The sequence below is a fragment of the Fundulus heteroclitus genome, unplaced genomic scaffold, assembly GCF_011125445.2.
Source record: "Fundulus heteroclitus isolate FHET01 unplaced genomic scaffold, MU-UCD_Fhet_4.1 scaffold_146, whole genome shotgun sequence".
NCBI lineage: Eukaryota > Metazoa > Chordata > Actinopteri > Cyprinodontiformes > Fundulidae > Fundulus > Fundulus heteroclitus.
In genome coordinates, this window is record NW_023396558.1 from 380,156 (window position 1) to 452,244 (window position 72,089).

A 72,089-nucleotide genomic window follows, 5' to 3' on the forward strand; every position below is an offset into this window, starting at 1 on the left:
ACGTCTTTAACCCTATTTTAAAGTTGCTTCTCATTGCCAGCAATTGAAGCTGGATAAATGTCAAATTTAGGTAATAATCCCAAAAAGTCCTCTGAAGAGTCGTCGCCATACTTTGTAAAGATAAAAATGTCTTTCTTAAAGTCATTCAACTAGAAAACATCAAGTCTCACGCTAGAACAAATAACGTCTTCTTACCCTTGACACATTTTGCAGAGTAATAAAAAGGATGCTTTGGAAGGCAATTCCAACTACGTGTGTGATGAAACTCCAGCAAACTCTGTGCTCCCTCTGTCCTCCCTCAGCGTGTAGACCTGAAGTCACTACGGCTCTCTCTCTCCCTCCCTCTCTCTGCCTGCACAAAGGCGCTCTCAGTTTGGAGCTGGGTGACTCCCGGGATCCATGGACTGGGGAAATCTGACTCTTAAAAAAAAACGGAAAAAAAAAAACCTCCCCCTATACTTCTTTACGACGCTCAGTAAACCATTCCTCCTGACATACTGCTTGAAATGTTTTATTGCCGTTTCTATTATATCATGTCAATTTCAGATAACTCACGGTACTTGTTGGAACTTTCCCTCATTAGCATAATCTGTTTAAAACATCCATTTACACAGTTTCAGTTCACACCCATAAAAGCAAACGTTTGATAAATGATATAAAAATGAGGAAATAACAAAGGAAGTGAAAGAATTTAACATTTTAGATATAATTAGGGAAAATAGAAGACCATGCAATTTAGGGTCATTCTTGCTATTTGGTGGCCCTGGGGCAAAGTTTTGCTCTTATGTATGCAACCCTGTAATTATCCACCTTCCACTGAGAACAGAGGAAACAATAGGCTGCATTGCTGTCTTTAAAAACAAGGCTTATTCCAATGTTTTGGGTTTTCTTAAGGTGGGTTCAGTAAATCAATTATGACCTGTATAAATCTTATCTGAAGTAGTTGACTTCTTCAGCTGAAACAGCTGGGCCAAGACAAACTCCAACCGCAGTGAAAACGATCACAGATATTCAGGCAAACTGTGTTTTTATAGAGCTCTGAAGGGGTAGTGCAGGATTTTTGATGGCAGGTTCTGGTGAAAGGTTACAAGCTGTTTATCTTGCCTGCAGTAGAGGTCTCCCTTGGCATCAGAGACTAAAGCTAACAGCTAGTCCGGCGGTGACCCAGGCCAAAAGGGTCTGCTGCCATTTTAAAACAGTTCTGAATGTTTTCTTTGAAATTACATTTTTTTGGTGACTGTGTAAGCAGTTGCTTTGCTTTGGAATAACTATTTACCCGGAAGACAAATTATTTTCACGGGAGATGGAGGCAGGGGGCAGTGCGTCACCAATGATTTTCCTGTGTGAAATGTGCTGATAACGGAACACGTAAAGCTTTTCCACTCAGACCAGCAGACGGTCTGGAATACAATTAAAAAGATGTTTAAAAGAAAATATTGCAGTGGTTTAGTTAACAACCTTTTTTATTGTGTTTTATGGGGCTGTAATATTCTGTTAGATAATTGCTCTGACTGGAAATACCTCACATGTTCCCTTCTATGTACGAGTTTCCCACAGGGTGATCATTTGTAGCACGCTACCTTCTGCCTACATTTCCCAACTAAAATATCAACGGCTGTAACTGTCCAACGCAAATGTGTGGATAGCTTCATAAGAACGGTGCTCCCATAAACTGCTATGATGCTTTTTGTGCTGGAAGTTGTTTTATACAGCAGAAGTCTACTTTGGTCGTGTTCATTTTTTTTCAGACAAGCCATTAGTTGAAGCTCCTGGACAAACAAATCTGGATTTGTGATATTTTTTGCTACTTTCTGATAAAGTCGGAACTTTTCATGTTTTTAATATTTAAACTGTACTGAAAAGGTTACTTAAGTTAGACATACCCAATACCAAAAAACTTATTTTTTCCATAAACGAAACAATAGACTTCATGTTTTTTTTTTGCATAGGACTGACTGACTGAATGGAAGGCTTGCATGTGATAAATGAAGGACTGACCTTGCAGCTTTAGGATACTTTAGTTGGGTCTCACTGTCTAGTTTTTACAAAATACTTTTGTTTCTATCCTTTGTACATTTAATAAAAGGTTGATGGCTGTAGGAAGTACAAATAGTTCAGTGTAGTACTTTTTTTAAATTATGTCTCCAGTCTTCTTTCACAAATAACACAAAAAAATAAAAGGTGTTTTGGTGTAAGCAGGGGGTCTGACAAACAATCCTTGCTATGATGTTTACACCCTGCTATTAGAAAGATGGTGGAATGATAATAGCCCAGAGAAAAAGAGAGGATCCCACCGCCCTCCTTCCCTTCCCTCTCCACATCCACCTTTCTCTCTGCATCTCATCCTCCATGTTAATTTCCTCCTTGAGCCTTTTCTTTTGTCCCCCTTCTTCGGCTACATTTAGCTCCGAGGCGGCCGGATACACCAAAAACTACTTTAGGTTTACTCAGAGGTCAGCGGGGCGTGCGGGAGAACGAAATGAACCAATTCGACACAGACATCGCCCAACCCTTTGTTAAATGCTGCGCTGCTACTTATGCGTCATTGTATTGTCAGTGGGAGTGCTGGGAAGAATTGTTGTTTCATACTTGCATTTAACATATATGTTACTTTTTACTACTTTTTATTTATTTTATTTTACCAATTTTCACATAAAAAACAACAACTAGGTTACTTCTTTAACTAATAGGAGCACAGTTTGTTGGGTAAGTAAAGAGACTAGGAGTCTTACTGTTTTTCCTTTTTTTTGAAGATATATTGACCTGATCAGCCTTCACTGAACCTCTTCCACAGAATGAAGTGTAAAAATGTATAATAGCTTAAAGACAGAGGCAATATGTTAATGAATTAGAAATTTTATCATTCTTACTTATTACTTTGATTTTATTTCTCTAATGTATCAAAACTCTATCTGAATGCTAATTTGGTTACTTAATAATACTAAGTTATACATTTTCATAATGCACATTACATCAGATCACTGATCTTAAAGTGTCACAATTTAAAGAGTGTAAAGACAGAATTCAATAAAAAATAAGAAAAACACAAAAATATTTAAAATAAAGTTAGTTTAGAAATCTCTACAGTCTGTGGCACCCTGAGGTGTTCTTGGAGAGCATTTCTGAGGCGAAGTACAGCTGTGCAAAAGGTCTGCTCTCCCACAAAAGTTGGTTAGGTCCTTTGAATGTGACGTGATGTCATTGTTAAATGTAGAGAACATACAATAGTTTTTGGGGCCAGTAGATCTTCACGGTAACGTAGGGCATTTCCATGCACTGAGGGGTAAGGAAGCAGATCTTGTACAGGATGTGGGCAGAGACAGGGCGCTGGTAGAGGATGGGAAACAGGAGAAATGTGACGAAGGAGGAACATTTGGAGTATTGTTAGCTGATTAAGATATAAAATTATCAAAATTCTGTGTCTGCCTGTCTCTCTCTATCTATCTGTATCTCTTTCTGAAAGGTAAAACCAAAGTTTATAAATATAATTTGAATTTCAAAATACATGTCTTCAATCTAAGGGAAAACTTGGCGAGGGAAACAGAAATGGAGAGTGGAAACGAGGTCTCTCTTAAGGTGGGTAAGGTTATGAATACTTCTAAAGGTTCCAGTGGTCATGTCCCAAAACCTTTAGGTGTCACCAGAAAGCTGAAGATAAAGATATATTGTCCACCTGTTCTTTTCTAAGCAGACTAATGTGTTCTCAGATTGCCAGCACACAGTGTCCCTGATATTTTTTTTGCACTTCTGTTTGCTGCTTTAGTTGAAGTTACAAAAACAAATGCAGCAGGCTGAAATACTTTAGTTTATAAAACTTTTCAAAATTGTAAACAAGCTCCCTGAGAACCCTTTATTTTGCCATTTTTGCTTTTCACGAGTCTTTTTCTGTTTTTATATGCCAACATTTTCCCTGGAGCTAGAATAAAGTGTCAAACTTTGTTTTCTATTGCAAATCTTAGCAATAAATCTACGTTTTGAAATGTCCAAAACGGACAGGAGACAAGTTGTAGAGTTGTTATTGAGACAGTGATCACAGCATCTAGCTGTGTAGGTCATTATTGCTGCTTTGTGCGTGCTGACCCAGCTAACCACACTGAGGCAAACAGGAAGCCATTTATCCTGCGCCAAGCCTGCTGTCAGGCTCCTTACTGCAGCTCGAAGATTTTCTTTGTTCCTTTTGTGATCCAACAAACAATAATTATTGTAGGATTAAATTGATTTTTGAAACTGAGCCCAGACCAGTTATGTAAGATATGACCACAATCCAGCTCTTGTCAGACAAGATCAGGTCACCTGCTAGTCACAACAGAAACCCAGCGAGATCCAAGGAATGCTTGTTGTATGTTTGGGTTCATATATTTTGTGCCAGTGTATTTAAAAGTTATTTTTAAAAAGTGTTTTAAGATACAGTACAAGCAACACATAGTTTTGCATTTGGAACAATGTATTTAAATGCGCTTCGATTACAAAACAGTGTTTATTTTTTTTATTAATTATATATATATATATATATATATATATATATATATATATATATATATATATATATATATATATATATATATATATATATATTTTGACTTCTTACAATCAAAGAAATACCTGGTGGTGCAACCGAATGTTTATCAGAAAACAAAATGCTTGCACTTTTACAACCACTTTTAAATAAGGCTTCTACTTGTAACCCTATACAAATTTTCACATTGTTATGATCATTATATAATCACAATAAAGACTCTTGATTAGTTTTGCCTTTCCTAACAGGAGAATCTACACTTTTTCTTTTACAGAATAAACAGTTTCTAGTACCACCCTGACATTTGGTTACATACAAAGTGCAGGACAAAGGTTTGGGTTTTAAATTATTTCAACAGCTTTAAAAGTGTCATTTGTATCTTTTTACAGTAAAACTTTCAGAGAATCATGCCAAAGTGTTTTATTTTAAGTTATTACCATTAAAGTACTATTCTTATTAAAGTGTGTTAAATTGCTCCAACATGTTTTTCATCTGGCACTTAAGAGAGTTGGAGCTACAAGACATGAATGTGAGGTACTGTAATATGTTATTTGAATATAGTGGACACTCCATTTAAACTGAAGGGATTTTATAGACTGTAACTGCACAAGTCACAAATTGCTAATTTTATAATATAATAGCACCATTCTGGGTCTGTGACCCTTCATTTTTGAACAAGGTTAGATTTTCACTCAGATAAAAGTATTATTTGCAAGATAGCTAAATAATTGCTATGTCAACCTTACATTCATTTGTCTTTTTTTAGTTTGAAATAGCATCCAATTCAAAGACTTTCACCAGTCTTCTGTTCCAATGACCAACCACTTCCTTCAACCACTTTGATAGATTTCAGTGTCTTGAGAAGTTGCACCATACATTTTTCAAAAATCCCTTTCTGATTAAGACTATTACTGGGAGGTATGTGACAAAAATCTAATTTATAGGGAAGTGTGTAACTAATTTGGCTTTTAATTAGCAAAAAACAAGTATTGCTTTTATAAATACATATTCTGGGAAAGTCTAGTAACATCACATCAAAACTGAAAGCGTTCTCATAACTTAGAATTTGGTAGTTTATAAATTCATAGGTGGCAGTGCACCCACTCCCCACATGGAGGCGCCATGTTGCGTCGACATTTCTTGCTTATGCGTTTTCCCTACATGTCTTCTGTATGATGAGGCGCCGTCAGTGGATCAGGAGTGTAAAACAAGTGAAGATGACCATAGATCATTCTACTTTCTGTTGAAATGGAGGACCATCCATACTCTTTGCCCAGCGAGAGGAAAGAGTAAGGGACCAAGAAAAGAAGAATGAGTAATAACCGGGAGAAATGAGAGTCAGAATCAGCGCAGCTACTAATTAACCTGACGCCGCCAGATAGATTTGCTTCGCATATCCATCTGGAAACTTTCCGTTGAAGTAATTTTGGGAAGGGGCGAAAATACTGGTTAGCTGATTGGCTTATGTTGGTGATAGACAAGCCAAATAAACCAATCAGATCAACGAAGCATTTGACATACTCGTCAACATGCCTCGTCGTCGCTCTGTTGACGAAAACACAACCACAAGCCAAGCTACTCTTGCTGCTGCAGGTAAAGGCTCGTTAGCTCAGCAAAGAAATACTCTGTAATTCCGATAAAACTTGCTCGATAGCCACGCTAATGCTAGTTTCATCGGCTGAAGCCGCCATGTTCTTTAGACTGAACTGTCGCGCTCCCCGTTGCGTCACACCTCAACCCGCCTCAAAGCCAACGCTGATTGGTTCGTTTGGTGAACGGCTCCAAATTTTCTTTAACGTAAAGTAGCCAGACTGATCTGCGAGTGAAACCTTGAAAGCTCGCGAGATCAGGATGGTCTCACGAGGCTAGCTACTAATACCAGCTGGAGACAATTCATAAGGAAGCGGGGATTTAAAGTGGAGGCAGAGGTTATAGACTTTACAAACTAAGTTAATTCAATATAACAGTGAAGTTTATTTTTACTGTTATGTTAGAAACAGGGCAGTCGCGTTCTAGCAGCTATTCCGTCTCCCTCTATGTGTGTATGTGTGTACGCGGAGCAGCAGAGGGATATCAGCTGTTCACCGTCTGTAGTACTGCAGCAAGATCTTTACTTGTGTTTATAGTTGCTTATATTAGACCCCAAATAAGCAACTGCACATTCAGAAATGAGCTCAAAAAACCGTGATGCACGGAATTTACAAGCGACTTTAAAAAAAAAAAAAAAAAAAAAAGTGGGCTTGGTAACAGTGGCAAAAACTATTTCACACAATGACGGCAGCTATTAGCAGTAGCTTGGTACCAAATACATGGAGGAGATGTTGACATTGTCACATTTATGATGGCTTCTGTTGTAGTTATTACACCCTTAACGGCAAGGTTGTTTGTAATTAATTTAGCGTACCGCTAGATGGTGCATTCACAGAGACTAATATTTCCAAAAGTTTCACAAAACATGTTGAGATTCAATGTTTAATACATAAAAACACTGACATTACTAAGACTGATATTTTTATTGTGATTTTTATTTTTAGAAAAAATCCTAAAATGCAGTCATTACAGGAAAATGTCAGTTCTAGAACTAAAAAAAGGACATTTAAATAAAATGAACAACTATTACATAGTCTGACAGTTTATTCAAAAAATGTCTAATGATGTAAATTGCTTTCTAAAAAAATTACTTCAAAAATGTATCTAAAAAAAGATTTGCTAATATACAGAAAAAACTATTTAACTAAAAAAGTGAATGCTGCAATTCAATTTTCTTACTTATCAGAGTCTGCACAGTCACAACAACAACAACATAGTTAACAAAGACAACAGGAACAGTGGCGATGAATTAACAAACACAAACTATTGATTAGCTCATCATTAATATTTCCTCATTTGGTTCCTTTAATAGAAAACCTTAGTGAGTTTCATACATTTCCGAGAAAAAAACGGCACACTCGGAACAGTCGCCAAAATAAATAAAAACAAATGTTCATTTCGCCTCCATTTCACTGAGACATCAGTCAGTGGTGGTTGCAAGCAGCAAGACGTTCTCTTGGAAAATGGCCATTAATGATCATACACTGTTGACATGAAACTGCAAGTCTTTCAGAAAGCGTCTTTAGAAAGGACCTTTTCCCAGGGTGGCCACATGATGGCAGAGTGACAACAGCAACAAAGCCAGGAGTGATGGGGAGCTGTCTTTACAAACAGGGCACACTGAGCTCAGGTCGCGCTGTAGAAAATCTCCGTTCCTCTACAGCAAGATCATAGCACCAAAGCATTAGCTATAACTGGTTGTGTGTTTCCCCTCTGTCAGTGTGGAAGGAGACTTTTGCCCCCATCAGTAGTGCCGTGGCGTTTGTTCCCTTCCTACCTGGGGGTCACTCTGCCCCACTTGGTTTTCTCCAAATGTAAAATGATTAAAAGCTACATGACGCTAAGAGTAGATAGTAATGACCTCCCGGCCTCCTCCACGGACCAACAAGACACGGTCCAGGCCTTCCATTAAAACTTCCAGGAACTCCATATCTGAGAAACACATCAATGGTTAAGGACATAATATACACATCAGCCAGTTTATCGATTTTACCAGTAGCTTTTACAAAACCTTCATTTGGGCAGTGGTAAGAAATAAATCCAACTTTTAAACTTTTCACTATGACTCTAAAATTTGCAATACACCTAACCCTGTAAACAGGTTAATTATGCAGTATATGGACTTTCCATGAATACCGGCAGCCCTGGCAAAAATGTCTAAAAGTGTTAAAATACATTAATAATTTATTGCATTAGCATTATCTCACAATTTTTTTTTTAAATCCACATTTTAATTTGAGTATGTTTTTCAGCCGGGGGGGATCACTCTATGTGTTTGTATATTTAATTAATTAACCTAATTATGCCTCAGAGAGACTGGACATTGCACAACGTAACACTTTATCCCATTTCTTTTGTGCACACCTCAAACTACGATAGAAACGAGTACTCTCAAGTTACACATTAAAATGTTTGTGTCCATTTTTGCTGGAGTACTAATATTTGTGCAGTTTGCTGTATACGTAAAATAATGTACTGGGTTGTGCTTGTACATTATGTTTCAGTGAACCTCAGTCTTTATTTACCATATTAGTACTTGGCTTTGTACAGATGTAGCTTTATTGTCTTGAGCTTCTGGGTTTTAACAAAGTAGCAAATGAATAAATGCAAAAATAAATAAATTTATAATCTTAAATCTATAGTGGAGGCAATAAAGTGCCTTAAAGCAGAGAAATAGTCATGTATAATTCTTTTTGTCTTTGTTTTTACTGCTAAGATGTTAGCTTATTAGTAACAGCTCAGGTAAACAAATGTTTCAAAGTTTAAAGGTCACACTCCGAATTCCTAGCATCATCAAAACATTTTTCTATCCTCTATATGACAGGATTCTTGGATGCACCATTGGTAGGACTCTTGCCTCGCAGTAAATAAGCTTTTGGGGTCTTTCTGCTCTCCTCGTACATCCGTTGGTTCTTTCCAGGTCCTCCTGCTTCCTTCCACAGTCCATAACCATGACTGTTAGATTATTTGGTCTCTCTAAATGACCCTCAGTTATGAGTGTGTGTGTGTTGTCCTGTAATGGACTAGCGACATGTCCAGGGTGCACTCTGCCTCTTGCCCAATGACTGCTGGAGATAAGAATGGCCCTTTTTCGATCATGCTTAGACGAGCAGTTATGCAGAACGAATGGAAAACCGGACAGAAGATCTGGGAGGTTCGCATCTGCAGGCGACGCATGAGCTACATCACAGCAGAGCAGGGGGGGGGGGCGTGGCAGGGTGCAGAAAGGCACAGACCATGACAAGGGGTTAGATGACTAATTTACAGATGTAACAATAGTGTTAAAGCAACAAAGGATACAGTTCTCGTCGCCCTTTTTGTTCTTTGGCGGGCCTGGCATGTTGAGCAGAACCAACTGGGAATCTTTGGATTTCTTCACCACCACCTCATTCAGCTTCACAGCTGTGTGCATCCGCCGCACATTCGACTGGTTGCTGCAGCAAAATGACATTAATAACGGGTATTAGAAGATAAAACTTCAGCCCGTAAAATGACGGATGCTCTACATCCGTCGTCGACATGAAGCTGCAGTTGTGATCATCCTGCTTGCAAATGATTTTACTCGGAGCTATAATCTTGCTTGTTACCATTATTGGCTATTTTTGCCATCATGCACCCCCCCTCCCCTCCCCTCCCCTTCCCTTCCGATGCAAACTAAATCACACCAACATGCATGCAACAGTTTGAGCACATGCAATCAAACACTGAAAGAAGGAACAACTTACAGATTCTCCCATTCACTGGATGAAATGAGCAAAACAAAAAAAGAAAAACACAAATCATTCAACATTGTCATCAAAATAAAATCTGATAATTTCATATTTTTTTAAAAGGTTTGCCACAAAGTAGAAGCTATCGTTATTAAAAAAACATTACACTGCAAAACTACTTTTACATTGGGGAAAAAAAAACTACTTAGAGGGCAGCACTTAACACTAGCTGTTTTTTTAATAAAGAAAGGAAACGGACTGAGAAATGATAGATAAGAAAAAACATGCTGAACACAGCGTCACATCCAGTCAAAAAATACCCCCAGTAATCCTAAAAAAATTGATCAAGACACCAAATATTAAGTTGAACCCATCATATCTGGGGAGGAATCAGGGTTTTTTTTTTTTTTACTCCAGTTCTGCAGCAAAGCTGGTTCTACTTACGGCTTCATATTAAACATGTCCTTAACAGCCATGCCTTCTCTGTGCTTGTTCCTCTCATTGAGCAGCTTGTCTTTTGTCCACGTCATGTGGACACGATCAGGCGTGGCTCCGGCCGCTTTCTCATTGGTTACAGAGTGGGATGCCGTGTTCCGGTCGTGAATCAGCTGCGCCTAATAGGACGGACAACAAATGAGTAAGTAAGAGCAAAGAAAAATGGAGAAGAAAAATGGTAATTTATCAAAGTATCAGACAGACAAATTACATAAAAGTACATACAAATATGCAGATAATAGAAGGTCAGGACATGGGTAAAGTTTGTTATTAGAGCGGTCATGTGCAAAGCAGATTTATGGAGATGAAAAAAGTCATTGAACATAGAACCCTAATACATTGATTGCTGTAAATAGGGGAGGAGTGAATTACCATGTCTTACCAGGCTTTAGATCGAATAGTACAGATTTACAACATCCACCCTGAAACAGTGCACGCTGCTTCCAGAGTCCCTATATATTTTGAATGAGGGGTAATTTTACAATTTTCTCTGCACCCTCTCGGCATATTTGCAGATGATTGTTCCTAAGAGCACCAAGGCAGCACAGTGCCCCACACGGCTCAGATTAGATACACAAATCTGCAGTGAGATTAATTATAGCTGTAGGAAAACTAACCTTAAAGCAGATGTTTGCTACGAGTGATATCAAAAGCGTTGGTATGAGATTTGATACAAACATTATCGTTGTATGCTTGATACCAGGCGGAGGCCTTGGATTCTCCCTTCCAGCAATCCAGACATCAGTGCCCTGTGCTGCTAGAGGTGTTCATTAGGCTAATTGTACTCTAAAAGTTGCAGCCAAACAGATGTTGGATCATTCACTAATAAAACAGACATCGTAATCTCATAAACTACATGTTAATAGATATTTTGCCAGACTCAACGACCAACCGTCAGAGTACAATTGAGTAGTTTCTTTTTCAGCTTCAATTTAAGCTCCAACAGGACAGAAACAATGTTATTTACCAAAAAATTATTCTCATTTTATCATCAGAAGTATGTATAAAATCTAACTACCAATAAATAAAAGATAAAAGGGAGTTTTTTTGTTCTATTTCCACAGCTCACAGAATAACTAACAAAAACAGGTAGATCCTGTTATATATTTTTGCCTTCTGAAACCAGAGAGTTAACTTTTTTTTGCGTTAACCCTCTGGTTTCATACATTGGTATTCATGATTAAGATTTTTCCCCCCCAAAAAAGTGCAATATAAAACTACCTCTTTTTTCTTTTGGAGATTTTTTCGCAGCTCTAGTGGTAAATGCAATCTCTCATATCTTATTACTCATACCTTTACTTTATAAATGAGATATAAATTAATTCAAGAAGTTCTATGCAAAAAAAGAATATCCAAGCCAAATTTCAGATTCCACATGCCTGTCACTAAGGACACACTTAGTTATAGACTTATAACTAAGTCACCAAAACACCTCTGGGTTGCAGCTCAAACAAACTGTATCATACACCCCCCCCCCCCCCCCGCCCCCCCAAAACACACACACACACACACACCTGCCATGACAACCGGACCAAATTAGGGGATGAGCATTCCACACTTTGAGGACCGTTACATTAAGAGTTTAAAAAAATTTAGGATGGAAAAGGTGTGAAGGATGAGAGGAAGCAGATTTAACAGTTGGAGTCACAGTTTGATTAGGAGGACATGACCATCCCAAACCAGCAGGAACCTGAAACTTCACTCAGCTTCTTGCAGACACCCTTGTCAAAGCACTGCAGCTGGAATGACTGGCTTATCTTGGATAGCATTATGAGAAATGAGTGGAAGGATGACGCTGTGGCTGGTTGCTACAAGCTGTTCGGTTAGCTTGGCTACCTCATCCTCTGGGATGCTCTGAGTGTTGAGCGGCGAGTCAACAACAGGCCACTTCCTCCTCTTAATGGAGCCACGCGACACGTCTGTGATGCTCTGAATCTGAGCCCGTGGGCCATTAAAGACAGAATAATATTGAAGGAGTTCAAAGGTCAAAGACAGCAGAACAGACAAGGAAGGAACTGCGATGCACATTTTGTCAAAGATATGTGAGCAGCAGGGCTCCAGAGTGTGGCCACTTTGGTCATATATGCAACCATTTTTTTTTGTGGTTGCGTGGGTTGCCTAATATTGCTGTCAATCAAAAATACACACAACTAAAGTTAAGTCTTCAGCTGTTCAGCTGATTTTTCTCGGTCTGCGGGTAATTCTAAGTTAACTTTTAGCTGTAAACTTGCCTGTGTCCGAATAGTCCGATTTATTTGCTCAGCTTCTTACCAGCTTGTCAGATGAAGTGGATTCGTTACATTTTAGTCAAGAGTCTGCTTATGCTCATCGTGGCAGCAAAACCAATAGTTGTTTTTTTTTGCCTACAACAGTCCAATTATTTTGTCATTCTGGCAGATTAACTCTGACAAAACTTCTTTCAAACTTCCATAATAAGAGCCTTAATTCTACGCTCCAAATCATCATATTCCGAAGCTTATTTAACCTCTACATATTCCCCGTTGCTTGTAAAAACTTGCGTGCTCCTGCTGCAGCCCGCCATTGGATCCTGACATTTTGGTCATTTGATAAACAGACGGATAAACTGGATTAACTTTGTTAAACACTACTTTTAAAAAGGTTTACAGAGAATGCACTTCAGACAGCATGCAGCTCCTGTTTTTTTTCCTGTTCCTGCTCTTCTAGCTGCTGCCATTTTAGTCCAGACTTGTTTGTACATCTTGTATTGTTTCGGTCTCCCCGAGTTTATTTGTGTCCTGCTCTGTTCTCCTTTTAATTTAAAATTCTTTTAATTTGCTTACTCCCTGCCCGATTATTTTTGTCTTGAGCTCATTTGTAAGTTTACATATTTTCTTTATTACATCCTAGTGTTCCTGTCAGCTATTTTTGGTCCTGCTACAAACCCCACACCATGGGCTACAGCAGCAGTTGGACTCCTTAAAAACAGGAAAACCTTCCCCGCCAGCACAGATCAGATTTATTTTAAAGTAAAATTACAGCCACCGTCTTAAAAATTCAACCTTTGGAAATCTACGGTTTTATTAATTTATTAATTTTATGTTTTCTATACTGGCAATTTCAGTCCGGCACGAGGTGTCGTTCCTAACATACACCTGTTTTAGATATAGAACAGATAGAATGGAAGAATAAGAATATTGTCTTTGGCATGTAGTTTTACTTAAAGGATATTTTTTGTACATTTTTATAAACCTTAATAAGGATTGTGACAAATTTCTATGAAATAATCATGATGCCAAATAGTCAGTGCTCCGTTCCTTCTCATGTTAATAAATTTACTTAAAAATGTGTAATAAAGTCGTCGTAAAAGAGCTGTGGGAGGTTTGTGCGCACCTAAAAGTTGGCAGTACTTTGGTCAAAAATGTTTTAGGCAAACCACTGCAACCAGTGCAGAAGGTTAGTCTGGAGCCCTGAAATACTACAGCGTATAAAAGATGCATTAAATACAAACAGTGCATGATTTATCGCTTATTTCAGCAGACCGTAGGTCGTTACACTGCATGTGTGACCCTACCTCTCTCTCCCTCTCAGTGCGGGACAGCTGCATCTCTTTCAGCATTTGCGACCTCTGCTCCATCTTCAGCGTCTTCTCGTATGTGAACGCGGAGATGTCACTGTCGTGCTGCAGAAGCATGCAGAACGTCCTCAAGTTTAGGATGTGCGTTATTAAGCAGGGCCGTCAGCCGTCGCCATCCCAAGTCAAACCATTGCTTTACCAAGCGGATTCGAGGACCGCTAAGCAAAAAAAAGGTGTCGTCTCACCATCTCCACCACCTCCACCTCTGCGTCGAGGCGCAGGTGGTACAGAAACACCTGCAGATCCTTTTTCATCTGGATGGAATTGTCGTCCAGCTGGGCCACCGTGAAGATGCGCATTTTGCACTTCCTCCACACCTGCGAATACTTGCATGAGTGACAGCTGGCGGCGGATCAACAACACGGCACTTAGAGCCTGTGGTGAGCACACACACACACACCTTGTGCTGCATGAGTAAAAAGGGCAGCAGCATGAGGAGTCCACCGTCATGGACGATCCACCACACGTCAATCGCGCCCTCCTTCAGGCGCTCTTGGTTTTTGGGGAAATGGTCGATGTTCTTTGCGACCAGCAGAGCCTGGTTGGCTTCCGTCGTCTCTCTCACCGTCTCTGGACGGAGACAAAAAAGGAACAAGGACGAATGCCGGGAGGTCGTTAGTTTTTACACATACGCCGATAAAGGTGTTGTTTGGTCCGTTTCCTAAAAACATCTTAAATCATGTCTGACGTTTTTGATCAGAATTTTGTCACTAGAGGTAAGGAGCTACGGTTAAATGGGGGAAAATTTTTGGCTTTAAAAACAGGTGCAGTCTATAATTGGTGTGCATGACAGCCCGGTGGATGTGATACCGCCAGTGTTTTAGATTTATGCAGGTTTTTAACCTGTAAAATTTAACATACATCCTTAATTTCTCAGCTTTCCAAATGCTTTTATAACAGGTTTCGGGACTGTTACACAGCCCAGCTTTCCAAACCTCCTTTTAGTATACAAAGCACAAGTAAATGTTTATTACACTAATTCTATATAAACTCTGAGAATAAACCTTGCTTCAGAGCGGTTTACCTATAAAATTTCTTCGAGCAAGGGAGTCCCTGGCCTGCCTCCAGCCTGCCGGCCAGGCCATCAGGACGGCGTTGTGTTTCATCCCCCCCAGCCCCGCTGACTGGATCAGGATAGAAAACCCATCTCGCAGGCTGGATGACACAATAACATGGGAGAAGCCCTTGGTTCGCTCTGCAGCCATGGTGACTTTCATTTTCTGCAAAAAAGAAAACGCTGGTTAAAGACGAAAGAACAACATATGTGAATACATTTTTTTTTTTACAGTGCTTTCCTTTCACAAAGCATGCTTGATGTCTAGACTCACAGATGTGATGTTTAAAGCACTAAAGTCCCACCCGGTCACAGGGAGAATTGACTATTTGCTCTAATATTCTGTAGGCCAAAACAATGTGCCTTGTTGCTCACTGCTGATACGGCAGAGAGGTGAGCTGGGGTAGAAGTCAACACAATTTTCAGGGCTTTAACACAGAACGTCGCATATTTTATCCCAGTCTTTAGTGGATGTGGGTGAATACGATTTATATGATGAGTGAGAGTTGGCATGTGGTGACAGTGGTGACTTCGACAAGGAGCAGATGTGGATTATTTAATGCCACAGTGCCTTGTAAAAGGATATATTCTCCTTGATGTTTTTCACATTACAACCATAAACGTTAATGTATTTTATTTGTATTTTATGCAACAGACCAACAGAGAGCAGTGCATGAATGCAGAAGGAAAATGATCCATGCATTTTGTTAAACAGAATACTATAGTGTATTTAATCTAACCAGACAGAGGTTAGATCAGTACTGGACTCTCGTACATAGAACAACACAGGAAGTGGAGAGCCACAACTATCACTTATTTAAGCATTATATAAAACCAAGTGTTACACTCCTGCAAGGAGGTGTATTCCTCGCATGACATTGGTGGAGAATAGCACACCATATTCTGGCTGACTTCTCCATAATCAGTCCATTTCATCCACTCCAAGTATGTCAGCCTCTGAGTCCCTAGTGTCCATGAGTTATCTGTTGAAAATAATTTTTTTTTTTATTATTATTATTATTATTACAAAGAATCTGAGTGTGACTTGCAGCAAAAGTCGTTCTGCAAGGTACTGACTCAAATGATCCAAAAACAAATGCAAATACAGCCTCAAGTCCTTCAAGTCATGTCTACACCAGTTCTCCATACCTACAGACCAAATTTCACTCTCTTGCTTCCTTCTGTTGTAGGAATTGTCCCTGTGCCTGAAAGTTATGTTATTTTTATTTTGCCTTGCCTATACACTGTCCAAAAAGGGTTTTTTTTCATGTCAGTATTAAGATGTTTAAACAATATGTGGCTATTTTTCACAACTGTATGTTATAACAGCTACTATAGGCATTTGACTCTGAACGTTCCTCATTGTCCTGCCTGTCGGTTTGAATGAGCAGGTAATTCTTGGTAGGTTTACAGCTGTTTTCATTTCTGGATAAGAGATTAAACAGCATGGAGGACCGAAATATATACATTTCCTGATGAGAACTAAGTGTCACAAAAAAGAAAAAATATATATTTCAGCTTTTATCTTTAGGTATGTCAGTTTTGGTCCTCCATAAAACAATGCACCATGAGATATTTAAATCTTAACTTAAATCTGCTTTAATCTCCCCACAACTTGCTCCCTGACCCTTATGGGTCTTTTTCTGTCTTTGTGATGCTGTTTGTTCACCTAATGATCTCTAAAAAAAAAATAAAAATTAATAAATAAAAAAACTTATAACAACTGGATTTATACTTGAATTAAATGACACACAGATAGACTATTTATTAAGTAGATAACATCTGATTGCAAACTTTTATATTTAATTTTATTTAAGGATATCAGAATAATAAGGGCTGCAAAGATTTAAAGATTTTTAAACCCATGTGTAGATTTTTTTCCTACTTCACAATTAAGCACTACTTTGTGCTGGTCGCTCACACAAAAATCCTAGTAAAATATTTTGATGCTTTGGGTTGTAATGTGACACAATGCGAATAAGGGTCAAGGAGTTTCAATAGAACACCAAAAATAATGTTACTTCTTATAAAAAGGGATCACATGGTTGAAGTTGATACTAAAGAGAAAAAAAATCTGCAAAGTCCATTGTACATCAGTGTGGCGTTGTCATGTGATATCAAAATGGTCCGACATGAATTTATAACAGCCAGGGAGATGAAAATACAGAGAAGAAGACTCAAACCGTCTCTCCCAGATTGGCGTCCTCCTTGCGGGTCATGTATGTCCCCTCCAGGACCGAGCAGACGATGGTAAGTCCTTTGCCCGCTTTGAGCTGTGAGGTGAAGGACAGGAGACGAGGGTGCTTCACTTCAAGGTCAGCGTTCAGTTTGCACAACACCAACACCTGTGGCCTGCAGAAACAAAGATATTTCATTGAATACAAGTTCAAAACACAAAAATATCTATATGTTAATGTTTGAATGATTCTGTGTAAACGCAATGACACTTGCCTCCAATTTTTGGTGTGCAGTGGTGCCTCTTCCAGGCGAATGAGAGCATAACGAGCCGCGTTTAAGGACAGACCTCTTATCCCATCCCCCCACTCCTTCACAGCTCTGTATCAAACAGAAAATAATTATTTAAAAACCAAAGTGTCTCTTATATGCTTTTAAATTATTTGATACTTTAATAAATTGCCCTTAATTGATTGCAGGACAAACTCAAAGGCTAAAGCTAAATTGTAAGGAAAAGCTTCTAATTTGGACAGATGTGTGTATTCTACTTCTTCATGACCTAATTCACTGGTGCCACAATAAAGGAAAGGCTGCACTGTTAAAACAAAGCGCTCCCTGTGTTCCACTGAGACATGAAAGTAAAGCGGAAAATTATCCTATTAAAGTCATTACTAAATCTTTGTTTTCAGCAATTTTGGCCACAAACTTCTGAACTCACCCTCTGTATTCGATGTATTTGTATATACAGCCGGCGATCACAATGGCAATCAGGGCGTAATACCAGGAGCAGATGAACATGAGGGAGAGGCAGAGACTCATGCCTAAGAAGGACAGAGTCCTGCAGGAAGCAAACACAAAGTCTTGGTGATAAACATGCAAAAGATGGATTTTCTTGTAGTGCTACTGACAGGGTTCCTGTGCATTTTTGTGTATAAATTTCAGACTGTTCCAAACACACTTTTCAAAAGTTCTCAGTACAAAATACTAAAGTAAACTGTGTGTTTCTGACATATACTGTATTTCTACAGAGGCTGGACTTTAAATATGACACCTGCAAAAAAATAGAAACTGGACGGTATGGAAGGAAGGAAGAGGGCACAGAAAAGAAAGAAGGAACAGGGAAACATGAAACTAAGAACAGAGTAAAAGACACACGAAAGGTAAGAAGGACAAAAGAAAGGAAATGAAGCAGGATAAAGGGAAGAAAAAAGAAAGAATCAAAGAAAGGAATGAAAAGAAGTACAAAGATACTGGGACAGAAGGAAATGAGAAATGACAAACTGAAGGAAAGGAATAACTGAAGACAAAGGGGAAAAAAGGAAAGGAAGGAAGGAAGGAAGGAAGGAAGGAAGGAGGACACCAACAAAGGAAGGACAGACATAATGAAGGAAAGATAAAAAATAAGGAAGAATAAATAAATGATACAAAGATGTAAGGGGAGAAGGAAACAGGTAGGGAAAGAAAGGCAGAAAATAATGTAACAGGGAAGAAATGGGATTACAAAACAAAGATGGAAGGAAGGAAATGAGTGAATTAGGAATTCAAAAGTTTACCACATTGTCTAAAAACGCTGCTCTTCCAATTATTCAATTTCTCACCAGTGATAGAACTTAAAGCGTGGTCTCCAATTGGGTGTACGGAGCAAAGTCTGAACAGCACAGGCCAGGTTGACAAACAGATAACACATGAGGAAAAACCTAAAAGCACAAAGAGTGTGAAGAGTTCAGTGATTCAGAGGGAGTACAGTAAAAGGTGACGGACTGAGCGCGCGGGTGACTTCAAGCTGCGTACATGGATAGGATGGGAGCCACTTCATCCAGAGAGGCAATGAGGATCCCTATCTCACAAATCCCAACTGTGAGCAAAAGAGCCCAGGTGGGCTCGCCGTTTCTCTTGCCATGACCAAAGACCTGTGGGAGACAGAAACACAGTGGACAGAGGTCTGACCAGGTTTCCCTTCGTATAACCCAAGAGTCATTACAAGGAAAGGCTCTCCTTCCCTGCTCTGTTGCTTCTAGGTTGTGGAACATTTCTTATACAAGTTTTGTGCCTGATTTTTATTTATATATCATTTATGTATCAAGGAAAAACATATTTTCGTACATATATAATATATATGCAAGGTTATATATGCATATAAAATGCATATATAACCAAACTGATTGTGTCTAAGAATAGAATACCTTTAAAAAAATTTAAATAGCATCTTCCCATCTCTAGCAGACAGCATTGTGAGTTGCCTTGGTAATCTGTGAGGTTTCTTTGGTCAGCAATGTCTGTCCTCCAAACCTTAAGCCTAACCTCAGACTGTATCGAGTCTCCATGGTAACCGGCTGTTGCACTTGCCGATGGGTAAAAGGAAGCTAGCTGCCAGCACCGGCAGTGAACCCCGTTAGATCCCGAGACTTCAGTATTAAAGCTCATCAAAAGGGCTTTAATACAACTTTAAGGTTTGCATGCTACTTGTGTTCACAAAGCTGTAAATACCCCATCCTGTTATCCTAGAGGCAAATATTAACAGGAAAACCACAGCGATGTAGTTGTTTCCTGCAGGTCTAAGCTAGTGTAGCTTTCTGAATCAGGTTAAGATGGTATTAGAGAAGTGGAACACTACAAGTCAATAATTGTTCAGTTATGTAAAACTGACTATAAGGTAAATTAAAATATCGGAAATCCCAAAGAAAATCTCAAAATCACAATCTACTCAAGTAAATATCTTTGATCACCTACCTGTAAGAAAGGGATGATGCCATCACGGGCGATGGCCTGCAGCAGACGGGGGGCACCGGTCAGGCTCTGCAACGCCGCACCGCAGCAAGAGAAAAACGAGCCAATCACAATAACCCATGGGGATGGCCAGGCGAGGACACCAATCACTGGGGTCTTTTTTACAGAGAAACCAAACCTTAAAAAAAAAGAGAGCATATTTTAGGGTTGCTTGTTTCCACATTTTTGTAACTGCACAGCTGGATTTGGCAGGCTAACCAAACTACACCAAATACATTTTTTGTACACATCTTTATTTTATCCTTTTCAAGTTTATAGAAACACCATTTTCCGACAACTTGTGAAAAATAATGTGGCGTAAACATTCCTTACTTGTCTCTCAGCACAACTCCTTCGATGCAGGCTCCAAACAACACCACAAACGTCATATCTGTTCATGACTTTAAGAAAAAGAAAATCCTGTTGACTAGTCCCTAACATCTTTGTTCTACAGAAGAAAAGAAAACCACAAGCAGGTAATGTAGCCAAATGTGACCCGTCGAGAACAGCGGCAGAACCACCGCGTATCCGCTGCATACACGTTAAATACACAGTCAGTTTAAAGGATACAGAGGAAAGAGGAGGTGAGAATGGCCAGTATAGTTCCTATTGGGATGGATCTCTGAGCATCTCTGAGATCACCAGATCTGTTCGAACCAGCCATGATGCCTGAAAAGATGACATTCACACATAATGTCAGAAATTATGCGTAAAACGTTTTTAAACCCAAGAGGACTTTCCTCTTTAATTTTGAGCTTATTTAGCCGTTGAGATGAGCTACCTGTGACGGAAGGGAAGTATATCCCAACCAACAATGTGAAGTATGTGGCGATGTCACTGAAGACAAAGTACTGATTTCTGTCATTAGATGGGATCTGAGGAGATTGGGAAGGCAAATCTTTCTTCTCTATCTCCATGTTGGCTGGACCATAGTTGCTCCACAAGTTGTCTAATGTGGAAACAAAAAGAAGTACAATTGGTTACAGTGAAAACATCACTTCTGTGTGGGAAACAGAAGCCTGTTTGATCAGCTGGGACTGACAGTCAATTTAGAAGTATTAATAGGATTAAATAAAGGAGAATATTTTTTCTCCTCCTCACCTTTGATAACTCCGCTCAGAAGCCCAGGTATGGCTGGAATTTCTGTCAGGTTGTTTAAGGTGAAAAACTCATCGCAGGTCGCATTGCTGTATTCACTGTCACAGAAATGCTTCCACAGGTCCGTGGTGACAGAGATGTTTTTCACAACTTCCGTCTTTGCGCATGATGGAAATATTTCATTCTTCAGGGAACGATTCCCCAACAGACAAACGCTGCGAAGAGAAAAATGGTGGACGATGAACCAGAACCAAACGTGGTTGATGAAGCTCAGGTTCTTAGAGAAACAGTGACAAGTATTTATGTTTTATGCAGTATATAATAATTAAACGGATTGTTTTCACACTTTTTAGAGCATCCAATATCTCAGTAAATGGCAAGTTTTTGACATACCACCATCCTGACAGACTTAGACTTGGCCTGGGACTTTAAAGGTATAGTGGACAATTATTTTTCCAGAAACGTTGGCAAGAAACGCCCAAGTTACTTCTTGAATAACTGCACATGCACAAGACCATCCTACCTGGTCTTCTCCTCAGGGTGAACCCCTATCAAATGTGTGCGCATGAGAATGCAAGAGGATGTGTGAGCATGCGCAAGCCCCATTGACCTTGTGCTCAGCTCTGTTTACTGTCTGTCCACGTTGCTCTAAGACAATTTGCTTCTTGTGACTCTCAACTATTTTCAAAGTCTATGGTAAGAGCAGCGCTTCTACAATAAAACGGCTAACACTAATAGATGCTAATAGAAGTTAGCATGACCATTGATAATGTGAAGTAAAAAATCCAGTTGCTTTTGACCTTACAACAGGGTATGGTTAAGTTGTAATAGATATCAATCCCAGATCAAAACACAGACTTCTAGTGTAAATGGACCCCCAGCATCTGTTCTGGAATCAGAGCTCTGTTGTATTTGTCTTGCAAACAATCAATCCCAACAATTTTGGTGAACTACCCAAACAAACAACTCGTCTACAATCCAACAGATTGGAGACTCTTGAGAGGCCTTCAAAACAAATTCACATCTGGTCACTGAAAGACATAAGTGTCATATAAGAATTATTCTATATGGTTCTTGGGGGCACTCACCTAAACTCTGGCGGCTCAATTAATGTCTTGATGGCTCCTGCATATGTGGCCATGATGGAGAGAACCACACAGGAAAGAAACACCAAAGCCAGTTTGTTCACATACCTACAGATAGAAAGAAACAAGAGGTGAAAATGTGTCCCTGTACGATTGTTTCTATGCATTTATTAATGTGTAGACACTCACTTCACCCCAACAAACACTACCAGAGCCATCAGGAGAAGGCAGCACGTCCCGTAGACGCGCATGTTGTCTTTATGGACTGTCGCTGTTGGAACAATGTACATCTGGAAGCAGATAAGACGAGAGCCAATGAGTCGCGAAACCACAACTTGCACTATCGCTGGTGTAGCTGCCACTGGGGGAACATGTACCAGCAGGATCTCTATGGTGCCCAGTATGTACAGTGATCCAGCGAAGGTGGTCCCCAGGTAGAAACAGAGACCCACTGCTCCTCCAAATTCTGGACCCAATGATCTGGAGATCATGTAGTACGAACCGCCAGCTATAAAGAGATACATTATCAGATGGATTGCTGCTAATCCCATTACAGGTTAAACACAAGTTTATTTGAAAAAAGAAAAGAAAAAAAAAAGCCCTGGCAGATTTACCCAGTTGCAATATTTCTTTCCCCCAATTACTCGCTGGAAACTACGGTTCCCAGAGAGTAATGGCACAGCAGTTTGATTTCAGACCTAAGTAAGAATAACCTGACTCATGCCAGATGGATGTATTTCAGCCAAGCTCCACACATCCATCTGGAATCGCTGCCATTGGGAGGGATTTCAATACCACATAAAATGGACGAGCCACTCAGGATCACTGGGCGGGATGTTCATAGATGTGACGTAGATGTGAAGAAACGACTGTTTGGATTCAGACAACAATGGCGGCTCGCAGTGAGGAAGCAACGATGACCAGACATCCCCGAGTTCCCGTTTTGGATGACCTGTCCCTGGCAAAAGTTGTCCCGGGAAATGTCCCCCATTTCAGTGTATCGTGATGGAGTAAAAAAGTTTAACGCAGCATGAGGTATTTCCTGCCTCTGTCCCAGAGAAGTAGAATTGCTGAGCCGAACGCGCCTTCCCCGCCCCGTCTGCGTTGCAGATCGAGCAAAACAAACCAACCCCCCGACAGAGACTCTACGGCCGCCCGCTTAGCAAAATCAGAGACATCCCTGGTTTTCATGAGAGAAATCTGGTCACCAGGTAACATTGATGCTGTTATTTCATCAGTGTTGTCCAACATACCGAATATTAATTCTTTAAAAGAACACCACAGAACGCCTTTAAAGGCTGTTAGTGGAAGTGATCGTTTTGGTTTAAATGTTGGTTTCGATGTTAGTGGTTGAAGTAGCATGTCAGAAAAGATGACGGACAAGTGGTTTATCCAATCAAATGCAAGGATTTTTGATAAGGCACCAGCTTCTGAAATACATCTCTAATGGAGCAGTTCCAGATGGATGTGTAAAGCTCTGTGGAACAAAATTTATTTGGCTATAGTCAGGTTAAAGTAAGGAACCCTTGATGTTCATTTCTGAATCAGAAAGGTTCTCCAAACCTTTCTTTTGAAGCTAAGACAGGTATTTATAACCTTACATTACACCCCGCACCTATGTTTCAGAGATCAAAAGACATAGGGAAAAGTAATTTTTCAAAAGGATTTTGAATAAGTTAAATGTCTAATCGACTGATAATCAACTGATACATGTATTCTCAATTTTTTCAAAATTTAAGAATTTGTTAATTTCATGTTCATTATGTTAGGTAATGTTTTCTTTATCAACTTTATAATTAAAATGTATAAGTCTCATTACTAATTGGTTAATTGTTGGTTTAGGTCGTGAATAGTTAAAAATTACAATTTCAGTCTTGTAAAGTATGTAATTAAAGCTAAAAAAATTGCCCATTTAGAGTGATTATTGAAACAAGGCAGATCAATTTTATTCCATAATAATGAAAAGAATTATTAATAAATACAATTAAATAGCCTTCGCAGTTACTGCAGTATGTATGATTTTCCCCAAAAAGCTTGCCAGAAATAAACATCCAGTTTTTCAACTAGCCAATATAAAAGCCTCTAATTACTAGATTTGAATGCTTTATCTGCTACAACAAATATTTTGCAGTGTAGCTAAAATCTCATGTATTTGCAGATTGTTCTTTGTGTCTAATTTTTAATGCCCATTACTTATTGGACACTTTCAGACTTTTAAAGTCAAGCTTCATATAATCTTTATCCATTGAAAGTCATTTGTCAAAAAAAAAAAAAAATGAAGAACACGATCATTTTCAGTGTAGCTGCAAATGCCAAATACATCCGGGCAAAATGGAAATGTTCTGAAATGATTTTTAAAAAGATGTGTTTGATCTACCTGGGACAACTCCATTAGTTGCTATGGCACTCATTGATATGGCGGTGAGCAAGGTCTGTTCAGATGGAGAGAAGACATGTTTTAGATGTAAGGAAAAAAAGGGGAAAATAAATGTAATCAACTTAGTAACACAAAGTCAGACTTTTTTAAATCACAAAATGCAAAACAGAATTTTATCATGAACACCTGAAGAATAACATTTTTAGCATTACTACTGATGCTGATTAAAAAGATGGGAAATACTGACAGATTTATAAGTTTCTAAAAATAATCACAACATAGACATCCATTCTATTTATTTATTTTTTTACTTTTTTTAACCTTTATTTGTACAGGTATTCTCGTTAAGATTCAATATCTAATTTTTAAGAAAGACCTGTTTGAGAAAACTAAACAACAAAATTGTACATTTCTACAAATACAGTAACACTAGAAGTAATTAAAACATTCGACTCAAATAAGCTAATAAAATCAGATTAAAAACAAGTATAAGTTGCATAAGAAGATTTCTCTTTTGGTCTTAAAAATTATAATTATTAAATGTAGTAAACAGCTTTAATCAATAAATATCAAGTAAATGTTTGGGTCATCGGAGCTATCCTCACAGCTTAACCAGGTAACCAGCGTATGACCCGTCTCTGTAACTCTTTTATTTATAAAATCCAATAATAATGATACAAATATTGGTTTAATACAAGAAAAACAGAATAGAAAAACACACAATGACTCCAAATTTTATTTCACTTGACCTAATGTTTTTTAATCTCTACCACAGCTCATTCTTAAGTATGTGATAATAACTGTTAGGTTGAAATGGAAATAGAAATACGGAATATCGGCTAATTCAGGACAGGTCATGTCTCGGTCAAATGTGACAACTGTGTCAATGATTGTGGTCTTTGTTTATTTAGCTTTAGTAAACCTAAACTCTGAATGGGTTCATCTTCTCTTAGTATTATTACCTATTAAACATCACTTCAAATCAGAGTGACAATAAGCTTATTGGATATCCTTGAATGACCCGTAGGACACTTTCATTTTTACGATTTCATTGGTATAAAGAGACATCAGAGGCATGAGTATACATTTTTATAATCATGTTGTGAGCACTTTGTTCACATTACATCACATGAGTCCCGGTCAAGTTTATTTCAGACCTCTGAAACAGTCAGCGCCTGTTTGGCCATCTGCAGCAGCTGACGTATGCGGCTGTAAAAACACACAGACTTTCTGTTCACTTTGTGAGTACTTTCCTCTGAGCCCAGGCGTGTAGATTAACTCTTATGCTTCGAACCCAATTCAGGCTACAATTCAAATATCCCAAAACGTCTTTTCCTTGTACAGTAAACTCGAAACTTGACCGTAGGCATGTACGGGTTAATGTGCTGGAAACAATGCAAAAATAACCAAAGGAGGCATTCTGGCAACTGCTGACAGGATTGCAAAGACTCACACAGATGCAGCACATGGAGACGATGGCGAAAGATTCCAGGATCCCTGCTGTGCCGACGATCCAGGTAAGGCGGAGAAAGAGGATCACACCTAAAATGTTCTGCATGCAGGGCAGATAAACCCCTATGAAAGTGCCCATTTGCGGAACCTGAAGATGGAAAGACACACAAGCATGCACGTTAGATGTCAGAATTACACTGAATTAACCTACGCTGGCCACTTTATTAGGTACACCTTTAGAACAGCCTTGGTTCTTTATGGCATAGATGTTGAAACATTTCTCTAAGATTTTGACTCCACTCACAGCAAGCAATAACTTCTAACCACCCAGGACAATGACGAGTGGCTCATTGATTCACATCTGACTTAGAATGTGCCAAGGAGGATGGGCCTCCATGTCCTTAAAAACAGCAACACCCCAACTGCAGGTTGCTCAAGTTTGAGCCGCCCGAATTGACAAAAACTCCTGGATAGGTGTCGAAACGTTTTCAGAAAAACTGAGCGAGCCTCCGACGTCAGCCTGTTTGCTATTGCGATGACCTGGATAACTGAGAATTTGCACAGGCATTCGAGGTGATCAGATATTCAAAACTTCTCCTTCAGAAAATAAGAATATATCGCGGTGCCTGTATTTTCCACAGCCGTGTAGGGCTTTTTAAAATCAGTTAGATTCCCTATACGACACTTTACTTGCGTACATCCATTCTGATGACGGAGGCAAGTAGTTTTATTTCAGAGTAAAGACGTATAAGAACCCCGATCTATCCTCACACATTCCCCAAATTTTGCCTCCAACTGCAAAAACAATGCAGGTTAGTATGTAAGTTTTGAGTAACACTGTACGTATAAGGACCACGTGCACAAAAATAGATATATAGAGTAAATGGAGTGTGCAAATAACAACTCAAAATACAATCACAATGTTAAACTTCTTTCAAATCAATGTGTTTTTTGGAAGGAATATATGTTTAATTGTTGATATATACTATGAGACTGCTTTCAGAAGAAATTTACAATCAATCTCTATGTGATTTGTTAAATGCATTTAAGGCTAAAATGTATTTTCTGTGTGCAACAGCTGCTTAAAACCCTTTTTACTAACACGGACAGAGGAATTATGAGAATAAAAGAGACAATAAGTTAAAAAAAACAACTAAAACTTATAATCAATAGACCCGAAATGGTATTTGTCACCCTTCTCAAACGGCAATTCTGTGTCAAATCAGCCTAAAGCAGCAAATTTAGGTTACCTATTCACAACCGAAGAAAAATAACTTTCCCCCTACAATTAGTGTATATATGTGCCAGGCTCCTTATATCCTCTGCATGCATCAGTATCAGTTTGCTCCCCAAACACCAAGAGGTACATACCATCTTCTGACTCAACGGCACCTTGTCCATTGCAAACATCTGTTTCTCTAAATGATGCAAAGTGCCTTTTGATGGGCTGTATATCCACATTTTCCATGACTTCTCCCCCTAAGTTGCTTTGCATTCGCCTCCTGCTTGACTATTACTTCTCCTCAACCGCTCTGCATTGCTTGTCTTTTTAAAGTTGGACTCAAGCTTTAGATCTCCTCCAGTGAGCTCAGATATTATTCAGGGGGCGGATTTTAATGAAAATGCAATCAATGCCTCTTAACAGACCAAGAGTTCAAAGTAAGAGTTCTGCTATAATCAAAAATTCCCAATTTTCTGTGTTCGACACACTGCCGAACAGAAGACTTTTGTTGCTGTTGTAGCAACTTAGTTCATGGAAATTTGGACACAGTGAGAATAATGTTTTTATCCTCACCATTAATAAAGGCAAAATTCAAACATTTTGGATATTTGGCAGACTGACTGCAAACCTACGTGCATGAAGGAGGTTTTATAGGCTTGGCCCCATTGTTTCCATAATGTTGAGTGAGTGAGCGAACTCCAGTTTTAACACCGCAAATAAAAGTATGTTAAAGTTTATCTGTGACTCAGTGTTGCTGGCTCGTTAAAGGGACAACTAAACAGTTTGGAAATTATACTTGGCTATAAGACTGTTTGACCGCATTCGATAACTTAGGAGACATGAATTCTTATAAACATATACGTCCTAAGTGGAAGTTCCCTGGTCTGATTTCTAGCATTTTGTTTAAGCAGGTTTGTAGTGTGAGTGTGAAGAATCCACAATCATTTTGTAAAGCAGGAAAAATTATTTAAATCATGGAGTATGGTTTCGGGTTCAAGGGTTGATAACAAATTTGTAATCAAGGGGCAATTCTGCTAGGTGGTAGTATTTAGCTTTGGGCAGTGTAACCAACTTTGCATCAATTCAATTTCAATTCAATTTTATTTATATACCGCCAAATCATGAAACATGTCATCTCAAGGCACTTTACAAAATCAAGTTCAATCAGATTATACAGATGGGTCAAAATGTCCTATATAAGGAAACCAGTTGATTGCATCAAAGTCCCGACAAGCAGCATTCACTCCTGGGCAACCGTAGAGCCACAGGGAGAGTCGTCTGCATTGTACATGGCTTTGCTGCAATCCCTCATACTGAGCAAGCATGAAGCGACTGTGGGAAGAAAAACTCCCCATTAACGGGAAGGAAAACCGCCGGCAGACACACCATGTTCAGAAACATGTTTACCCATTAACTGCAAGACCTCTAAAAAGGTCATGTTGTATTTGCTCCAACCCGCCTTATAACACTTTGTCTTCTCTCTGTATTTATTATTATTTTTAATTAAAAACAAGAATATTCAAGTTTGTGAGTGTGCAGCGGATCATCTGTGGTTATGTTTTGATACCTGACCATCAACAACGGCACAATGGCTAACATGTGAACTAGAGGTGAACCAGGCTTCTGCTTTAAATTAGAAAAACATAAAAAATTTAAAAACGTGTTTACTCTTTGTGACGTAAGGGAAATAGCTAAATAAATACTCCCAAATGGATTTGGGGATACGACCAACTTGGCTATGTTGTTTTATGACACTTCTTAACCTAATAGATAATCCAGGTATTGCACTTTGTAAGTATATACTTTATGTATTGGCCTTCAAATATCTGTCTTTCGGTAGCAATATTTTCTTGAGCTTACTTACTTACGTACTTGCAGTGATGTCATTGCAGAGTTTCGTTATGCAAGCTAAAGGAACGACTAATTAAATATATAAATTACAACACAGACTTTTAAACAGAAATACTCTTTAAATCGCTACAATCACTGTCAGGTAGCATGGTTTCTCTCATGCATTTCCCATACAGTGATCACACAGGACCAGCCTCTTAAATCGAAACCATATAAGAAAACAAAGAGCCCCGAGACAAAAAGCTCAACAGGATGACTTTTGTACTGCAAGTAAAAAAGAACCTTTTGTCAGTTGGTTTCTAAAGAGTTTTATAAAATTAAAGGCTACCATAAAACAACACACCTTGTCTTTTTAGTATTCTCCATTATTTCACTGATTACGGCTTTATGTTGTAATCAAGAGATGAAAGTACCCCAGACAAAAATATATTCTAGAAGCACTCTAAGAGCAAGACTTTATCATTTAATGGGCACGACCAATTTCACCGTAATCCATCCTTAACTTTACTGGATCAACAGCTTGTTCACTTTAATTACAGACACTTTTCTCTGCTGAAACAGAAGCCCATACCATGACAGCAACCCTTCTGACTCCATCCTCAGCCTCCTCATGCTCACGAACGCCCTGGGTGAGGTTGGTGTAGTTGGCCAGCTTGCTGAGAAGAGACGCTACCATGGGGGTGGAGTCAATTTCCTCCTGAAAGCAAACATGTTTTAAAAAAAGAAAAATCACAATCAAGCTAAAAAGAAATCCTGTTTTTAATCTACATAAATTCTGGGTTATAGTTACCTCATACAGGGCCATGTTCTTGCCTTCATAAATGCGACCCTCATCATTGTTCGAGTTAATGAATGGCGTGGACTCCTTGTGACTTTCATCTGTTAGAAACATAGAAAAGTAAAGAAAACAACATGTCATGCTGACATACTAGCAAGAAGGACAACAGAAGGACCAGGAACTGTACAACGTAATAGAGTTGAACCGCACCTACATTAGTAATATAGGTGATGAATTCATCATAATTAACATCGATCTCAGCCAGTGTGTCCATTTTTAAACACAATGGTATTATTCCCATAAGTAAAACTCGGTGCACAATAATAACCAATGTTTATTGCTATCCTGTTGGCACTTGTGTATATGTTTTGGGAAGAAGTGGGGGATGGTGGGCTGAGGGGCGGGAATATATATTATCTATATTGTATCAGTAATTCTGCGATAGACTGGCGACCTGTCCAGGGTGTACATCGCCTCTCGCCCATTGACAGCTGGAGATAGGCACCAGAACCCCTCGCGACCCCACAAGTGATAGGCATGTTAGAAAATGGATGGATGGTATCAGTAGTTATTAATATCACTGTTATGGTGGATAACAGATATCAAGTATCCTTATCAGCATAAATTGTCATGTCGGGGCATCCCTAGTGTGTTGGTAAACACACCAACAAACCAGAACGTAACTCATGTTTACCTGGGGTTTTCCTCTATAATGTCATTTAGTTTAAACCTAAAACTGTTGTGTTTCTAAGCTCCTCTATAACTGCATTAATATTTTTTTCTTCAGGAAAGCCATGAATGCAGACATGCACTTTATGGAAAGCAGCAAGACTTTTAATTAAACAAATGATTCTGCAAGATATTAGAATTCCTTTAAACGGATTGCATTATTATTTGAGTAAAGTTCTGGTTCTGGTCATTTCCCCTGTAGTGCTCTGTCAGTAGGTGGACATTGCTTTGCAGTAGGCTGAGTAGTTTGGCAGGAGGATGAATTTGTGTTGAATTATGGACAGAACCAAGTCGTGAGTAGTCCAGACAGTTAACTTTACATACATTTACCTAAAGGGAAGAAAAGACAACAGCGTTTGATTTTTTTTGGCGACTATATTTTAACTCTGGTCTCTGACATCCATCCTGTTTTCTTTTGATAAGCATATTTTACAGTTTAAGTTATTTAAATGTTTTTGATGAACACCAAAAGACTGCTTTCTTTCCCCTGTGGAAGCAGCCATAGTGGACTGAGGTATTTCACACACAGCTTTTTCATCTTGGCTCAATCTTTATTTAATGGTGACCGTGTGGTCTGATGTGTGTGTGTGTTCATGTTTAATTAAATCATTTTAGAATTGGCAAAAGACCAAATCACTTTTATTATTTCCTGGTTAAAAAAACAATAACGAATAGAACTGACAAAAAAAAAATGTGACCTGCTTGTATCAACCATATCTCATGACCATAGGTTAGGATCAGAAAATAGACTGGTAATACAAGAGCTTTACTTTTTGGTGCAGTTCTTCACATCAAACCGGTGCAGTGCATGTATTACAGCAAACAAAGCCCCAATCCCTCTGTCTCCCGTTTCATCCCACAATCACTTGTAAATAAGATACTGAGATATTTAAACTCATTTGTTTAAAGCAGAGACAGAACCCTAACACAGTGGACGCAGTGCTCCTTCATCTGGCAGAGAATCGGGACAAGCTGACTCTCATTCTAAACACTTCACACTCAGCTGTGGAACGTTCCAATACACGCCGATGATCATGGTATGAAGTGGACGACAGAACTATGTCATCTCTGAGGAACAAAGTTGAAAACCCAGAGGTTCGAAAACCAAAACTCCACTTCATGACTACGCCTTTAAATCCTTCCCATAATTATCACAAACGGGATCGGTGACAAGGGTCAGCCGTGGTAGAGTCCAATCAGCAGTGGGAACAGGATGAACTTTGTGCTGAGAAGGCACCAAAGCTTGTGACGTTTGGGCATACAGCCATCTAGATGCTCCTACTGTCCTGCAGCACCCACCACAAAATACCTTGTGGGACACGGTGGTAAACCATCTTCGTGTCACCTATACACATGTAGATTAGAGAAGCAAACTGCCAAGACTCCCTTAACTATTCTGTGAAGAAAGGTGAGAGGCCATCTTCTGAGTCTTCGGGTTCTGCCTCCTTCACAAAGGACTAGTTAATGTATGTGCCCCCCCCCAACAATTACCTCAGTCTGGGTCTGCAGTCCAACCTCCCCAAACACATACACAACTTGGAATGGTTCCTGTTTCCCATTTCTTAATTGCTGAACTTCAATGGTTCTAGAAGTTATTCACATCTTTCTTGAGGGCCACTGAAAGTCTTTCTCAAAATAGTATTCTGAATTCCTCCAATATATGTAGATTTTTTTTCTTCTGCAACTACAGATCTCGCATTCTTTTAGGTCACCACCATTGGACATCCCGTGCCTACCACAGAAGTTCAATCACAAAACACAGCTCAGATCAGGCAGGCCCGTCTCCCCCATCACACCAGATAACAACATTGTTGCACACACGGGCGTTGACGTCCCACAGGAGCTTGACCGAATGCCCAAAATAGCACCCAAAGGCCTAAACCTAAACTAGACAACTTGTTTTAAAGCTTTTGATATCCTTGTACTATCAAGCATTCAAAGATTTAGATCAAAAGTCAATGGGTGTGGTGTCATTGTAAAATCCAGAAAAAGTTTAGTGTCATAAGTTTCAATAGTTTTAAACATTTGCCCTTTAAGAATTTTACTTAATTTCTATTGTATTTTACTTGTATTTTGCTTCCAGGAAATGCAATGGCAAAGGACTGACATACTTTTTTTCAGTCTGAGTTCAGATTTTAGTGATTTTTAGCTATAAATGCATTTAATGTAATCTTCTTAAATTTACAAATGTTAGATGTCAACTGTTAAAGAAAGGCAACTTTTAATTGCTCTAAAAGAAGCAGTAGAGGGGAAATTTAAAAACACACAATGTTTTTAAACATTGTGTGTTTAAAAACATTGTCCTCAACCACGCATTTTCACAGGGTGAGGGAATTTAACCAAATACAAAATCCCAGTAAAATAGCAGCAAAGATGAAGCTGTGAAGGAGCACAGCAGCTTTTCTCGGTAATTACTACAAGGCCAAGACGTGGAGTTAAACATCCGGCTGGACAAGTCCAGATTTTGTTTAACTTCAAATGTGTTCAGTGGACTGTTTTGACATAACTGTGACGTTAATCTTCCGACGTAACACTAACTTAGAAACCATGTCCACATATGAGCGTGTTGTATGTTGGACATACAAGTCTAAGTCTCAAAGTTATTGAACTAAATCCAAGATATAGAGGTCAACATTCTAACTAAGAATATAGACCTGAAATAGGTCGTTTTTTTTCCCTTTACCTACAACACAATGTTGTAATCCTGGCAGATAGCATTGCATGATGAGGAAAGAAAACGTACAAAGTAGTCCTGGATGTGCTTTTATTGTGGAACTATCGTGTAAACTATACTTGACTCACACAGGTGCAAATATGAATGAGCTGTCATAGAATGTAGCAGAGAAATGTCAGAATGGGGAAGAGGGGGGGGGGGTGACCAGGTTAAATCAAGTCATCCATGGAGGTAGACAGTCTGAACAACAAACTGTGTTGTTAAATGTGCCTAAAGCATCCCAAGCCTTCTTTAGAAGTTAGGGGGGAAGGGGTTGAGGTGGTAGTGGATAGAGAGGTACTGGAGAAACGATGCAAGGTTCTGGGTTTGACTACCACAGACTAACCACTCTGAGTCCTTCAGCAAGACCCTTGGCTCCAGAATGCTGCACAGGAGCAGCCCACTGTTCCCTTGGGGATGGGTTAAATGCAGAGGACACATTTCATTGGAATGTATGTTGCAATGACAACAAAGATGATTATTATTATTATCCATCCATTTTCCAAACCGCTTTATCCACAGATAAATGTGTTTGCTTACTCAGGCATCTCCTGAGTGCGGTTTCACAAAAGCTGAATTTAGAAATCCATAAGAGATAAAGGCAGGCTTGATATAGCGTGATCAGTGCATCCTGGATTTATCTGTTTCAAGAAGGCCAAACCAGGCTCATGAGGTGTGACTATGTCAAGCAATGATTGAGTACTTTAGGAAAATGCCCGGCCCTAGCTTTTCTCAAGAGACCATGAGGTCGATCACAAATTCACTTATAAATTGCGTGCACAATACATCAAACCAAATAAGCAACACCTTTAATTCAGGCTTTTGATGAATCGAAGCACATCAGTCTCAAGAAAGGAAACATTGAGATTAAAGGAAGATGTGTGTGGAGCTACCTATATGGTGTAAAAAAGAAAAAAGAAAAGAAAAAGAGTTGCACCATTTTCTATGATCTATCCAATTCTGTGACCCTAGAGGGCGCTGTTTTGCTGACCCCTCCATAATTCCTGAAAGAAAAGTTGCAGATGGATAAAACTTTTTCTGGGGAGACAACCTTTGCAAAGCAATGTTCACCTTATATCAGATTTTAATGTTGGCAATAATGAGTGCTGCAAATATAGTTTGCATTTAAAAACAACAAGTACAGAATCTAAAACAAATTTAAGCAAGTTAATGTAGGAAACCTGACACGAAACGAAGTGACCTACTCTTGCTAAAACATATCAAGTAACTTGGCTACATTATTTCCCTTAACAGTTGTTAAGTTACCCGGCCTTATGCTTTGTGTAACTTTTCATTTTGGGGCTGTGAGATTGAATATCAGTTCTGTGCACTTGAGGAGTACTACGTTTGTTCTGCAGGAGTCAGCAAAACAGCGCCCCCTAGAGTCATAATATCTGATATGTCATGGAAAATGGTGTCATCCAAGGACTTTATTGACAACACTTTTGCTTCTTTATCAGCCATTTGTCTAATCCCTTCAATGCATGCAAGACATTTCTGTCATACTTAGAGCAACAACAGTCTTCAAAACACAATCAAACAGTAGCAATGCCCTCATGGATAATTATAAAGGTAATAATGGTAAAGGCTACCATTAGGTTTCTGATCAGTGTGACTGAACAGATGAGGCTGCCGGATTAACTAAGCTTGTTAGCCGGGTCGGGGGCAGGCCAGCTGTACATAAAAATCGCCACAGTAACTTATGTGCTACTGCTATTGTGAAACCAGGTCGAGGCTTTATTCAGCCAGGATATCTGGAAAATCCTGGCTTGATCCGCCGTCTTGATTTTGTGAAACAGCCCACTGGTCAGCATAGCCAGCTCATGTTTTTATAGCGTTCAGAGATGATGCTGTGTTTTATTTTTGCACGGCAATGTGCAGAAATACGTTTCGTTTGACTGTGTCACACAAAAGCACCTCGACGTAAAGTTTGTTAACTGTTAATCTAGGTCAGATTTTACAAAAGTGGACCTGGGATACTTTATTATTTTCAAAACACAAAAAACACTTTTTAAGTATTCATAGTATTTTAGTATTTTCTTATCTTTCAAGGCTTTGCATCTCTCAGAAAAAAAGAGGTTCACAATAAAATTCTAAAAGTAAAAAGAAGAATTGAATAAATGTAGCTATAACACATTAATGTGTTCCATGCATCAAGGGGGTCCAATAGGTCTAAAATCTCCATTGGCATCCTAATGTTTTCCTTTTTTTGGCTACATCAGCTTGTGGGTTGAATTAAGCGTTGCAGTTTATGTTAACTATATTTACCAGACTTTCTCTAAACTGTATTTAAACGCATTGCGTCCTTTTTCAGGCCATCTGTAGAACAAGCAGGGGGTGGAAGAGTACGAAACCTGATCCAGGTCATGCCCTGGTAGAAAATGATGGTGCTGAGATGGTGTTTATACTGTTAGCATCTTGCCTAATCAGCATTTGGCATGTATCTGAGGGTGTGAATCCTGTGGGACAGGCTGAGACTTCTTCCTCTATGCAGATGGCCTGCAGTAGAAAGTAAGAGAATCCCTCCTCTGTACCAGGAAAAGACCAAGATTTTGATTTAGCCAGATTCCATAAAAAAAAAAAAAAAATCTGTAATCCTCCGGTAAAGTTAACAATACTTTACAAACCATGTTCTAATAATTGACTGATTTTGTGACAAAATTTTGATGATATTACAATTTCATCCATTTAAAAAAAAGGAACTTGCTGTAGGATTATTAATTTTTGTAACTTTTTCTTACTTCCAATTAAGAATTGGAGTTTTTAAAATCCCTACTTACTGAATTGTCGGGTTTTATTTCATTTGTATTATTTTCTATCATTGTATATTTATACTTTGATGACAAAAGAACAGATATTTTGATCTATTTCAGCGGTATATAGTTTTTTTTTTTAAAAAACATTTTATTTATGTCTTTCTTAGAACAGTGACATTTAAAATTCCAGCTATCAGCTGATGAAACGGGTGGAGCAAGAAAACACTGTTGGTCTTTTGCCTTCAGTAAACATGATGGAAAACACAATAAAGGTTCTGTACGGGCAACTATTGTTGCAGTAGTTGCCATAAAAGAAAACTACTAAAAAGCAAAAAGGTTTCAAAAGGTTTTTTGCTGTAATGCTTTTCATAAATTAGGTCCAGATGTCTAAGGATTGTTTTGTTTTGTTGTCATCAGAATTTCTATCCATCTGGTCAACGTTCTTGTCAGGTGTTTTCCTAATTCACACATACCTTGACACAGATGACAAAGGAGCTGTCAAGCATGCTTGTCTGCTTTTGGAACAATAAACTATGAATAGAGAACAACCCATGGTGCGTCTTGGGACACGCACTCTGGTAATACCAGTTTAATTTACTCTGCGGACGTCTTAAATGAAAGTTTCAAGTGAGCTAAAATCTGATTGTTACAGTGTCTTGAGTAGGTATTAACGACCTATGGACTTTTTTTATATATATATATATATATATGGAGCGACAGTGGCACAGGAGCTAGGGGTTTTTCCTGTAAAAGGTGGGTTGCCGGTTCAAACCCCAGGTCCATTCGTTTCAGTTGTTGTGTCCTTGGGCAAGACACTTCAACTTCTGGTGAAGGTCAGAGGGCCCGGGGGTGCTGAGTCCTCACAACGGTCAGCTTGTGAATGAATGGCTGTATGACTGAATGTTGTGTAAAGCGATTTGGGGTCCTCAGGACTTGATAAAGTGCCTGTACAAGTACGGGTCATTTACTATTTACATATTGTCTGCCAGTTATGATTTGACTTTATATTCTGTTAGCTTTCAGCTCCTCCTTCCCCTCACTCAGCTTTCCCTTCACTCCTCCTGCAGTCAGTCACACCTGTTAGTCATTAATTAGTCAGACTCACTTCACCTGCCAGCCTCCCTACTTAAGCCTCCCTCTGTTGTCACTCCTCCGCCGGTCTGTCATCATGCAGCACCTTCTCCTAGTTTGTGCACCTGTGTGTTCTCTGCTTGTTGCCGGAATCTTGTCACCTCTGCTTATCCTATACCTCAGCTTGTCATTAATGACTCCAGTCTCGTGGGTGCTACCCTTCTGTTAGGACTCCACCTGCAAGTATTCCCCTTACCTAGCTATGTAATCCGATTGTGACTCTAACCAGCTAGGTTCGCTCTCTGCCATGCTGTGGATTCTACTGCCGTGCTCTGGGCTCCAAGAACTCTCTCTCTCTCTCTCTGGGCCGTCAGCTCCTGCCCTCATCTGCACCCTTGTTCCTGTGCAGTCCTGGCTCTCTGGTTACATCATCCACCATCCCGTCAACCTTTCAATAAAAACTCTCAATTTTAGTCCCGTGTGTTGTGGTTCTGGGTTCATTGAAGACTAATCCTAACACTTAGTAAATGGATATGTACCACAGGCTTTTAAAGTAGCTGTTATTAAACCTTTACTTAAGAAACCATCTCTTGATCATGATGAATTAGTAAATTACAGACCTATATCTAATCTTCGTATCTAGAATTCTTGAGAAAGTAGTTGCTAATCAACTTTGTGAACATTTACAAAGCTCTGGTGAAGGTCACTAATGATATTCTCATGGCCTCAGATAATGGACTTGTGTCTATACTTGTCTTGTTAGATCTCAGTGCTGAATTTGACACAGTTGATCCCAATATTCTCCTACAAAGACTTGAGCATACTTTAGGGATTAAGGAGAAAGCATTAGGCTGGTTTAAATCTTATCTATCGGACATATTTCAGTTTGTTCATGTTAATAATAAATCTTCCTCAAACTCTAGGGTTACTTGTGGATTACCACAGGGTTCAGTCCTTGGACCAATTCTCTTTACTATATACAGTATATGCTTCCGATTGGCAAAATTATCAGACAACATGGGATTAATTTCCACTGTTATGCTGATGACACTCAGCTATATTTATCCATAAATCCTGATGAATCCAATCAATTACTTCGACTGCAGTCATGTCTTGATGACATCAAAAGCTGGATGACTTTAAATTTCCTGCACTTAAATTCTGACAAGACAGAAGTTGTAATCTTTGGACCAGAGTCCTCAAAAAATAAACTTCTTAATCACTTAATCTGGATGGCATTAACTAGGCCTCTGGTAATAAAGTAAAAAGTCTTGGTGTTATGTTTCGACCAAGACATGTCATTTAAATCCCATATTAAACAGGTTTCCAGAGTTTCCTTTTTTCACCTCCGGAATATCGCCAAAATTAGAAACATTCTGTCCAGGGGTGATGCTGAAAAACTAGTCCATGCATTTGTTACTTCAAGGCTGGACTATTGTAATTCTTTACTATCAGGAAGTCCACAAAATGCAGTTATAAGTCTTCAGCTGATCCAAAATGCTGCAGCAAGAGTTCTGATGAAAATCAACAAGAGGGATCCAATTTTAGCTTCCCTTCATTGGCTTCCTGTTAAATCAAGAATAGAATTTAAAATTCTTCTTCTAACGTATAAAGCCCTTAATAATCAAGCTCCATCATATATCAGAGCTCTGATTACCCCGTATGTTCCTAACAGAGCACTTCGCTCTCAGACTGCAGGTCTGCTGGTGGTTCCTAGAGTTTCTAAAAGTAGAATGGGAGGCAGATCCTTTAGCTATCAGGCTCCTCTCCTGTGGAACCAACTCCCAGTTTTGGTCTGTAAGGCAGACACCCTGTCTACTTTTAATACTAATCTTAAAACTTTCCTTTTTGACAAAGCTTATAGTTAAAGTGTCCCATGTTACCCTGAGTTACCTCTATAGTTGTGCTGCTATAGGCTTAGGCTACTGGAGGACATCAGGGTTTATTTTCTCACTCTGAGTTCTACTGTTCTCCAGTTTGCATTGCTTATCGTTATTTTAGCTTTTAACTTTTTGTTCTCTCTCTTTTTTCTTCATAGTAGGTACACCTGGTCTGGCATTCTGTTAACTGTGACATCATCCAGGGCAGACAGATCACCCGCTATTACCATCTAATGTAGAACAGATTACTGGATCAATGTGTGCTTCTGTGCTTGTTTGTCTCTCTTGTTGTGTCTCTGCTCTGTCTTCTCTAACCCCCAGTCGGTCGAGGCAGATGACCGTACATACTGAGCCTGGTTCTGCTGGAGGTTTTGCTTCCCGTTAAAGGGGAGTTTTTCTTTCCGCTGTCGCTTCATGCTTGCTCAGTATGAGGGATTGCTGCAAAGCCATGGACAGCTGGGTTCCCTTATATAGGACATTTTTGACCAATCTGTATAATCTGACCCAATCTGTATAATATGATTGAATCTGACTTTGTAAAGTGCCTTGAGATGACATGTTTCATGAATTGTCGCTATATAAATAAAATTTAATTGAATGATGGATTAATCACTGCTCCAAATAAAGTTTTAGATATTTTTTAATCTATCCCTGCAAGTTTGAATGTGACCTTTCTGCCATTGTTCCTCAGTCTTCATGATGCTGTATCTTTACTAATGTCTAACAAACCTGAGGCCTTGGGAGAATAGATGCATTATTATTATTATTATTATTATTATTATTATTATTATTATTATTATTATTATTATTATTATTATTATTATATACTACACATAGCTGGACTCCTGAAGGCATTTGGTTGTGATTTTATTCATCTTCTCAGAGTAAATGGGGCTGGAAACAAAACAAAGCATTCTACACTTTTCAGATTTTTATTTGGAGAAACAACATGTATGATTTTCCTTGCACAACGTTGTGTCAGTCAATGAAAAAAGCCAAAGGGATATGGATCCTGCATGGCACTGAAAAAGATACATGGTCTCTTGGGTCTAAATAGTTCCCAAGCCCCGGATACATTCTTTTGCAACCTAATCATTTTGGCTCTCTTTGCAACAGTATGTTCACCGGACAGGACGTTTTGTAGCCAACTTTGCCAGCCAACCTAAAAGCCGTACAACTTTGTTTTTAAAATGGGAAGAACATATTTGCAGCTCATTTACAACAAAATTTCCCCTTGGGTTAAATTTTAGGAAACACATACAGCTGTTAGCAGTCATGCAATAACCTATTTATAACACACAGGCCCTCCTCCCAACCACATTAACCAAGCTTAGTGCAAGCTCCAGCCGGTTGAGCTCTTTAAACTTTTTCTGCGTATAAAACTTGTGCATGTTATGACATGCGTTTGCCCACGTCAGAGGTTTTCCGTTTGCATCTCCTCGCACCCAATCACTCTTTCACTTTATCACACTTGCACACTCCGTGTGTCCTTATCTCAATGCAACCTGGGAGGGATAACCGTTCTGTTAACGCAGAACCTTCCTTTAGTTTATGAGCACGTGAACAAGACAAAGCAGATACGCTGTCCATAGATTGCCCCTACCTGACTCGGGTTCCTGGGAGTTGTCAACATCCCTTTCTTCTTGGAAGACATTGTCCAGACTGATGGGTCTGCTCTCTCCAGCTGCAGCTCCAGTGTTGCTCCCATCCCCTACGTCCTCCACTTTTACCACTGTGAAGTTTGTGGGCATCTTGGATCCTCTCTCAGGTGTCTGCTGATGAAAAGTAAAAAAAACAAAAAAACAAGGAGAGGCTTGGGGGAGGTCACCTCCACCACAAAGGGTAACTTCCGAGGAGAGTTACAAAAGTCCAGAACCCTATCAGGGTGAAAATGTCAGGCCTTCAGTGTGACCACAACATGGCACATGTTCCAATTCTTTCTATTTGGAAACGTCCTCCAAACTAAAGGTGAAAGTCCTGTTTCCTGCCATCAGACAGGGCAAAGTCCTCCACTGCTGTGTCGTCACTCCTTGTTGCTTTCCCTCCCTTTTCCCCCCCACTCCCTAAAGACCTAAAATTGCCCCATGTGACCCTCTATTTACCATCTGAAAGGAGCCCAGACATGCAGAGCCCAGCAGCTCCTCCCTCCGCTCCAGCCGGCCCACTTCCCCCTCTCACACCTTTGGAATGCCAAAAAAAATCTACAGAATCTAACTTCACTGCGTCTGTACGAGAGCCAAGCAAGTCAACACTTCACAAAGGCGTGACACAAATCCCACTCAGGGAGAAAAAAAAAACAAGCGAAACGCTTAGTTTCTCCAGTCCAAATGCTTTGTTGTTATGTTCCTCCTCTACCTTCAGGCTGACAACTTTCGTCTTGGATCCTCTCCTGCTGAAAAAAAAAAGAAAAAGAAAAATGGGTGTTACCTTTTCCCCAGTGCATTCTGGGTAACAGTGAAGTGCTACTGTTCATGGAGAGAGGACAGCCGTCACACACTGTTGCCATAAAGGAAACACCTTGGAAGCCTTGAGCAAGAACTTTCCTCTGTGTTCTGAGCACCAGCGTGGATTACAATGGACAAGCCACAAGGGGAAAGCAATGAGCTTTAGTAACAATAGACAACTGTAAACATGAATTATTTTTACTTTGTGGGAATGATCTATTCAGTGGCACTTTTACCTACAATATGTGTCCTTTGTTGTGCTGGTGCCTGCTGGAAACATCCTTAAAATGTTATTTAGGGCAGCGTGGGCATTAAAAAGTGATTATGACTTACAATAACAAAGTCTGTCCTTTTCCTTCCTTCTAATACTTTTCTGATACACATTCTTCAAAAACTAAAAACGTCCAAACTGTTTAATACTTAACAGAGCTCAGTTGCCATAGGTCTTTTAGTTTTTTTGTTTTCTTGTTCAAACCATGAAAATCTATAAATTAATTGCAGTTATTTAACATATGCCTGCAGGGAATTATTGAATGGATTTGTCGGGGTTTCCTCTTCAAATCGGCAGAAGACAAAAATCTGTATTGTATACTGTAGCGAAATCTGGCAATTCCATTCAGTGATATCACCTGTATTAATACTGGCATCACTGTATTCATGTCATCATTTGATTATGATTTTAAATCAGAAACATCTGCCTTTTTTTATTGAAACTGGAAAAAAAGATACATTTGTATAATTAGGGAGAAATATTGACTGGTCATTTCTGCGTTTCATCGATTTTATGACTTTGCAGTTTTATTTGTTTTGCTCTCAGACTTTTCTAGATGCAAAATACCATCTACTGTGGAATGAAGGAGATATTTCACACTAACATTGCCAACCACTGATTTGAAATAATTTATAGGCTATTGTACTTATAGCCTACTGCAAAGAAAGGTGCTTACATGGATAAATATGTCCAAAAGGTGTCAGGTGTGCGGCTCTGTGCTGTGGAGGTGTGACGCTGTTCCTTCCCACTGTCTGCGACCAGAGCCTCCCCGGTCGGCCAGTTCCATTCCCTGCATCTGTACATTATTCATTTCTACAATAAACTTTTATCTCTTATATTGCTGTTTCTGTGTTTGTTGCTTCTGGGTCAGTCATGAATGATCCAGAGTGAAAGGAAAGTCACTCAGGTGCTTTCATACCATGATAGCAGGGAGGAGTTTGTTTGACCAGAGAAACAGATTTCACACCCCTTTGTTGAAGTTAATTTTCAGACTGCCCTTATGAAAATTTTTATTTTTTTAGGACAAATTGGTAGGAAGGATAAATTAATGAAGAGAAGGACATATTTAGGCTGGAACAGACAGTGGATATGCCCTTCAGCTAGCTTGTTCGGCAGTGGAAACATACTGCACCAGAACCCCTTTATAGCGGATCATACAGCGCTGGTGTGAAAGCACCCAATGATGTGTTCTATTTTGATCAGAGGATGTTTGATATGTCAACCCTCCCAGAGGGATCAGAACAAGATAAGACTTTATTTATCCTCAAAAGCGGAAACTGAACAGTCACAGCAGAAACCAGAGTACAAGATACAGATCTGGGAAGGTATTTTAAAGGAAATTATTGATAAAAAAAATACTGCAAATAATGCAAGCAAAAATAAATAAGAATGCCATTATCAGAATTGAAGTGGTAACAAATATGAACACTATATAAAAAGCTAAAAAAACAATAACAACAGGTAAAACATGCATGTATTGGCAACAATGTATGTTTAGAGATTTTTGTAGTAGAGTCTTAAAGTTGATATGAGGAAGGACCTTCTGAAGCGTTCCTTCCTGCACTGTGGCAGCCAGTGCTGCCCAGTGCACCCACAGTGAAGTGAAAACATCACTAACAAAAAGTTTTCAGATAATAATATAGTTGAACAAAATAGGTGAGATCGTTTTAATGATTATTTACCCTCACAATTTATCATAGCTCTGCATGTGAGGTAAGTGCAAATCATGTGTCAAGGAAGGTGATAGGTAAACAGCATCAACAGACGTTTTGAGCATCTTCTGAGTGAATTTTACTCACAGACATCTTCATTTCTGCCAAGATGCACCTCACAGTTTTTCATCTTAAGCCACAGGTTACCAAAATCTTACTGGTTTTGAACAGAGCTGAAACACACCTGAACCCGATCAGGTTTGAACCATTAGAAAATAGGTTAAATCAACCAATACAATCTGAACAATAGAACAGGAATAAGATTAATGGTTTCATTTACAAACACATTTACAACACAACTAAATGGTTTGCAGAATCCAATACTGCACACAGAACAGCCCAAAATGTTGAAAAGAAAAAAGAAATAATACTATAAAAAGAGAAAACCCTTCAGTTGGTTGTACCCAGTGATGCAACCAATGACATCATGAACCCATACAAACAGGAAGTGCTGGACCAGCCCCTCCCACACACCTGTCCGAGGGCTGTTTTACAAACCCAAAGCAGGGACTTTCCAGATATCCTGGCTGAATGAATGCGTTTTTGTATTTTTCATCAGCTTGCCTTAAAATACCTCGTATACATATTGACATTCAGTGGTGATCTGTTATTATTTTAACACCATGACGGTGATCTATACCATTATTAACTTCATAATTATCCATGTGGGCATTTTTACTGTTCTAGTGGGTTTTTGAAGACTGATGCTGGCCCATAATTCCCGAGAGAAAAAGAGGGGTGAAACGTCTTCAGCAGACAGCCTTTGCAAAATAATGTTCACCTCATATCAGATTTTAATGGCGACATTAATAATTAATGCAAGCATTATTTATGCTTGAATCAGTAAGCCTAGACTCTAAAACAAATGGAAAAAAAGTATGATACCTGATATGACCTATTCATGATAAAATCTATTAAATAACATAACAGCATTATTTCCCTTCACCGTTGTTTAGTCACTGAGCATTATGGTTTGTACAGTTTTGTTTTTTTCTTTTGGGGCTGTGAGATTACATATTTTGTGCACTTAAGGGGCAACATGTTTGGTTTGGAGGAGTCAGCAAAACAGCGCCCTCTAGAGTCACAGAATTTCGTTTAAAAGGGTGTAACACCGGACTTTATTGACAACCCCTTTGATTCTTTAGCAAAGGGGTTGCCATTTATCTAATCCCCTCAGCAGATGCAACAGTCTATTAAAGGTATTTATCTCCAGCTTAGAACAGCATCAGTTTTCAAAAACCACAGTTGAACTGTAAAAATGCCCACATGAATAATTAGAAAGTTAATAATGTCATAGGCTACAATCATATCGTTAAAATAATAATAGTACGTGACTAAATGCTAACATATATCCATGGTATTTTAATACAGGCTGATGATAAGAAAATGGAACAACTGACAAAACTCATTGGTTTCTGATCAGTGTGACCACTGAATGAACAGAGAAGGCACCAGGATTAACTAAGCCTGGATGTTAGCCTGGTTTGGAGCTGGCTAGCTGCAAAGAGTAAACCAGCACGGTACTTATGTGCAACTGCTTTTGTGAAACCGAGTCAAGGCTTAGTTAGGATATCTGGAAAATCCCGGCTTAATGCTCTATCTTGGTTTTGTGAAACAGCACTCTGATTGTAGAATCTGAACGAGGCCACAAACCATAGTGAGTATATACAAAGAAACATAAACAGAAATCTTTCACCAGACATTTACCTTTAATAGAAGTAAGGTCCAAATTAACTAATGATTGACTGGTGTTTACTCTAAAAACATATGATTGGTTGTAAATTGTAACACAATGCTACAACAACTAAACCCAGGATAGTATGTGAAGTTAAGTTTCAACAACAATGTTAAACTAAAGCATTATGAAAACCTGCAAAATAAGATGCAATAACTTATGAATATGTTTTAGGGACAAATGGTAAATAAATACCATCTCAGCCCCTTTGTTACATTGCAACCAAAATTCCAATCATATGCTATGCTTTAAGCACATGTTAGATCAGATCTGGGCATTTTCTGGCTCGTGTGAGTTTGTAGTACATTTCTGTTACTTTGTTATAGGTGATGTGATAATACAGCTTTTACTTTGAAGGCCTCTGGTGTGCCTATGCCTTAGCTAATGTATCAAACAGATCTCAAGAAATGAACGAGGCACGCCCTTTTGAGTATTACTTTTCTAAGATTGACCGTAAAGCTGTGTGCGTGCTTATTGTAAAGCGGTTTTTAAGTTCAACACTTTGGACTTAAACCATTTGGGTTTGAGTAAATGTAGATCCTACAGTGTGGTCCACTTATCCCTTACCATTAGTAGACCGTGACGTGAGCTCTGGAGTCAGGTAGTCCTTGGGAGAAACAGAGCTGCTCCACTGAGCATTTATGGTGGGTTGAGTAACTATTGAACTATTCGATGTTTTCTCACTTGAAATATTTCTTTTGGGGACATATAAATCCCAACATGATGTTGTTAGTCAACAAATGTTATGGGTACACAAATGGACATTAACACATAATGAAAAGGATGTGCAAAGAAAGTAAAAAATAAATATGAAAAACTAAGACTGTTAGAATCTGTCAGCATTTAGAATGCATTCCTGCTGCTCGGAGCAAATCAATACCAGCTGGTTTAATATTAACCAGTGGCCTATAAAAAGGTTTCTCATTACCAGAGCATACGTATGTACTATTGCCCATAAGACATTTTACTGCTTGTCTTTTTAGGTGGTTATTGTTAGTCTCAGATTATCTTCCATCAGTGTTTTCTGTTAATACATATTTGTCCATGTTTCATGAGGTGTTTGGTAGTGCAGTCAGCTCAAGCACACATAGGTTAAGCAACAGAACAATTTGTCTAGCCCACTTTGTCCAGTGGGCTAGACAAAGTCTGGGTTAGATTTGGATTTACAAGCTTGAGCAGGCCCCTCAGGTATAAAAACCCTCCAGTGTTGCTAAACTTTGAAAAATTCTTAAAAGAAGAACAGCAATGTAAATGATCGGTTACCAGGTGTCGCCAACACTTGGAGGCAGTGGCTGCCACCAAGGGTTGCACAGACAGTCGTTACCCAGTTTTATGGAACAGATACTTTTTCATATAGACATGGGTTGCTTTGGCTAGCTATTCTCTCCTAAACACATTCAATAATTTTTTCTTGAAAACTGCATCCTCTATTTACTCAGGTTGTCTTTGATTTGAATATTGTTTTTCATGTTTTTTTATGATCAGATTTTATGGGATTCCAGTTTAGGCTACAATCACACAAAATGCAAATCTGACCGAAATTCAATCTTTTTGCCCATATGTGACCCATATACGTCTCTTTCATGGCAGCTGAACAGCCCAGTCTCCCCACCCCCCCCAAAAAAAAGAAAAATAAGAAAGAAGTGGAACTAAATCTGATACGGATCCAATGTTCAAAGCATCTGCAGCCTGAAGGTTCATGTCGCATTTCATCTGAAATTTGCGTCACTGCCCTGGCTCTCACTACACATCCGCAAAAAAAAAGATCCAGTCTCAGCAAAATAAATGAGCATCAAGACCTACAGTGTGAACGCGGCCTTAGCTGGTCTTTGTATATAACTTTGTCTGATGTAGTTCACACGGTCTGCATACCAAACGTCTGAAGCAAATCAGTGTTTTATTAACTGAAAAAATAATACTGATTGTCAAATGTGTCTGAACACAATGCAGAACATAATAGTTTGGGGAACTTCAACAAAAGGTTCTTCTTTCCAACAGGAACATCGTAGGTGACTTCATTTAGCTGTTATTCTAGTCACAATTTGACTGCAAGGACTTGAACTCCTGTAATTATCAAGTTTCCACATCTCTCTTCTGCATTTTTTGAGTGAAAGGACTTTCATTTTCCAATGTAGCCCTTTATGTTTGTTTATTTTCGTTATCATATCTTAGATGTTAAAGTCCATCAAGAAGCGCGCCTGCCTGGACTGCTCAGATATCAACAGCAGAGGGAACTGTTGATCTACAGGAGCAAAACCTGCTTGTGTTAACAAGGAGAAGCAGAAACTGTACACATGTCACTAAATGTCAAATTTGCTGCAGGGAATGTTAGAAGCCTGTGAACAAAGGTAAGAGGATGGCTGCAAAGGAGCTTTACACAAAACAAAAGGTAAAAAGTAACAGTAATCAAAGTGCATTAACCCATCTTTTGTGCTCTTCAGAATGTTTCTGTAGGCATCTCTCCAAAGTAGAGTCAAAATACATCACTTTTGCTCGCAAGTGTGTGTTATCTAAAAGTATGTGTTTTACCAACTGCAAAATTCATACTTCTTTACAGAAAAATGCCAGTCTTCTACCTCATTAGTATTTTATCTCTTGGCCCATGACTGAAATACCGCAACTTCTCATTCCTAAACAAAACTACCATTTTATCCTCCTCAGGTGGCTTTACACTGGATCTATGAAAAAACTAAGAGGGAGAGAGGTGGAGGTGAAATCAAATCCCTTTAGCAAACAGCAAAAAGGTCAGTGCTGACGCAGGCCGGGGAACGGGCTGCCATCCCTCCAGACTGTATTCTTAAGTGGCTATGGATTCTATTTGTAGCGTTTTACCTGTTTACCGACTCCCCCGCTCCAAAACCGGGTAGCTGCACAAACATGCTGGAGGGTTTGGACGACGTTTTGTGTCATCACGCTGGGGATAAGTTTCAACTGTGTCACTGCTGTGCCAGACCGCTAAACGTAATATCAGGAGCAGCAAGACTCCCGGTCACCAGTGCATGGGTATTTCAGGCTGCGAGTTACAAAGAAATATAGATTTTATTTTATTTTATTTAGGAATTTGTATGGAGATGTAAAGCAAATGCTGATCTGTTTTGGGATAAACAAGATTTGTGTCGATTTTGGGAGGCTCTGTGGGGCAATGCACAACTTTTATGATGGCTAACTTCCTATAAATAAGCTACAACAGAATTAATTTTTTTTAAAAGATGTAATTTGATGATAACAATTGACTAACTGATTGCACGTCTGAGTGAGTCCAGGCTTTTATTGTAGGAATACGCAGCGAACTGGGGAAAACCCAGGAAGACCTTTCTCTGCCAATGGCACAACGAGGGCCGTTGACCACTCACATAAGAAAATATCATTCACCCAAGATGTAACCAACTATGTCAAAGAAAATTAAGAGAAGTCTTTCGATGAAGCCTTGTTTCCTCCGGAGAATCATGCACGGGCCTGAGGTTTGTGTTCAGTCTCATGCACGTCGACTGGGAGGAGACCAGGGGGGACAGAAAGAGGGTTTCTCATGGGGAAAAGCTGTTGGGGGCGGGGCTTACAGTTCAAACTAAACTGTTCGGTTCGAATTTGTGCAGGATCAGGGACAGTCCCTTTAAGGCTTTTAAAGCTTCACCACTTTCTAAAGAAATGTAATGCTTTGATGTTTTCTTTTCATATTGCATCGGCAGACTGAACATCTGTGTGTTGAAGAAAGAAATTATGGAACTTTGAACACTGCAAGGTTGTTGGTGCCAGATGGGATGGTCTTAGTCCTGCAGAATCTGCTGTTCTAAGTTTTTCACACACCAATAGCTCTTGGGTTTTCAGAGAATGGTCGTGAAAAAGAGAAACTGTCCAGTTGTGTGGACAAAAAGGCCTTGTTGATGTGAATGACATTAGGCATTAGACTGACTTAAGATGATGCAAAGGCAGCAGTAGCTTAAATGACCACTCATTACATGCAAGCCATGCCCAAAACCATCCTGCATGCAAAACACGTTGAACATTGGAGCAGATGGGCTATAGCAGAAGACCACACTGGGTCCCACTTGTGTGAGCAGAGAACAGGAAACTGAGGTTACCATTCATACAGGTACCATAACAAATAATAATATTAAAAAAAACATTACATTATACATACATTGAGCTGCAACATTTACATTACCATGAAAGCATGAATTCATCCCGCCTTGTATCAACAGTTCAAGCTCAAATCATCTCAAACTGGTTTCTAGAACATGAAAATGGGGTTTCTGTTCTCCATGGTCACCAGATCCCAATTCAACAGAGCACCTTTGGGATTTTGGTGGAACTGGAGATTAACATGATGTGAAACCCCACTTCACACATCAGATCTGTGACACGATGGCGTGTCAATATGTGACAAAAAATGTTAGATAATTGGGTTTATGTCAAAAACAAAGCAATGGAAATTTCAACACTTAAAAAGTAGATCACTAATCAAAAGAATGTCACCAAATAAAAAAGACGTTTGTAGTATGAATAGACCACTATTACTCTTCTCTCTTAAACTTTCCTCTTTCTGCTGTGTTATTTTCAGATAAATGAGGCTTTTCCTTGTTATGTCAGTTCCAGTATGTAATTTAAGAAACACATTTACCTCATACCTACTTAATATTAGAAATGTATTCTAATATATATGCTTAGGCTGTGTTCTAAGCGTGGGTTGTGAGGATCATGTTCTTTAATTTCTCCGGTGCGTTCAACACCATCCATTCAGGACTCATGAAGGAGAAACTGGAGCGGTCAGGAGTGGACCACCAACTTTCCAAGCGGATACTGGATTACCTCACCGGTCGACCGCAGCATGAGAGGAGACGGAGCTGTGTCTCTGACAAGCTCTCCCGCAGCACGGGAGCACCACAGGGAACTGTACTGGCACCGTTTTACTTCACCGTTTACACCGCAGACTTCTCCATAAGCTCACCAGGTTGCCACCTGCAGAAGTTCTCAGATGGCTCTGCCATAGACGGTCTCATCACAGATCAGGACGAGTCCGAGTACAGACAGTGGATCCAGAACTTTGTAGACTGGTGCCAGCAGAATCACATCATGTTAAATGCAGCTGGTGGTGAACATTTGCAGACCCACCTCACTGACACAAGTGAACATCCAGGGAACTGATGTGGAGATAGTGGATACCTGCATGTTCAACTGAACAATAAACTGGACTTGACTCATAATACGGATGCTCTTTACAGGAAGGGTCAGAGCAGACTACCTGCTAAGGAGGCTGAGGTCTTTTGGAGTGCAGTGGTACTCCTGAAGACCTTCTTTAACTCTGTGGTGGCATCAGCCATCTTCTATGGTGTGGTCTGATGGAGCAGCAGCTTGTCTGTAGCTGAGAGGAAGCAGCTGGATAAAGTTGTTAAGAGGACCAGCTCTGTCCTGGGGAACCCTGTGGACCCAGCACAGGTGGTGGGAGACAGAAGGACTGTAAGGAAAAATCCCATCACTGATGGACAATGTCTCTCACCACATGCATGGATTTTTTTTGCAGAGCTGGAGAGCTCCTTTAGTGACAGACAGCTGCATCCTAGATGCTCTAAGGTATGTTTCCGCAGGTTGTTCCTCCCGGCTGCAGTCAGGCTTCATAATCTCTGCTGCTCACAACAGACATAATAACTGTTTACATCATTAATCGTTTACACTGCTCCCACATGCTAAGGAAATTTGCACACGCCTTAGCCAGGGATGCTGCTGCTGTCACGTTTTTGTAGACTGAACCTGAACACAACCACAGCAGAGTATAGTTTAACAGTTTATTGAAGTTTGTGGATAGTGGAGGAAGGAACCAAGAGTCTGTGCTGAGGTGAAGCAGGAGGATGGTGAAGACAGGAACTGGCAAGCAGGTTGGAACCAGAGCATGGAGGCAGCAGAGCCAGAAGCACAACAGAATGGAGACTTGGAACCATAACTACAGCAGGCTGGCAGAGAATGGAGGAACTTCGGACTGGACGAGACTAGATGAGGCGAGCAGCAGAAACAGAGGTAAGCAGGAAAACAGAACTAAGCGACGAGAAATGACAGACTGCTGTGAGCTTAAGTAGTGAGGCTGACAGGTGTGCTGAATGCTGGCTGATTAGTAGCTGACAGGTGTGAATGATTACTGAACCGGAGACTGGAGCTGTATGGAAAGGTGGAAAGTGTCTTGAGTCTGTGCATGGTGCAGCAGACTGGCTGCATCATGACAGCTGCACTATTATGCATGTTGTGTATTCTATTATTGTGTGTTTTCTAAATAGGCTGGAGTTTTTACTCCACTGTCAAATATTTTCCACTGCACACTATTTACTCTGAGATTTACTTTTATGTCCTACTCTTGCTGTATCTTAGAGCTAACTTTAGATTAAACTGGTTTGTTCTTTTTTCGTCTTCTCCTCATTTTTCCATTGCTTATAATTGTATGTAACATTCTGTGAGTTTGCCACTGTCACACCCAAATTTCCTCATTGCGGGACAATGAGGAAATATTAATACAATAAAGGAATTATTTTCTTATCTTATCTGTTTTCCACCACCCATATGGTTTCAAGGTCCCTCATTTTATTGTGAGTTCATTTAGTTCCTTTGATAAATGTCATGCTCCTGCTCACCTTTCAGTCCAGCTCCTAAAGCACAACACATGACACAAAGCTACCTTTCAAACACCTGAGGGCTGTTTCACAAAACCAAGATAGTGGATTAAGCCGGGATTTTAAGCTTCGTTTCGCAAAAGCAATAGCACATAAGTTACCATGGTTATTTAGTTGCAGCCAGCCTGCTCCAGACCAGGCTTGCTTTTTAATAGTGGTAGTTTTTCCTTTTAACTGGAATGATCCCTTGACTTGGATGCCTTAAAGTATTTCAATCGATTCTTAAAAGCAGAAATAGAACAGTGTCACTGACCTAATTATGTCTTTAAAAATGGTAGGGGATATTTACAAATTATTATTTTTCTTTTGTCATATGCTGTGATGTTTTTTTGTCATTATTGAGTAGTTGTGTTTGGCCTTAGCCCTGTGTTATCTTAGTATGTGTAGTTAGGCACTAAAGTATCCCCACCCATCTTTGATGAACATGAACATGATGTTATATAACAATAAATGAATAATTTTTATAAGGGATAAAAAACACAGTTAAATAATGCTTCTTTTGTAGTATACACCATCTGTGACTGACACATGAGTCGTGTGCCTGACCGCTCTTGAGAAACTGCCATTGCTACGCTGCCTCCAATATCCCCTGGAAGATGGATCTTCTGTTCTGTTAGCTTGAAAACAAATCTTTTTCATAAATGTGAGAATGTTCCACATCATATGCTGAAATGGAATATTTGTTGTCATAGTGTCTTAACAGAACCCCCCCCCCCCCCCCGCCCCATTTTAAGAAAAAAAGAAACAGGAACACTCGAGTTGAAGCTTCAGTAAGAGAATCGTTTAGTTTGTTTAACTAATTGCAACATTAATAAGTGGGGCTAGAAGGGATTACAATTTCACGTACAAACCATATTCCTGTTATGTATTGATTTTCTTTTAATGATAAACATCTTTTGCCATGCATACTTTAAATAAACACTGAACATCAAACAGCGCTCTTACTGTTTCCATCCCTCATCGACATGTCCATTCATTTTATATGCAGCTGCTTGTCAAGTTCTCACTTGTGTTTTCTGTTTTTAAATCCCACTGTCAGTCCTTCACGCACAAACTCCCATAAAACCTAAAAGTTCCCTCTTCATTAAAAAAAAAATACATTTTTGAACTACTGAAATTTTGTTTATGCCCAGTCTACCGTACCGAGCTGGCCAGCAGTATAAAAACTATTCCTGTTCTAAATGGAAAAATTTGATATTTACGACAGACCAACAGCAAAGGACCCGAGCGCAAGAAGCAAGAATATGAATCTTGTGGCACTGTGGGAACCAGTGACCCTCTGCCACACTTTGTTGGCACTGGAAGTCTCCATGTGGGTTACCAACAAAACAGGAGGAGAGGGATGTTGAGCCCATAATTTCAGTTTGGGACCGGTAAGTGAGTTTGAGCGTGTTTGTTGTGTGGGTGGCAAGAAGCGCTGGTGCAGCCAGAATTAATATTCCTTAAAATACTTCTAACCTGGAGAAAAGTGAGCCTTGCAGTGCAACCTGAAATGGTTGAAATCCAATCAGAGGCCTTCTTTGTGTGAGCATTTTTGAAATGAGACAAACTCGACAGGCCACTCAAACGGCAATAAACACTGTGGAGGGAAAATAAATCTACTGATTTGAACAAGATGCGTAAGGAGAACCAGTCTAAATTAGAAATGGGAGTGATACCTCAATATGATTAATGAGTAAAGAAATCTTGTAAACCAACACAACTAACTTTCTGGCAAGGTTGGTAGATTGTTCGGACAGTAAGGCTTAAGTTTTAATGCCGAAAGTGAAACATGCCGTTTTTACTGAATGGTGCCCTCAAGGTTGAGAAATAAGGCCGGTACTTATCTATCGTACATTACCTGCAGGGGGGGGGGGCATATGATTGGCCTCATATTTATTCTGCAGCAGCTTGACGACCTCAAACATGGAGACAAGGTCACTGAGAACAGTCTTCAGCATAAGGAATGCGCTGGGATTGGATCAAGAGACAGAAAGATTTGACGAACCACACAAACACACACACTATTTCTATATATGCATGTATGTGCCTGAAATGCACCTTTTGGAAATAACAACCTTATAAGCAGTTTTTGAACATGATTCTAAAAATACATTTTTTTCTAACAAGGATTGGAAGAATACATCAATGTTCTGACGAGAAACCAGTTTCTTCATTCCATTTAGGTTTTTTTTTTGTTTTTCTTTATTTTACGCAATTGTTCATTTGGGCCAGAATGGTATGAACATGAATTGTCCCTGAAGTAGAAGTGGCTTGGTAGACAGAAAGAGAGAGGTTTGCTACCACACACAGTAAGGAAAGTAAAAATAATGGGGGAAAAAAAAATGTTAAAGCACCTCAGCAAAGTGGGATATCTTGAGCTCACTGCGTGGTTTAATCTTGGGACGGATACTTCCTGTAAAAGCATCGTTTTTAAATGTTTCATTTGTGTCAAACAAGATAAGTAGGAATGATCTACCTCAGAAAAAAAAAAAAAAAACCTCCATTAGAGCAAATGGAGTGACACAAAGACTAACCAGAATTGACTTTGAGAAGCTTCCAGATCGGTTTTCTTGTCATGAGAAAGTAGAGCGAAACAGTCCCGAGATATAAATACGCCTCAACCATCAGAGATGTCCGCGGTGGGAAAATGAATACTGTGTTGCGCCACCAAAAACACAGCTGCTAAGTATGTTAAAATAATAACATCATCTATATCTGTGAGTGGTGGAGGGCTGAGAGGTATACCAACCACACGCTCTCACACACACACACACACACACACACACACACACACACACACACACACACACACACCATAGCCATTGTTGGCCCGCATTCACGGTGTGTGTCCGCCCAAACGTTAACCACCAGCGCAGCCGACAGTAAAGCATGAGTGTGATTGCATGAGACACATTTAGAAAAGGGCTGCCCAGAACACATGCGCAATTACGCATTGGTCCACGGAGGTGTATTTGCACATAAACACATGCACTTCTACACATGCACGATGGTGTGTTTCAAGCTTGACCAGCTGTGCTGAAATTCAACCCATATCTCAAAACCCCCTAACATAATTGCTACGTCTTTTTGACGTTTCTGTGTTTTAGCGGCCAACACACACAATCAAAAAGACTTTATCGCTAAAACTGGCTACACGGGGGCATGTTGTTAGCCTTACACAAATACCAGGAAGCTGTGTTTATTCATTTTCTGTGGAAAGAATATAACTTTTTAGTGCTTTGACTCGTTGGTTTCATGTAAGCAGGTTCAACATGCTGGGATTCTGTATAAGGGCCCTGGGATAGACCTTGCTCCTTTAATAATGTTGCCTAAGTCTTCCGATGTCTGATATATCATGTTCCAAGGACACTAAATGATTTATAAATCTTCTAGTAAAAAGACACTTAGGTTTCTGAGAGAATCACATATAACACAACACTTGCTTCGAGTTTCTAAGTAGACAAAGATATTGTCTTGTACGTTTTTGAAATGGCTAGCTATTGCGATAAGAGAAACTGTGGCAATATTCTGTGAGTTTGTTAACTTTCAAACATATTAACCATAAAATTAGCAAAGAATTTTAACCCAAAAGCCAAAAATGCAAACACAAGACAAACATTATGATGTTACTCAGATGCAGTGCCTTGCAAAAGTGTTCATATCTCTTCCATTGTTTACATTTAGCCAATTTACAGCTATAATTCTCAATGTGTTTTATTTCTATTTTATATAGATTAAGGAATGTGTAACTGTTAAGTGGATTGCCGGTAGGCACAATTTTTCAATTTGTTTATGAGTAGAAATCTGAAAAGTGTGACTTGCATGTGTAAAAGTAACATAAAACAGTGTGCCGACCTGTCAGCCATTTGTTTTGATCTTCCAAATCTCTGATGTCTCGCTTTTTTTCTCTTTTTTTTACCGTCCCTGACTTCTCACGTGGCAAATTCTCAGGTTCATCTGCAGATTAAGTTACTTCATCTTTTTTTGGCTACTTCAGCCTCCTTTAAACTCCATCCTAATCCCCATCCACATCCTACATCTGGCATATTACAAGTCATTCGTTTCTCTGAGAGACATTTACAAGCACTGCAGCTACACTCTCCTACCCATATCTTGTTTCTGCGTGTGTGTTTTTCTGTGCAGATAGATTGACACACTTCACAAAATAGACTATCATTAGGAGAGATCGTCATGTGAACATTTTAAAGCAACAGGAATTTATGGGCAGATATAAGAAGGCGTGTGTTAGCAAAGCAGTCTAATAACCGGACCAAGACTCAATCATGCAATCTGAAAGATAGTTCTATCGCACTATAGACGAAATAAACTAGAAAAGTTCTTGCTTGATTGGCCGCCTACTCGCCAGACAATGATGCTCAGGTTTCCACTCTAATGGTCAGATTGATTGACCCTGTGGCTACTCTTCAAGAAAATTGTCTGTCTTTCTGAATAGATACAAAAGGTGATTGAAAGGTTGGATAAATAGATGAGTTTAATTGACGAGCTAGCACACTGATCAGAGCGGCTCGAGAGGGTCCCTTGTGCCCGCGGCTGCCTCTGCAACGGGGTCTTGAGAATTTTCACAGGGCTGCGATACTTGCCTCCTTTCTCCAGGAAGCCTGGCCCAGACCCAGTCAGCACATTTTATTCAAGATTTCTTTATTTGATATTCCTAACATTCAGTGGGAGGCCGCGTCCCCTTCAAGCAGGCTCGTGTTACTGTTGCAACAGCTGCACTTGTCTTGTTCAATGCGATCTCCTCAATATCGTACGCTGCCCACGTGGTTCACTTGAACGTTTTGCTAAGTAACTTTTTGTGCATTGGCGTGCGCATCCATTCATTCCATATGGCCTGTGTGCAGAGCTCCATCTGTAAGAAATGTTGACCAAAGCAGTTTTTTTTTCTCAGCCAGAGCTTCAACACATCTGTGCCAGTCCAGAGGAAGGAGAGGAAATGCATCCAGGGAAGATAAGGGACTTTGAAGGATAAGATCAACAAATCACAAAGTTGGTCTTTGTGCATGTGGCTACTGCCACAGCAAGGGGGCACGAATGCTTTTTACGTCTCTTGACTCACAGGGCGCAGATCAAACGCCGTCCGCTCTAAAAACAGAGGTGATAACGAGTGGCACAGGAAGCAAAGTGAAAGATGAAACCTTTAATGCAGAGTTCGGATTTTCCTCTAAATGGACCTCCGAATTGTGACGTTATGAACCGTATTCACAACTCCAAATGTTTTGAAATCTGAATCCAAACAGTTTAGGTGTGTTTTGATTGGTAATGTAGGTCCTTAAAAACGTTTTTCAACTCCACTTGAAACGCACAAAAGCAGCTGAAAGATAAGATCTCCTCCCTGGCACTTAGACAGGCAGTTTTCTTTTCCTCCGCGCTCCCCTCAGTTCCTGGAAATACGCACAGTTCTCTACAAGCTGACCTGCAGCTGAGTTCAAGAGATTTTCTGAAATCTTACTACCAGGCAGCCTAAATGTTGGAGGGACAGATGTTGGTGTAGTATGCTTGCTCGAACATATAGCTAAACTCTTACAAGTTTCCAAAAACTGATAATAAATAGAAATGTAAACTAAGAAGTTAAGTGAACTATGAGCCTTTCATTTGGCGTTCAGAGAACGTAGCTGCAGTCACAGCGTTTCCTGCAGACTTTATGCCCCTTCAACTAGTGTTGTGTCGTTCATGAGTGTTTTTTTGTCTTTCAAACGAGCGAGTCATTTGTGTGAATGAACCGAATGGTATCACTTTATTAACTGATCCGTCACTTCCTCAGTTCAGTTCAAGTTAGCGCAAGGAGTGGAACTTCCAGGTTATGTGACTCACATCTGATAGGATTCGCCACACCAACCTAGTGGACACACAGAGAACTGCGGCAGAGGAGTGATTCACCAAGTAGTACTGGGCCAGAAATGGCACTGATTCACCAAAAACTCACCTACTCAACAAGTCAGTAGGTGAGTTTTTGGTGGTATCAGTGAGTCAAGATTTGCAGGTCCACCATAAACTTCACCACCGTGTTTGTGTGGTGGACAGCAGAACAGTCCTGAGTGAAAGGGGTGAAGAGGGCTGGGCTAAGGACACAACTCTGCGGCGTTCCTGTGTTGAGGATCTGTGGAGCAGAGGTACGTTTCCCTATCCGCACCACCTGGGGTCTGTTGGTGAGGAAGTCACTGATCCAGGAGCAGAGAGGTGTGGATAGTCCCATGTTGTGGAGCTTCAGAGCTATGCTGGTGAAGATTATCAGTCATCCAGGTCAGGGTCATTCCAAAAAAGTAAAAAAAAACAAAAAAACAACCACTGGACTTTTTTCCAAAGTTTAAAGACGTTTCGCTTCTTTAAACTTCAGAGCCAGTATGTCTGGTAGCACGGTGTTGAATGCTGAGCTGAAGTCAATGAAGAGCATCCTTACATAGGTCTGCAGCTCCAGACGCGTCTAGAGCTGCAGCCTTGTTGGTGTTTACCTTTTTCAGTGAAGAGGTCAATTGATGGAGCTGCAGGACAATAGGCTGATGGTGCCACTTTGGCTGGGGAAGATGTTCAGATGTTCAGGCTCCCTGGTGCTTGGAGAGTCGAAGCGTGAGAATAAGCTGTGTAAGGTGTCAGGGAGAGCAGGATCATTGCTCAGCTGCTGGTCGCTGCGACAGCTTTATATTCTCCTTGGACATTGCAGTAGACCTGATCTAATATATTACTGTCTCTGGTCGGTAACTTAATGAATTTATGGAACTTGGGGAGCACAGCTTTAAACAGCGTGATTAAAATCCCCTGCTACAATCACAGCCGCATCTGGGTTGCTGTTCATAAGTCCACTGATAAAGCAGTGAAGTTCCTCCAGGGCGAGCTTAGCATTAGCTTTGGGCTGGACTTTTGTAGCAATAATAATCACTGAGCTGGTTTGAAAGGTCTGCACTTACAGTTTTTATTGGTTGCTTTGACCTGTTTGAAGAAATTGGCAACCTCTCAGTTTTCAGCATCACCATCTCAGCAGAGCAAAAGACACTTCTTGCAAATGAGTTAACTCATTTTCATTGGTTTGACTCATTTTCCTGCCATTTTGCAAAACAGTTAACGCAGATGTCATTCATGCAGTCCAAACTCCATTGCCTTAGCTGTGGTAGCAAAACAGAAACCATATGTTCCAAGCTCTTAGAAACTTCTTGCTCAGAATGAAATCACTGAAGCACCTGATTGACACCTCTTTACACAATTTTTCAATTTGCAGTCAGTTTGCAGGCTTTACGTAAAAGGTGCCATGTTGTGTGTTGTTCTTTGCAAGCATGAATGGTCAACGTAAGGCAGATGAGAGTCAGAGTAAGAGGTAGATGGGTCAGGGGAAGAAGATTATGAGGAAGAGGAGTCCGTGAACAAGGTGGCAGTGTAGCTGGAAGGACTCAAGTTACAGATGAAATTTGGGCAACTATGATTGATCATGTGGTAAATCATGGCCTTTCACTTAGAGGGGCGGGACAAAGAGTCCAAACTTTTCTCAATAGAAACACGGTTGCATCCATTGTAAGAGTTTTTTGACTGGAGAACAGGTAATGTTGCTATATAGTATATGCAGATATATCAGTATCTATTCCTATAGAGGAATTCTTCAGTGCATGGAGATGGAAAGTATATGATCACTGTCCCTATGAGCAGATGTCCTTGCTCAATGCAATGTCTGCTGCTGCACAAGATGTAGATGCAGAGGCATGTCAAGGATGGATCAGGCATGCAAGAAGATTTTTTCTTAGGTGCATTGCAAGGGAAAATATTGAATGTGATGTAGATGAGGCCATGTGGCCTATTCGTCAGGACAGAATGGACTAGAAGGAACAAACAGCCCTAGTATTTTCTGTTGGAATCTTTCATTTTTTGAAATATTTCATTTGTTTATCTGGAAAAAAAAAAGAATGAAGAATCAATAAAATTTGCATCACAACATATTTGCTTCTGGATCCATTTTTTGCAAAAAGGCAAATTTGATTACAAATGACACTGCCATGTAAGCTGCCTACAGTCTTTGGCTACAATGAACCAGCAATGCTGCACTGATTCACATTGAGTGTGGTATTTTGTATTTTGTTGCCCCTTGTGTAACGAATGATTGGAAGGGCTTAAACATTTGTGTGCAAGTTGTGTTGTTTGTGGGCAAAATGTGCTTTTGGATCATATGTTAAATGTTTTGGCAGAGTTGGAGCCTTTTGCAAACAAAATTTGCAATTTTGACCATTGGTGCCACTGTTTAGGCCTCTGCGTTAACTGTTTTGAAAAATGTGGGTTTTGAGTTGACTGCTGCGTCAAAGCAACCTATAAAAACTGTAACTGCTAGATATTCCAGGTTAGGGGAACAGAAGCTTACGATCTTTTTTTATTGCTGTGCACCAGGTGTTATGAACATATATAATTAATCCTCTATAGTTCCGGCTGCTGTTATCGTTAACAGAGGAGTAGTAGAATGTCGATGTCCCGTCCCCCGCTGCTGATAGCATTGAACTAGAAACCTAGATCAGGATCTCGTAATTATGAGAAAAGATCTTGATATTAGGAGAAAAGAAGTTGTAATTGTGAGAAAAGTTAAGGACAGCCATTGCTGACCTAGGCCTACACGACAGGAAAAGTGAACAGTGACTGCACTGAGAAATATTGAAAAACAAATCTTGTGACTGTGAGACTTGGATTTTCAACCCTCAGCAGAAAAGTAACAAATATAAGCAGAGATAAAATGGTTTAAATCAAAGCATTTTCATGTATTAGAATAGCCTAGTCAAAGTCCAGAGCTTAGAGCAGTTGAGAATCTGTGACTTTCAGGATGTTGTTTGTCCATTTATGTTCTTTAATAAACATCTTGGACATTTATAGAATAACTGTATTTAAACTGAGATTAAATTACACACAGGAGAACTTAACCTCTTGAAATACTCTGCTAAAAATGCCTTATGAATGATTATGCTGTTATATGTAATAATTTAATATTATAATGCCTAATTAGTATCATATGGGTAGATAGTTATATAATTTAGTAAGTAGCTAAAAATATATTAACGTGTTATTTTGATGGGTTAAGCTACTCGGAGGATTTGCAGGGACCTGTGTGGAGAACATCTCCTCCGTGCTAAACTTTGGCTGAGGCTTTTCACTCAAGTGTTAACCATGCTTTGCAAACACATGCTTCTGAATGTGTCCTGATATTATTGGCTCGCAACACCCACATCTCTCCTCCTATCCGAAGCAACCTTCCTGTGACTGGAAGGAAATTTATGAAGCGGGTCAGCTATGTGAAGCTTTGATCCGGCCACCAAACGTGTCATCCAGGAGGTCCAGACTGGCCCTCTGGGCTTGCAAGATTGTTTGGAAAAAGTGTTTTGCTTTTGTCAGTATCTCCTGCTTGTTTTCCAGCAAACATTCTACAGTTTTTCAAGGCAATACTGAAGAAGAAACTTTGTTTTTCTTAAAAAAAAAAAAAAAAAGTTTTTTGAAAAGAGAAACTGCTGCCTCGTCTTTCTCAGAGTCATCCATCTGTCTAGTTGCTCACAGCCTGAGATTCAGAGAAAGAAGGGTCATCCCCCCCATTAATCCAGAAGGGAGAAATATTTTATATTGCCAGCTATGAAAACGGGCATGAACAGGTGTGGGAAAAGACATGTCAGAGATTTTCTTCCCTTTCCTTTTGGGTCACAAAGAAATCAGATCCCATGTGGGAAAAGTAGATATTTTTCCCACATGGTTTCATGAGGCTCTGATGGAGTCTGAAACCATTAAAACAGTTTAGTGACAATTTCTGGACTTGAATTCATAATTATTGACACTTATCCTTTAATCCCTTTCAACAGAAGTATATTTTATTGTTGCTAGTCTTAATGCCATGCTTAGTTTAGATTATCACTTATATATTACTTATATTACTTATAACACATGCCAACTACTGTGTAGTTTGGGTAACTTTTTTTTTATTTATTTATCATATTCCAGGACATTACAACTTTTTTATGCTCTTTTTACTATAGTCACTCTTTTTATATTGTATTTTACTGTCTGTTGTACTCTATCTGTAATGGCTCTAATTCTGCCCTTTGTACTCCGTATAAGCTGCTAGAACCAAAATTTCCCTGAAGGAGCAAACCAAAGGGAAAAATAAAGTTAAGTCTAAGTCTAAGTCTACATTTCTAATGAGTAAATGTTTGTAAAATCTGTGATTATATATTAGTTGCATTCATAATATAACACTATAATTCTGTGTGTAGCTTATAGGTATTTCCTCATGGTCTTTGCATTCTGTTTGCTTATCTCTGATAAATCAATCAAAAAACTCTACTGGTCTTTTTAAATAGTAATTGTTCCCAGAGAAGGTAAATAATTTGCATCAAACTCATAGATTGATTGATAAACACAAAGGCTGATTGATTAATTATACAATAGAGAAGCTTCACTACGTGTTAAATTCACATCTTTGTGACAAATTTGGTCACATCTGGAAGTAATTGGTTGCAATGGATTGTATTTAAGGTAAAGTAGAATAAATGTAAGCGCCCTACACCCGTACAGACATTTATTTGTAAGACATGTGAAACCATTTATTCTTTCACTTCAGAAATATGCACTTTGGGTTGGTTTATCACACAAACTTCTAATTGTATTCCTTTTCGTTATACATCGCTTAACTTTAACCCTTACCTTGCCCAAAGTTAATTAAGTCTGTAGGCCACTCTCTGTAATATGAAAAGAAATGACACATATAGGTTTGAAGTGTTTTAATCACAATTCTGCCATATGTGTTCCTGGCCAGCCAGGATGAAACACAAGCTGAAAAAGATAGCAAAATATATCACATATGTTACAATTCTTATACAAAAGTGACAATGGCATAGATTTTCTTCTTTATATATATATATATATATATATATATATATATATATATATATATATATATATATATATATATATATATATATATATATATAAAGCATAAGTAGGAAATATATAACTTTGCGTGGAAAAGCTGTTTTATCTTTTATCATTTTGTACTTTTTTATTTGTACAGCCTCCAAAAACTTGGAAAAATGTAAACAGAAATAAACAAAAGCATTAATTTTGAAGTATTATGTACAACAATGCTATGTACAAAAATATACAGTGTACATTTTAATGCCACGATACGAATGTTTCCGTACAGCAGCCTATCACTGTAACCATGTGTTCAATGTAGAGAGGTTAAACACTATTTAAGATGACAGACAATCTTAGCATGGAGATAACGAGGCAACAATGAATACCATGAGAAATATTTAAAATATTTGAGTGCATATATTACTTTATTGATATACTCTGCCAGTCAGAAGTTTAGATATACTCAATATTGACCTGAAATTGTATTAATTGAGGACTTCTAATGTTTTTTTTCATCACCCTTTTCCAGCCAGGCTAAAATCTGTATATACAACCCTTTCAATATTTGGATAAATGTTCCTTAGAAATTGCACCTATCCTAGGCACTTTTTCCCATCAACACACTTTTGGTATAACTCCGGCTGGATATTTGACCATTCATTTTGCTTCCTGCCATGGATTTAGCTTTTAACCATAATCAATACGCTTAACCCTGGGTTGAGATTATGGCTAATCCAGAATCTTAATGTTAGTCTGCTACTTCCAGAGGCTGAAACATCCAAGTCTGTCCATGTTTATGGACACATAAACATGGACAGACTTGGACACAACTTCACTTCAAATCCTCCTGATTTGAAGTAAACAATGCCCCTGTTGGGATGGAACAGCCCACAGTATGATGAAACCGCCACCGTTTTAGATGTTTAAATCCTTGAAAGATTAAGGAAGTGCATGTGAGTACAACATGTAACCTCTGATTTTTTTAGACAAAAGCGGCAAACAATTGTTCCCTGGAGGGTCTGCTTGATAACATGATATTTTTCACGGACTACAAATTGAAAAAAAAAAAAAACAGAGTCCATCGCTTGGAATTTTAATGCGTCACATCCGTAGTTTTTCCGATTGGTTCTAATCCGATGACGCTGACCCTGTTAGTCCCGCCTTCGAAATTGAGCTCTACCAGCTCCTTAATCGGACTGATAAGAACTGTATACTGCCTGAGTTAGTTTGCTTGGCCAGGCTAAGACTTTCCCAAATCAATGCCAGGAACACAAAAAAAATGCAATACTCTAAAAAATATTGATCTATTATCCAACCAGATTTGCCACAAGCTTGTTGATAGCATGAAGTGCGTGATAGTGGTGTAACTTGCTAAGGATCTTGAGACCAAATATTAATAAAGAATTATTGTATACATTATAGCCAGTGTGTATTAAAGTCTTGTTTTAAAATCAGAATTTGTACATTGTGTGACAATCACTGCATGGACAAATAACGCATCAAATAAGTCATTAAAAGCCAAAGGTTTGTATGACCTTCATGACCATGTGGACCAGAACTGCGTGGGCTGTGGGTAACCTCCCAGTCTCATTCTAATGGCATTTTACGTTTGATTCTGATTTAAAAGAAACTCAAACTCCAATTTGTTTTGTAACCACACATCTTATTTTAATCCCAGTTGTATCATCCTTTCCTTATTTAGTTATTCCCTGTATGGGAAAGGGCTTAAAGACCCTTGGCATTACCCAACTGAAAGTGGTGACATCAGACTCTAACCTTCAAGCTCTGAAATTACATGTTGGAATGGTTCAGATGTCTGGTTAGGTAATATTTATTTTAAAGTGTTAAAAAGCATTATGTCATGATATCATGGCAGCCAAAAATGCACTGCAGGCACGTGCATTCTGTGGTTAACTCCTAAAGCTCAGGCCAAAGGACGAGAACTATAATTCTCAAAAATCCTCTGGCAAAGGCTGACTGGACAGCATTTCGCCGATGAGCTAAGAAACAAGCAAATCCTTGAAATAAATACATGTAAAACGTTCAGCGTTCGAGTCAGGCAAGTTGAATGATTTACTCCCGGACAAAATTATGGGTTGTTATTTCATGGTGGGTGGGCTTCTCAAATATGATCTTTGGTACTTTGTCCTTTAAAGGCCTTTTTCTCAGATGACTGCAAAAACTCTGAAGGCTTTTCCTCCTGTGGGGTTCAGTAGGCTGAAAGAAAATGAGTCAGAAGATAAAAATATGAATTAATGTGAGCATGTGTAACAACTTCATGTATTTATATTGTACTGTATATACAGCCATAATCAAGTAAGAATATTTTGTTATTAATCAAGAAACACAGTTGAAAATATATATTTACATACACTGGCTAAACAGTTTCAATGGGACTGTAGGGCCTTATTAATGGCAACTCCAAATTAGTGATGTTGCTGTTCTTAGGCTACTTTGTAATTGATTTGGATGTATGCTTAAGGTTATTGTCTATCTAGAAGAGCCATTTGTGCTACAGCATCACCTCTTTGGTCAATTCTTCAGACTGTGGCATCTTTAATATTTTGACCCGATGTTGTACATCATGACACCATCTACTCTATTTTGTGAGGCATGATGCTGCCACCCCTGTTTTTCACAGTTGGGATGGTAATCTTAGAAGGAAAGCTTACCAAATGTAATAATGGTTATGTAGCAAACAATATATACAATATGTACAATGTTCATTCCCTGAGTTTTATATGGTGATCTACCTCTCAGAAGTAATCCCGTTCTGGTAACTGCCGATGTAGTGCCGCCGCTTGTCCACCGGCATTACATCAAGGTAACCTCCTGACTCACTCCGGATTACTCCTGCGTGAATGGCTGCTCTGCAGATGCTGGATTTCTTCACAGCATATAAAGCGGCAACAGGTCATTAAAGTCTATCACTCATTACAAAAGCAAAAAACAGAAAATCGTGATTTTATCTCTAAAGTCACTGAATTTACTCCTCTGTAACGGGGAAAACATTATCAAACAAGAGTCGGTGATGGAAACACTTACATCTGAATAGTACTTTGTTCCAATGATTCGAGCTCGACTGTCATCTAAACAGTTCCTGGGGCAATACAACCTACAAAATTGCAAAGTCATGACACAGTTTCCTGTATTTTTCCATATGCAACCAATGACAAGAGAGCAGAGTGAGTGAATGAAGTCAGGTACGTTAAAAGCTGCGTATGTTTTGTTTTATTTCAATCTGGTTTTAATTTCTATGTATTTTTTTCTCTTTACCACTAACTAGACAGAAAGTGGGGACAAAAAGGACACTTGTTTGTGCACCGCAGCTTTCTAACAAGCCTCAACTTTTACATGTCGGCTGTTGCCGCCCTCCTATTGTCTCTGCTTGGTCCTACCATAAAGAACGCAACAATCTATTGTATTTTTCAGCCATAGAAACAAGTGAAATCTGAGTTTAGCTGTGATTCTTTCCCAGACTGAGACACTGAAACAGCTATTGTTTCAATTAGTTATGTGTCTCTTTCTCTAACAGTGTTTCTTTTTAGAACAAAACCAATGATGGAACTATTTCTGCTGGTAACTCTGCTTTTTTCTTCCTGATAAACAACACTCCAGATTCACTGCTTCTGAGTTTTCTGGGTCTCTGTCCTGTCCTGTGCTTGAGCTTTCTTGCTGTTAAAAGGGGAGTAGTTACCTCCATACTGTCCTAACATGCTTGGTAATTATGGGGCAAAGTCAAATACTGGATACATCAAGCTTCCTTAGAAAAAAACTTTTCTCACTTGGTTTTATATGATCAACAGAATTTGACAGTATACAATGAGATTACAATTGGGTTTTATAGTTTAAATATACTGGAATTAATTGGATTGGTTTGAACTGAACATTAGGCGAGTTCATTTCTGTATAACTGGATGGAAACGTAACCCGGTTGTCCTTTAACGTCTCTTGAAATGGGGTCTGTTTTAAAAGGTGAGAAATGTAATTTAATTAAATTTCATTAATTAATTTCAGAATACCTTCACAGGGCCCATGCAAGGGAGCACTCCATGGATTATGATACATGACTAAAATACACAATGTAGACCATATAAATCTCTTAAGGAGGCGCTCATCACAGCTAAGTGTCTGTAGGGGGAAGTAGGCTCTTATACAGAAAAATAAAAATGTTACCTGGGACAGTGTCGAGTGGGCTTCTTGAAAGGACAGAAAAGGGCCACTGTTGTATCACATCTTACTGCCTTTACTAGAAAGCAAAGTAGACACAGCATACCTAACAATGATCCTGCAGTATCTTCTTATGCAGACAACAGTAAAAAAACATGGTGTATAATTCTTACCAGGCACTGACTCCACTTTGAACGAATTGGCACTTCTGTTTTTCCTGTAAGGATAATTAAAGGTCATTGCCCTGGCAAAGTAACCAAGGAGAACTACAACGCTTAAACATATACAGGCTAAAGCATTTCATAAACCCCCATCTAATCATGAAGTGAAGTTCTTACCCAATAGATTGGATACCATTCTTGTATGATTTGGTAAAAAGTTGTTTTCTGCCCAGTCGGGTCACATCCAGCCATCCTCCATCGTTGTCAATGACTCCAGAGTGTAGCCCAGCTCCACAGACACTGGATTGCTAAAACATAAGTCAAACATAATCACATTCTTTATGTATAATAAACTGTATAAGGCAGCAGTGATATTGTTGGGTGTCTCAAAGGGATAGTTCACCATTTTTGTAGGGATTCTGTAAAGAGTATAAGCAGTTTATATCTTCCCAGCAGACGGTAACTGTCTTGGCATCGTCGTTTAGTATAAACGCACATTACTTGGTCCCAGAGAGAAAAGCTGATAAGACCATTGTATACTTCTAACATCTCGAAACAACTCCAAAGTCAAAAGTACAATAGCAGTTTATGTAAAAAGCTATTTTAGGAACCTTTAAACAATCATCACTTTTACATTAGGCAGAAGCAAATGACAATTTACACAGGAAAGGGAGTTAGGAGGCACCGTGTCAATGTGCTTCCTGTGTGAAATGCAACATGAAAAGGGTTTCAACTTGGAGCATCTAGGTGGCAGAAAAGTAAGCCAGTATAAAAATCTATGAAAACTGTATTCTTACACACCTCATTTGCATAGTATATTCTGGTATTTCACTTCCTGTTCTCAGTACATGTTTCACACAAGAAAAATCACTGGTGGCATGCTGCCTCTTACCTGGAGATTTCAGATGTTTAAGAATAGAAGACTTTAGTGTTGGCCCATCTCCCTGAAACTATTGACTTCAACTTAGACAACCAACTAATCTGGATTTATACTGAATGATGATGCCAAAAGAGTTATCTACTGCATGCAAGGTGATCTAGTCATACACATTTAAGAGAGCCTCACTTCAAAAATCATGAAAACTCCTTTTAAGGGATCATTTACCATATCATAGTGAGCAGTCCCAACTACTTTTCCAGGCCGCTCCAAACAACCAGGCGGACATTCATATCTATGGACAGAGATCACAATGGGTCAACACCCCCTTAGCACTGATTTTATGCTAAAAGTATTTGCAAACATGGTCAAATGATGCATGTAATGGAATGGATCCAAGTTGAAATGGTTTTAGTGGGCATTTACCTGTTACAGGTTGTTCCCTTGCATTGATCTCTTAGCTTGGTCTCGCATTCAACCTGTTGGGCTTGTGTTACAGCATAGACTCACTTTAGCTAGAGTCAAAAAACTTTGAATATAGGCACAAAAGCGTCAATAAAGTAGCTGTATGAAAGAGGGTCGCGCTTGCTTACACATCTGCTCTGTGCTGACAGCCTGGTTTCTCTCAGTGTTCTCATTCGGCGATGGATTTGGTGCCTGGGCCCTCGGCTGGGGCTCTCTGTCTCTTGCTGGTTCTGGTTCTGGCTCAATGTAGTTGTTCTCCTCGGTTTCTGGAGCTGGATGCCTTTCAACACCACCCTCTAGAAACAATGCCAGATTTTATCATTCAAATGTTACGCTGCACCCTATAACACTTTCTTTATTTATTGAAGTTGTACTGAGCGCTTGTTTTGAATAGAAAATAATGACTGAAAACCTACATAGCCTATATGTAAGGAATAATGCCCAACAAGGTGTCCATTATCAGAAATTAACGAACGACACGGAGGCAGTTGCTTCCGCAAAGTCTATTAATTTCTGATAATGGACACCTTGAAGGGCATTATCCCGCTTATACCATGGTCACTTACAAACGAAATATTAAATAAATTATTTAAACTTCAGTGGGGGGTTTTTCACAGTTAAAATCTGAAACGTTTTCACAAGAAGCGGCTGAGAGAACTATTTAATGTCGTTGTGATGCATTGCCAAGGATAACCAGCTCTGGCCACAGAACCTGCAAAGTATCATGTGAACTGTCTTACCAGCTAACATTTGAGCCAACACAATATTCTAGTACATTCAAGCTAGTTGACCAGACGTTTTTATAGATGTCCTATAACACGTTTTAACGGACACCCTGCAGCCAATCGGAATCGAGTATTCACCCAGACCATGGCATACATAAGGTGAAACGACTGATAGGGTAAGAAAATACAAGGTCGTTGGGAGATAATCTAAAAGACCAAACATGTGTCCTACCTTTGTAGCATAAGTTGTTTCTGCAGCCACCGCCATAGCTTGCGGGACATGCAGAACAAGGTGTGCCGTATTTGTATGGAGCATGGCCCCACCAGTTTCCCCTGAGAAGAGAGCATTTGAATATTTTCTATTAACTGTTAAATAAAAACTACTATACTATACGTTACTTCACTATATCTGTATAGCACTGTGTTCACTTTTGCAAAAACTTACGGTGGAGAGTAGTTACAGACCAGATAAACTGCTTTTGCCCAGATCATCCCCCAAACGTTCATGTTGTAACAGATGTTGATGGCACAACCGATACGATTGCTGGTGGCCCACACCAACTGAAAAAGATGTTTAAACAGTGCAAACTAACTGCAGATGGACTAAACATTCATATACATCGCTTTCGTAGCCATATCTGCCACTGAAAGCATTTTTTTACTACAGCTCTCATTCGCCCACTGAGTGAATGAGATGCACACATTAATAGCGCACTTGGCTTACATGCCTTGCCCAACAACAAATGTAGAGTGGCAGCAATTTAACATGGCCTTAATAAATGCAGGATATTTTATGATACAGATTTAAAGGATTTGTAATAATAAAGAATAATGAACATTGTGTCTGTCTTGTTTGACTGTGTCCATATGATGAAGCCTTTGAACGCATTCTTTTTAGACCAGACTTGACCTGTTCAGATGATCTCTTTATCACATCAAATAACTTTACACCCATTCAGAAAAGACAGATAAATAGTAGCTTCTGAGAAAAGTGAAATCGACATTCCTTACCTGAGTGTAGTGAGTGCATACAGGCCCAGAACATCTGAATGGACAGTGTGGATTACACTCCTGGGAATATGGATAACTGTAGTACCTGACCTCATCATACCAGGCCTGGACATGGTAGGTTGGGGGTCTGTCTCTAAAGTTGTGTAAGAAAAATAAACGTGTTTTTAAATATAAGGAATGTCACCTAAAGGGACTGGAGTAAATATGCTCAAGTATATTCTGTATCAAATATATATTATAGACAGAACACTTAAATTAAACATCAGCGTTTATGGAAAGTGTTCAAATTAAATAAACAGTTTTTCCATCAGATGTACCAGTGTGCCTAAAGTCTATCTTCTGCTAGAGCGTCTAAGTGATGCTCTAGAAGAAGGTGCACTATTTTGCTAAAAGTCTTTCAGGTGTTCCGACCACTTCTACGGTCACTGGTGTATGAAATCAGGGACGTAGGCATGCAGCTTGCTTCTACAAACATTTGAAAAAAAAAATAACTTGGCACTCTCAAGAGTTCAGTGAATTTTAACATTTTATCAAGAGGTTAGTCACCTATGCTATAAATCCAGCAGTGACATTTTCATGCTACAAAATTTTCCACACTTATTATAGAAAAGTAGAAATGATTGGGACAGCAACTCTGCTGCGAAGGCCAGCAGTCAGTAGATGCTGAGGTGCATGATGCACATACAGACCTCCAAACTTTACGTGGCTTTCAGAGTACCTGACAAACAGTCCGAAAACATCTATTTAGAGCTCCTAGCTCCTGTTATTAACCTTTTAATGGGGTCAACAATAACAACTCTTTTGTGGGTAAGAAAGGAGCTTCAGACTTCTGTGCAGATTTGAGACTTTAATTCCTGCAGAAAATGAACAACAAAGTGTACACTCTCTTCTCCCTGGACATTTTTGTTATTTTCTATGAGGTGGGCTGTGCTTATAGGTCATGCCACGCAAAGGATTGTGGGATTCCTTATAGCTCCTTAGCACTGGTAAGAGATATTGTGAGGTTTCCATGTTAAAGGAGCTGTGAGAGCAAGCATACAGGCTCCTTTTCCAACTGCCTTCCTTACTGACTGCATTATACGGCAGCACTTATCATGGCGACCCCTGACGCACTTCCACTTTGGCTAACGCATCCTTACCCAAAAGGCGTTTTCGGATGCAGCCAGAACTTCATGGAGTGGATTCCATGGCTGGGCAGCTGCATCCAAGTTGTACATCACCAACTATTTCGGGATAGCTCGTGTCTGTTCCAACACAACTGTGCACCAGGACACACATCAAGGTCCATAGAAACATGGATGACAAACCTGGACTGGCCTGCATAGAGTACTGACCTAAACCCAATAGAGCACCTTTGGAATGATTTAAAGCAAAGACTGCAACTCAGAATTTCTCATCCAATGAGAAAGTCTGAGAAGAATGATCAACAATTTCCATAAACATCCCCGTAATCATTGTGGAAAACCTTTCCAGATGAGTTGAAGCTGCAAAGGGTGGGCCAACATCATATCAAACCTTACGGATTAAAAAAATTAAACTTGTGTTCTGTAAACTTTCATTTTAAACAGAGTTTTTCCTTGGTTTGACTTTTGTCACCTGACTAACTGCAGATTTCCAAGTGCTGACATTGAAGGGAGATTGTGCTTTTCGTGTTTTCTTCATATTCTTCCTAGTCACTAACCTTGCCTGCAAGCTGAATTCTCGAAGGTATTTGTGTGTGTGTTCACAAACACACGAGAATCCATTGTGTCCAGCTCCCACCTCAACCAGCCAATCACGTTGCAGTATTATGGTTTAAGGTGGGACATGCAGCTGTGATGAAAGCAAGAGCGGCTGAGCCCACAGCCATAACCAAAACAAACATGGCAGCACAGGAGAACGCATGCATAGCTGCTGCTATCACATCTGAACAGCAGGAAGTGTCTTGACCAGCTTATAATGTGGTTTCTCATGGCGCCTGAGAAACCACAACTATACTTTCAATTAATACCGTGATTGGATAAAACCACTTTGGTAGGCGGGCCCTAGGTGTCGATTCACCCAATCAGCTCGAAAAGTTCTGCTGAATGTCCCTCCTTTCCCCAAAATG

At 39.4% G+C, this 72,089-nt stretch overlaps 2 protein-coding genes and 1 long non-coding RNA gene across 7 annotated transcripts in view; all 3 read right to left on the reverse strand.

Annotated features, from left to right (window-relative positions):
* LOC118558684 overlaps positions 1-359 on the reverse strand; it is a 479-nt gene extending 120 nt beyond the window's left edge. The window contains exon 1 of the long non-coding RNA XR_004928432.1: positions 196-359. This is a non-coding gene — a long non-coding RNA (uncharacterized LOC118558684). The remainder of the gene's footprint in view (positions 1-195) is intronic.
* Positions 360-7,087: 6,728 nt separating this feature from the next.
* On the reverse strand, positions 7,088-43,454 carry LOC105940269 (solute carrier family 12 member 7). 5 transcript variants are annotated; one of them, XM_036129200.1, is made up of 29 exons: positions 43,428-43,443; positions 41,269-41,305; positions 40,517-40,688; positions 29,777-29,865; positions 29,558-29,683; positions 25,915-26,061; positions 24,462-24,516; positions 22,462-22,592; positions 22,274-22,374; positions 22,088-22,192; positions 21,003-21,214; positions 20,683-20,850; positions 20,472-20,570; positions 20,235-20,292; positions 19,866-20,040; positions 18,927-19,045; positions 18,734-18,832; positions 17,854-17,973; positions 17,412-17,516; positions 17,144-17,312; positions 14,931-15,126; positions 14,307-14,476; positions 14,092-14,223; positions 13,844-13,951; positions 12,148-12,246; positions 10,261-10,430; positions 9,832-9,846; positions 9,407-9,540; positions 7,088-8,038 (listed from the first exon to the last, which is right to left on the reverse strand). In XM_036129200.1, exons 3-29 carry the CDS (start codon positions 40,662-40,664, stop codon positions 7,947-7,949), a joined length of 3,342 nt encoding a protein of 1,113 aa, XP_035985093.1. In that variant the 5' UTR covers positions 40,665-40,688; positions 41,269-41,305; positions 43,428-43,443; the 3' UTR covers positions 7,088-7,946. The 5 variants fall into 5 exon arrangements, with proteins under 5 accessions (XP_035985093.1, XP_035985091.1, XP_035985092.1 ...); XM_036129198.1 differs by lacking the exon at positions 41,269-41,305 and having other exon boundaries at positions 43,428-43,454; XM_036129199.1 differs by lacking the exon at positions 43,428-43,443 and having other exon boundaries at positions 40,517-40,685; positions 41,016-41,305.
* A 19,212-nt stretch (positions 43,455-62,666) lies between these two features.
* The window catches only part of LOC105936437 (cysteine-rich secretory protein LCCL domain-containing 1), an 18,455-nt gene continuing 9,032 nt past the window's right edge, over positions 62,667-72,089 (reverse strand). Inside the window, exons 4-15 of the mRNA XM_036129207.1 lie at positions 70,001-70,133; positions 69,435-69,550; positions 69,222-69,322; positions 68,393-68,560; positions 68,226-68,286; positions 68,028-68,094; positions 67,100-67,230; positions 66,935-66,978; positions 66,768-66,840; positions 65,637-65,706; positions 65,345-65,478; positions 62,667-64,808 (exon numbers count right to left, since the gene is read on the reverse strand). Coding sequence (XP_035985100.1) covers positions 64,757-64,808; positions 65,345-65,478; positions 65,637-65,706; positions 66,768-66,840; positions 66,935-66,978; positions 67,100-67,230; positions 68,028-68,094; positions 68,226-68,286; positions 68,393-68,560; positions 69,222-69,322; positions 69,435-69,550; positions 70,001-70,133 — 1,150 coding nt within the window. The 3' untranslated portion in view covers positions 62,667-64,756. The remainder of the gene's footprint in view (positions 64,809-65,344; positions 65,479-65,636; positions 65,707-66,767; positions 66,841-66,934; positions 66,979-67,099; positions 67,231-68,027; positions 68,095-68,225; positions 68,287-68,392; positions 68,561-69,221; positions 69,323-69,434; positions 69,551-70,000; positions 70,134-72,089) is intronic.

Coding starts and splice junctions, on each gene's coding strand:
- LOC105940269 (XM_036129198.1), bottom strand. Junction 26,062..29,557: donor TCAGAAGGGTTGCTGTCATG/GTATGGGCTTCT, acceptor TTCCATCTTCAG/GTTCCGCAAATGGGCACTTT. Junction 20,293..20,471: donor TCTCACCTCCTCTTTCCTCT/GTATCCTTTAAA, acceptor AGTCATGAACAG/ATATGACGTTTGTGGTGTTG.